Source organism: Cryptomeria japonica, chromosome 6 (assembly GCF_030272615.1).
Source record: "Cryptomeria japonica chromosome 6, Sugi_1.0, whole genome shotgun sequence".
In the NCBI taxonomy this organism is placed as follows: Eukaryota; Viridiplantae; Streptophyta; class Pinopsida; order Cupressales; family Cupressaceae; genus Cryptomeria; species Cryptomeria japonica.
The window spans coordinates 260,944,341-261,016,429 of NC_081410.1; the positions used below are offsets into that span (position 1 = coordinate 260,944,341).

General features: G+C 36.0%; 1 protein-coding gene across 1 annotated transcript; it reads right to left on the bottom strand.

Moving 5' to 3' along the window:
- Positions 1 to 3,261: 3,261 nt before the first annotated feature.
- LOC131062595 (ubiquitin-like domain-containing CTD phosphatase) lies at positions 3,262 to 54,744 on the bottom strand. The gene is made up of 6 exons (XM_057996282.2): positions 54,358 to 54,744; positions 42,570 to 42,714; positions 4,445 to 4,559; positions 4,301 to 4,364; positions 3,947 to 4,112; positions 3,262 to 3,842 (listed from the first exon to the last, which is right to left on the bottom strand). The coding sequence occupies exons 1-6, from the start codon at positions 54,627 to 54,629 to the stop codon at positions 3,600 to 3,602; spliced, it is 1,005 nt and encodes a 334-aa protein (XP_057852265.1). The 5' UTR covers positions 54,630 to 54,744; the 3' UTR covers positions 3,262 to 3,599.
- Between the last annotated feature and the right edge of the window lie 17,345 nt (positions 54,745 to 72,089).

Consider the following 72,089-nt stretch of genomic DNA (forward strand, 5'->3'; position numbering starts at 1 on the left):
GGTGGAGAGCCATGCATTAAATGACAATTTCGTAATGCCCATACGGATTATGAATAGACCTGGTGAGTTGGTGAAACCAGCTTTAAAACTGGTTTTATCAGAAACCTCTGTATTTTCTCAGAAATGGAAGCTAATTTCACCTTGGAATCTTCCAAACTGATGTTGGCATTTCGCGGTCCTGTTCCATCAGAGAAACTCGAGAGAATGTTTCTCGTTAAAGACTCGTTGCTTCTAAAAGCGATTCAGTTGGTTTTAGGAGAAGAGGTGGTTGTCATTGGTCACCGCTACAGGTGCAGAGCGGACATCTACTCGCTGCTCATGACTTGGGGTCTAGAGCTGGGACACACGGTTGAGGAGGTGCGAAAGGTGCTGCAGAGACTAATCCCAGTGGAATATCTATTAAACCTGGAGTCCTTGTTGGAGTGGGCAGTGTCAGGATGGGGATTCAATCTTGCAGAAGGTATCCCGGAGGCAAATGAGAAGATGAAGGGGCGTCACTCGCGCATTCAGTTTCTTCAACGACGTAAGTTAAATTGCGGTTCAAGGATGATGCGCAAAGAGGCTAGGAAGGGCTTTTAATCTTCATCCAGATTATGGACATAGAAGATGTGATCAGGCAGGAGCGTGGCGGGAGAGTGGTGGAGAACATGAGCCCTAGGAGGCGGATAACAAGGAGACTATCCGCAAAACTAGCTAAACAGGCGGGAGATGATGCAGAAGGTGGATGGGATGGCGGGGTGGTTTCTCTGAGCCGACGAGGTGTAGCGAGCAAGATGGCAGAAGGAAGGAGGCGACAACATGCCAAAAGCAGAGACTCGCCGTAATTGGGTGGTTGGTGAATCGAGTGCCTCAGCTGCAAGAGGCGTGAAGGAGGAATCATTAATAGGTTATTACAGGCACGGTACCCATAGGTGCCAATTTTCTCTGCTCTTTTTTCTCAGTTAATTTCACAGTTGGACTTTAAACTTCAGTTTGAAACGCCTATTTTTTGATAGGCAAGATGTAATAAGTTTTTTGGTACTCCCAAGTTTGGGGGGGGATGTGTGGGTGTTGGTTACTAGTTTTGAATTCCAGCTTTTGGGAGGGTGGTGATGGCAGTGTCATAGATGTCTTGTTTTGGGAGCTTTTTGATAGTTTATTATCTTCGAAGTTGTAATGCTTAAATTTTAATTAAATAAAAATATATATTTTACCGATCAAAAAGAAAAAAAGATTACTATTTTCAATGCAAAATTCTATAGGATTATTATTTTTAATGGATGAACAATGGTGACAAATAGAAAACAAGGTACCAAACCCAATTAAGAGACAAAATGATAAATGGTTTTCTTATTGTTTGGAACACTTTGAATTTCTCTTATGTTTATTTCTAGGTGAATTTGACATGTGATGAACCTGCCTATATCTCTATGTTTATGCAAGACAAATTCAACAATGTGTTGATTATGTTGTCAAATTTGTGACATTTTTACAAATGTTGTGGAGCTAAGGATGTTTACATCATCCTTAGACCTTTTCTTCCTTGTAAGTTTGAAATAGGAGGCCTTCGTGGCTTTTTAGATACATAGTAGAAGATCCAAGATATAGAAAGAAAAAGAAATTACGTAGACAGGGATTGTTAGTCTCTTCTTCATGGTCCCTTTGTGGTTATCCAATTTACTGATTATATGTGTGTCTAATAGGTTGTTATATCTGGTAGACGTCATTAAAAACATTCATTTATTCAAAGTTTTTGAATCAAACATCCTTACCTCACTTCAAATTTGAAGAAACATCCCAAAGGTGTGAATTTGAGGCAAATATTGCTATATTGCTATATATTATTGTTATGTTAATATTATATAAAGTCTAAATATTAATACATTATTGTTATATTAATTTTTAAATATGTAATTATATGCACCAAAGAAATTCATTCCCCATTAAAAAAAGGTAATCTGTTGTTGCGTGCCCTAATCAGCTATCGTGTTGCAAACAGAGGACGAAATGCAGTTAAAAGAGTGCCTTAATCGATCATCACATACCCTTAATCGCTCGTTGTGTGCCCTAATCACCTGTCTTGTGCCAAAGAGAGGCTGAAATGAAGCCAAACTAGTGTTCTTTTCAATTGCAGAACAAAAATCATCGATCTAGCGATTTACACGAGTTTTTCCCGGAAAAATGGCGATTTCTTCAGGTTAATGACGAGTTTTTCATGGTATGTTCGTCAAACAAAATTCGCAGGCGAGTTAAACGCTGATTAAATCGGCTAAGGTTTTGCGGGGAGTACTCGCCGATTTTTTCAAGCTTGGCAATAACAGTCGTTCCTAACAACAGCGATTCATATGTAAACCATTGCAATGACTCAACAATTTCCCAATGATAAAGATCCATATTTAAACCATTGCAAGGACTCAATAATTTCCCAACAATGCAGAACATTTGTATATAAACATTCCACTGCTTGTTTCCTTGCTACAAAATTTCCAAAGTTTAGAAATAAGCAAAGAGACCAATTTAAATCATTGCAATGACTCAACAATTTCCCAACAATATATTTAAACCATTGCAATAACTCAAAAATTTCGCTATAATACCAAAGATACGTATATAAGCATTTTGGTGCTTGTTTCCTTGCCACACATTTCTATGTTTAAGGTCTTAGGTAAGTAAAGAAACCAGTTTAAACCATTACAATGATTGAATAATTTCCCAACACAAGATTCATGTATAAGCATTCCAGTGCTTGTTTCCTCGCTACACATTTCCATCTTTAAAGGTCAGAAAAGACACTAACGTACAAATAATGAAATTATCAGACTTCTCACCCACCTCCAGCCATGGCTCTACCAAAATATACCGATTATGACAATGACGTCTTGCAATTTTGAGCATCAACAAAGTATCATCAATGGATAAAGCATCTAATCACGAATTCATACTTTTGAGACTGAAATATTGAAATTGAAGGCATGGATCCTGAATATAACAAACATTATTGCAAAGATATGTTCTTATGTTTTTGGTGTAGCCTATTTATATGCCAAGTAAAATCCCTCGCCTCATCACATCAACATAAATTGCATATACTTCATGCTTCAATCATTTCCAAAAGTAGAACAAATGCAACGATTCCATGATTTACAGCTAGATCTATGCATTTAAACCTCTGCAGTGACAATAAACAAGAGTGAATCCTATAACAAGCAATTATTTTAAAGGGCTATGCTATGTTAATTATTAAAATCCATTTCATTTGGCAGTTTGTATAATCTCGAAGACTTGTGCAAACAATTTAATTTTCTCACTTATATTTTTATTGTCTTGACAAACTTCTTGATTCCTGGTAGCTCCAGGGGATATTTAGTAAAGACAATCAACCTGCAGTATCAGCCCTCCTATATATCCTTGATGCCACTAAGTAACTCAGCTCATCCAAAAGAGATAATGAATTGTAATGTGATACCATTTAAGGTGTCAATAACAAATTTATATTTGGAAGTAATGACATATAAAGTGATAATAACAAATTTATATTTCAACAGATATTGTCAATGAAATTATCACTAATAAGCATTAATAGATCATTTCCTCAATTTGTAGTTGATATACCAAATTGCTTATGCATGCCTTGGTCTTTTCACTTGTTCGATGAATGACTCCCATTTTTTATGATCAAGTTGGTTCAGATCATCCAATTCTGCTATAGCCAGTAAATACCGTGTGAGTTTAACCAATTCTTGATCAGTACTTCGATTCAAATGAGCTTTACGAAAAGGTCTTATTGCAAGCCCATTCTGTGGATTCATGACGAAGTTCCTCTTAAGGTCATCAAACATGATAGTGTTTTGGTGATTGTAGTACTGCAAAAGCATACCAGTAAGTAACAGATTATTTTAAAATCCCAGCTCACTAATGCTAATAAAAATCCAAATATCACATGAACTAAAAATGTAACATATACCACCTTGGGAAACAATGCCCAAATTAGTCCAAGAGGCTTGCAATCGAAGACACCATGTGAATCAGATTGCACGGTAATCATTGCTAGATGATCGAGAAGTGCTGTAATTTTGTAATTGGGGTTATTGAGTACCCTAAGCTGCTCCATCTTAACCTCAACCCACTTCATGCTAGAGGCAGAAATCAATAATTGATTGGCATTTCAGCCACAGAACATGATAAAATAAGAAAATCAAATTAACAAAACTCTACCCACACATATCTAAAAGTAAGTACAGAACATAACTTGCATGCAGAGAATTTGACGGACCAATAAACTTCTTGTTAACAAGGCACTATAATTAGAAACATTTCTGACCTGGTTGCAGACCATATGATTATATCATATTCCGCATAGGCAGTTGTCAAAAATTCATGGAGATCTGCCAAAACAATCAATGAAATGAAACCTTGATCCATAAGTGAACTAAAATCAAACAGCATCACCCTTATTCTCACTTACAAGGACGCATCAACTCCATTGGATTTTCAGCTGTAGACCGATGATCAAATAATGTGTAGTCAATATCCAACACAAGTAGTTTCTTGCCTTCACGACATGGATTAAGTAGTTTGATCTGTCATCCCAAACATTTTTGAATGTTACAACAAATATTAACTATCTAAATGGACAGATGAATCCCAGACTAGACAACAACTCAGCAATGCCGAGCATAGTCACCACATTGCCTACTAAAGAGGTTAGCTGATTTCAAAGAACTACATTCACATGCCAATAAAAATCAATGAATCATTTCACTAAAGTACACTGGCATAGAAACAGACTGAAATCTTTCTATTGAATGTATTAGAATGAAATGGAAAAATCCTGTATTCCTAGTATTAAAGTTGTGATAAAGATTACAACGCCATTATATGTTCCTGACCCATTTAAATGGAAAGACAAAAATTGAAAAATGTGATCACTCAGGCCCTCCACCACAATTTATTCTATTATTCCTCCTTGCTCATTATAGCCAATAAGTGCTAAGTACAAGAAAATTAGTTTCAAAACAGGGAAAAATACTTCACCTTTCAATTGAATAATTAACAAAGATCAAAATCTAATTTTTAGACCACAATTTAATACAAATATAATAACATTTGAGATAGGAAAAAGGCCCTATTAATTAGTGCATAAAAAGAATATTTCAAATGCAAATTCCTCCATAAATGACGAGCAATAAAATTCAACTTACGTTAAAAATGAAATTCGTTCAATGTTTTCAACTACAATTGTTATCTTTGTCTCCAGCCAATTCTCGATGAGTCTCAAATTCTCAATCACTCAACTTAGAATCTTTACTTTGTAGATTTTAATTGTTTGATGCCAACCCTTTGATTCAGCTGTTTAAATCTTCAATTTTCAAATTACTTAGTGCACTTGTAGTCTGAAACTTCTGAATCTGGTGTTTAAAAATGAAGCTAACTTGAAAAAACTGAAACTTTTATAAAATAGAATTCCAAAATATCACTCACAGATCGTAGCATTGTTATCAAAGCTGGCTTCTAACATAGACAAAGCGCTGGATTACAAAATATATGTCAATTCTCATGGGAATGCCCCTAATTGGACTGCTCCCAAGAAAATGTGCTGGGACTATAAAATTGTGGGGAAGGGAACTGGAGGTGTCCATCTCATGAAATTTGGTGATGGGCATTAGAGGTTTAGGCTCTATGGCACTTAGTGGTGTGAGGTAGATATTGTGGTAGCATTAGGACTAGGAGGGAATGGAGAACTTGGCATAGGTGTGGAAAGGGCTTGTATTTAAGGATTGATCGTATTAATTGTACAATGTGAATCAAAGGGGTCATGAGTATTGGTAACTCCATCAATGACATGTTTGTTTTTGTTCTTAATGAGCAATCTAGTGGCGTTGTTGGGATTGCTCAAATGTACATTTCATTAGGAAATTAAATTTATTACATCCTTGGTTGATTATTTTAAATTAGTATTCACATAAGGAGTTCACCTATATGTTGTTTTGTTCTTATTCACATAGAAATGGGTGGTTATGAGACTATTGGTCATTTATAACCAATCTTGTTTGCACTATGAGGAGTATTTATATATATTTGGATATATATAGATGCTTTCTCTTGTTGCCATCATTTGGTGTAAGAGTGGTGAGATTGGTGGAGCAGAAGATCCTGGGATAGCAAGGAGAAAAGGGAAGAGCACCATTGTATTCCCTTGTGTAAGATTCAAGCAGCAGATAAATTTCTGGAGAGTAAAAATATGCAGCAATCTATAGATTTATCTGTCAAAAAATATAGCAAAGAGCAATCCTATGGCTTGTGAGAGCAGCCCAGTAAACTGGAAAATATTGCAGCAATAAAAGTAAGTGGCAGGGGGGCTGAGAGCCTGGCTCAATTCGCAAGAGTTTCTTGTGGTAAGCAGAAGGCCACGAGGTCCAGTCTCCCCCCAGCTCACGTGGTACCAGAGGGTGTGCCGTGCCAATGTCACCGTTCACATTAAAAAGTTTACCTGACATACTGCAGTTTAGACGGGGGGCTACCCGATTCCTGCAATCTAAAAAAAAAAGGTAAGTGGCAGGGTGCACAGCAGATCTGAAGATCTGCACTGATTTCACAAACTCCTCCTTCCACAACAAGGTTGGCACGGAGAGCAAAAGGATCAGGTCCACTCGTGCCCCATAAAATTTGTTCCAAATCCCCATTTTTTGAGAGGGAATAATCATTCTGCTTGGAAAACAAAAATCAAAACTCATCTTGAGTTTCCACAGATACCAATCAGTAGCAGAATTTGAAAGACTAATCAGAAAGTCAAGCTAATTATTATGTTTGGTGTATTGGATGAGATCCAGTCTCACATTCAAGATTTTACAAGTGCAAGGATGCATGTTAAATTTCTAAATGATTTCTAATTTTGTTAGCATGTTAAATGATTGAATTGAATCATTTCAATTTGTCCAAATTTGTGGATTGATTAATATTTAAATGATTACGAGAAGGATACAAACTAGGTCTCAAATTGTTGTATCTTTTTAATCACTATTTTTTGTTCTTATCAATAATGTAGGTTAATATTTAATCACAATGGAATCCAGCTCTGCATCTAGTTTGGACTCGAGAAGTGGAAATCAGCCCATTGGAAGGACATCCCTAGAAGCTGTGACCCCACTTGGAAATATGGCATAATGAGGCAATACAAGGATCCATGATTTATACTTGGTGCAAGAAGAAGCTTACAGGAGGCATCAATTGCCTCAAATAGCATCTTGCAAGCATTCCTTGCTACAATGCCAAGCCATGGGAAGCAGCCCCAAAAGAGGTGAAACAAGAGAGATGGAACTTCTTACAGCACTAGATGAAAAGAAATTGGAGAGGGCAAAGGCACAAGAAGCCATTGCTCCTAAATTGTTAAGAGAATCTGATGTGGATACACAAGGCATTGTGGGCTCTTATCACGGTTCACATATACATGGTCCATCTTCCTCATCCGGTTCGGGCAGATTCAATTGCGAAGGCTTTTTGTGCCTAGAAATGTACTAGGAGCACATCCTTCATTGGAAGCAACAAGGTGGAACAAGAAGGTGCACAAAGAAGTAGATAAGGCTTATGCAATATTTTTGTATTACAACAACCTTGCCTTCAATGTGGCAAGGAATCCATATTGGGAGTGTCTGGTGACAACAATGACAATTGCATGGAAAGGATACAAGGTGCTCCCTCCAAAAGATTTAAGTGGCAAGTTGCTCCAAGATGCCATTGGAGATGTACAAATTATGAAAGATCAAAAGAAGCAAAGACAAGAGTTTGGATGCACAATTCTTTGAGATGGGTGGACAGATGGAAGAAACCGCACCCTCAAGTTTTTAGTGGCTTAAAATGATGAGTTTTTTTAACTCGATGATACCTCCAACAAAATAAAGAATGCACGAAATTTGAGCTTGATGTTAGAGGAGATTGTTTTAGAGCTGGGCATAGAAAATGTTGTCCAAGTTGTTACTAACAATGCAGCAGCATATGTGATGACTGGAAGACTGCTTCAAGAGAGGCATCCAACATTTTTTTGGACCCCTTGTGCACCTCATTCCCTTGAGCTTCTTTTGGAGGACAAAGACAAAAAAAAATTGAGAGACCAATTGAAGAAGAAGCAAGAGATATAACAAAATATATTTATAATCGCCCAAGGATTCTTCACTTGATGAAAGATCACACAATGGGAAAGAGCTGTGCGATCAAGTGCTACAAGGGTTGCAACTAATTTTCTAATGTTGCAAAGTATTTCTAATTTATTGACTCCCTTGAAGCCAATGTTTGTGAGTCAAGCATGGGTAGACTCAACTTATTCAAAGAAGGTTGATGGAGAAAGGATCGCAAAAATAGGTTTTAATAATATTTTTGAGACTAGAGCTACAGTCAAGGTAACTTCAAACTTAATTTAATTTTTGAACTGAATCCTTTGTTTTTAAAATTTAAAAGTATTTTGTTTTATGTAAGTTGTAACTTAAATTTGCTTCTACTTGTACTTTGAGGTAATTGAGCCATTGGCGAGGGTTCTATGCTTAGTGGATGGGGAGAAACATTCAATGGGATATATTTATGAGGCCATTGATAGAGCCAAAGAGACCATCCAAAACTATCACAAGAGAGATGCAAATAGATTTGCCCGTATTTGAGAGATCATTGATCTGAGGTGGAACAATCAACTCCACCAACCTATTCGTGCAATAGGATGTTACCTCAACACCATTTTTTTTTCCTCCGATAGCTTCACAAATGTCAATGAAGAGGTTATGGAGGGCCTATCCATATGCATAGTGAGGATGACATCTCAGCTTGAGGTGAGAGACCTGAGCATTTCTAAGCTGCAAAATTATAAGGCAACAAGGGGGAGGTTGTTAAATTCAACATTAGCCATATAAGGAAGAACCATCCAAACATTAGGTAAGAAAAAGATAAGTTCTTGCAAGTTATAAATTACAATTATTTATAGAATATTGTTTATTTACAAAATCTTAAATGTCTTATTCGCAATTTCTTGGTGACAATATTGGAATTGAAATACCCCAAATCTGCAAAGATTATTTGATGCCATTCACACCAAGAAGAGCAATAAGTTGACTCACCAATGCCTAAATGATCTTGTTTTTGTGTAATACAACCTTTAACTCCACACAAGAAATGTGGAGGGCCAAACAAAAAAACTTATTGATTTGGATGAGATTGATCCCTACAATGACTGGACCATGCAAGATGATGAGCCCTCCTTGTTTACAAAGGATGGATTGTTGATTTCAAGAGGCAAGCTATGGAGGATATGACCATGGCAGAAACAAAGGTGAATGGATTGGATGACATTGGTATGGTAGAGCAGGATTATTGGCATCTAGCAATAGGGTGGAGCCAGAGGCACAATCTTCTAGACCAACATGGGAGCCACAATCAAGTGCAAAGACCATACCCTCTACCCCCAATTTTTCACTAGGTTGGGGAAGAGCAAATTGTAAAAACTTGTAATTTTTTACCTACCTTGATATAAAATTAATAATGATGTTAAAAGACAATCATCATTAACTCATGATAGCATAATAGTTATCAGTTAGCAGCAAACTATTGTATCCACTATCCAGCTTCACATGATGCAATTTTGTAATCCATGCATATTCAAGAATCAAATTTAATAGAAAGCACCTCCTCATACTTTTTTAGACTCTTTGATACATTTTGTAATTGAATTTTGCAAAAAATCATGTTTTTAAAGAAATTTTGGTAGTCTCTGAGTTTGATTTTGTGAACTATGGTCACATGTGGCTGATCTATTCTTCAAGGAGGTGATGAAAGTCCATGGACTATCCAAGAGCACCATGAATGACAGGGCAGTCACTTCATGAGCTTTATTTTGGCAAGAGCTCTTTAGGTAGGAATTGAACTCACTCTCAACACCAACTACCACTTGCAAACAAATGGCCAGACTAAGATTGTGAACAAATGGGTGGAATGTTACTTGAAAAATTATGTTGTTGACCAATAGAAGACTTGGATCAAGTGACTCTACTTGGGGAGCACTATTACAACACCACCAACATGTCAATCAAGATGATGCCATTCTTGGCTTTGTATAGGTATGAAGCTCAAAGCTTCATTGATCTCATTTTGACAAATAGCAAGGTATTTGGAGCAAGTGATATGATCAAACAAAATTCTAAAGTCACTCAAGAATAATCTCTAGAAAGCTCAAAACCAACAAAAGTTGCATGTAAACCATCATAGGATCGAAAGAACCTTTGAGATGAGAGAAATGGTGTTTGTAAGATTGCAGCCATACAAACAATCTTCTTTAAGGGAAACGGATCTAAGTAACTAAAGCCTCATTTATATGGGCCTTAAAAAATTCTGAGAAGGATTGGTGAAGTTGCCTGGGTTGGAGCTATCGGAGGGAAGTAAGATTCATAATGTGTTCCATATATCTTGCTAGAATAAAGCACTTGACAAGCATATCGTACAATTAGAAGAGGAGTTACTTCCAATTGATGAAGATGACAAACTGGTTTTGATTCCTAAAGGAGTCATGGTTGTAAGAGAGAGAAAGCTATGAAACAAAAGCACCAAGGAGTACTTGATTCGATGGAAATATCTTCTAATGGAGAATGCAATGTGGAAAAGCCCACAAATATTGGAACACCCTAACCTACAATTTCTTGAGGACAAGCAATTTTGGGCAAGTTGGACTCATCATGTCCTGTTTCCGATTAGTATAAGTCTATACATATTAGTTTTGTACTCGTCTTCCCTATTTCTATCTGATGTGTGTTTTCCCTTCCTGAGTATGCCCTTTTTCCAACTCTTCTTCCTTTCTACCTGTCGAAGTTTTGTTGTCCCAATTTTGGATTTTAAAAAATTTGATAAGCCCTATGAATTTCTGCTCAAAATGTATCGTTTTTTGTCTCTAAAGCACGTTTTACAAGGTGCAAAAACTCTTATTTGTTAATGTTAAAACATGCGGAAGTGTGTTTGCCATTGTTGTCCAAGTTTTAGTTGATTTTTTGCCTTCATTTTCCTAGCTTTATGTGCAATTTAGGGTTTCAGAGAAGTCACTACAAGTAGGAACTTTTTGCTTGAAATTTGTGATTTTAAGGCTCTACGGCACACTTTTCAAGGTGGAAAGTCTACATTTCTTGATGGTTAATCAATCATGAGTTTATCTTCCATCTCTGCAAAAACATTGGTTACTTTTGGCCATTTTTTGTGTAGTTTCGGGTTTCGGAGCAGTCACTGCAAGTGGGGGTCTTGTTGATGTCATTGCAAGTAAAGTCACTACAAGTGGGGGTCTTTTAGATGTCATTACAAGTTAAGTCACTGCAAGTAGGAACTTTTTGATACAATTACAAGTTTTAAATTTCACTTTATGTTTTTTTTTTCACTTTGTTAAGTGGGGGTCTTTTTGAGGTGATTGCAAGTAATTCAAGTTATTTTAACTTCTCCTGTGTCCTTTAAAACCCGAAATTGGCCTTTAAGTCATTTTTTAAAAAACTTGTAAAGTGACATTTTAAGACCCGAATTTGCCTTTAAGTCATCTTTCAAACTTGTAAAGTGATTTTAAAAGCTTTCATTACAAAATTTTCAAAAAGCAACTTGTAATGAACCAAGAATAACCCAATTTGCTTCAAGTAAAGGATTACAAAACATTTTCAGCTTGTAATGGGTAATGAAAAACCCCAAATGCTTGCAATGAGGAGTTACAAGTTATTTTAAACTTGTAAAGAGCCTTTCCAAACCCGAAATCAGTTTTGCAACTGATTTTTACTTGCTCTTGCTTATTCAAACCCCTATTAGAGAGATTTTTGGCATGAAGAACACTTGGCAAGGTCTGCAACTTTATTGAATCCCCCATTTTTGCTCTACCATTGCCACGTTTTTGCAGATTTGAGTTTGATGATGCCCTTCCCTCCTTGGTCGGATTATTATGTTGCTGTTGCAAGTACTTTTCACATAAAGAACATTGCCTCCATTGCGAACAATTACCAATAATGCCTATCGTTGTTGTTTCCTCTTTATTATGCCCACATGTTTCATTTCAGGTCTCGAAAGGGTGATTGTAAATTCATTATCCATGGCTTTCATTACTTTCAGTTGGGTCTCTAAGACCCGATTGTAAGAGATTTTAAAAGTTTAAAATAATGCTTGCCTCCACAAAATTCCCATAGACAGATTATGAAGGCTTTCCCACAAGATTGCAAGCTTATACCCAATCAAAATGCTTACTTGTGTTAATGCATGATAGCCTCGGTAAGATAAATGATTGAATGAGAGATAAATGAAGTCTCTCATTCAAACATTTATTATCGTGAGGGGGCACGATCAAGTGATGTCTTGATCAGCCATGTCCAAAAGACATGGCCGGTCAAGGCATCGCTTGACCGTACCCAGCCCACTACATATACCAAATGAAATGTGTGAGAATGGACATTGAAATAAAAATGCTCCTCCTCTTCTGCAACATAAAAGAAGACAATCAGATTTATACAACAATTCAGTGATAGATAATACATAGAAGAAGATAAATTTTAATTCTGATCCACAAAATTAACATGGTATCAGAGCAAGGTTTCCTTCTATAAAGCCTAACCGCTTGAAGGAAGATCCGATTAAGATCAGATTGATATCTCCTTGAAAGTCTCGAATATGGCCACATTGCAAGAACTTGTCCTCTCAAACTTAAACTACAAGCATCCCTTGCTGAAGTCAGAAATTCAGACGTATGTTCAGAAAAAATATGTTCTCTAGAAGAAACTCAAGATACCTTGTGATTGAGAGGGAGCTTACTAATCAAGATTGAGCACTTCTGAGGTAAAAATTGTAAATATTGATTATTATTATTAATACTAATAATTATTTTATGGGCCCTGTGTAAATCATAAGGAAGTGACGACTTCCAAATGATTTCCACTTGTATTTTTGAGGTTATTGGAAGGTGACGATCTTACAATAACTCAAGATTGTGGATAGAATCGTCGACTGAGGCAATCCACGCAAAAGCTTGTGGATAGAATCGCCGACAGAGGCAATCCACGTAAGAGCTCATGGATAGAATCGCCGACTGAGGCAATCCACGTAAGAGCTTGTGGATAGAATCGCCGACTGAGGCAATCCATGTTAAAGCTCATGGATAGAATCGTCGACTGAGGCAATCCACGTGAGAGCTCATGGATAGAATCGCCGACTGAGGCAATCCACACAAGAGCTTGTGGATAGAATCGCCGACTGAGGCAATCCACTCAAGAGTTTGTGAATAGAATCGCCGACTGAGGCAATTCACATCTTGAAACTATGGTCCCAAGATAAGCATCATACGATTTATGAATATTGCTCCCAATACCTTTTACATTTATCTTACCTAACTAAGAGGGAGTGTTAATGCATGATAGCCTCGGTAAGATAAATGATTGAATGAGAGATAAATGAAGTCTCTCATTCAAACATTTATTATCGTGAGGAGGCACGATCAAGTGATGTCTTGATCAGCCATGTCCAAAAGACATGGCCGGTCAAGGCATCACTTGACCGTACCCAGCCCACTACATATACCAAATGAAATGTGTGAGAATGGACATTGAAAAAAAAATGCTCCTCCTCTCTTGCAACATAAAAGAAGACAATCAGATTTATACAACAATTCAGTGATAGATAATACATAGAAGAAGATAAATTTTAATTCTGATCCACAAAATTAACAACTTGCAGTCAAGTCTTCAAGACCCGATTACAAGTGTAAGTGCCAAGGTTTTTCCCTACATTGCACTTGCAGTTAGCCTTTCAAAACCCAAAATTGGTCCAAAATGCACTCAAAAACACTTGAAAATGAGTCTCTAGGATCCAATTACAAGTGCAAACTTGCATTTTCCCATTACACATATAAGGTTGCACGTTTGTTCTCCACAATTGCAAGTCAATGCTCTTGTTTTTTCACACTTGCAATCAGCCTCCCAAGATCTGAAATTGAGCTTTGACCCCACTTTTGTAGCCCCTTTGTCTCATCCAGGTTAGTCTGTTTGCACACACGACCTAACAAATCAACAAATTAAGGCATGGGCCTTATTTTGCAAGAAGATGATACAAAGAAAGAACAACATCATGACGGGGCCATACAAGGAGATGGATAAGTGATATGAATGATCGAGAGCATAGAATGCTTTCAAGACAGAGATAGGCTTCTTACCTCAGCCTTCAAAGAACTTCCCTCCTGAAAAGCTAGTACTACCCCAAGCAAGAAGATAAGATTGAAGTTCGTTGGCCAAGGACACAAAGATCATTAAGGATGTGAATTCATGTTCCGGTTCGACATGTCTTCACTAATCCTGAATACTTCAAGTTATAGCATCCTGAAGCAACATGAAGATCATCACAAACAAAGGATGATGTAAATAGGGTCGTGTCTTGGACACATAGAATAGTTTCAATTATGCATTTGTAATTTTGTTTTTGACAAATTACATGTCAAAACAAATTTTGTAATTACAAGAGTTGCTTTCACTTGCATTTTTGTAAAATGCAATTACATGTAAAACAACTACAAGTTGAGTTAGCTTAGGACTGTAGTTGGAATAAGTCATGGTGGTTGAGAGAATTTCTCAAGTTAATTGGGATCCTCCCACCTTTTTCTCAACGCTCCTCTCCTATAAATACTTGAGGGGTTATATTGTAATCTATATCTTTTTGCAAGCAAGTAAATTCTACAGGATTTTATACTAAAAGACTTTAAGCTTTATAGTTGTAAGTTGTCATCTTTTGAGTAATATAAAGAAGTATGGGATTTCAGACTTTGTGTTGAGATCTTGCTCTGTTCCCATTGTGTTCTTATGTCATTTTGGGATATATCTTTGTGCTTACTTGAAATTGTGGAAGGCTGTTGAAAAGAGCTTCACTTCAAATAATTGCAGACTTTGTGTTGCAGATATTGAAGGTGAAATTAGTTTTAGTTTGCAATTTGAAGTTGAGAGGTGTTGCAAGACTTTGTGCTTGTAGTAATTCCCATATAAAATAGTTCTACAAGTGCATGATATTTGCAAGACTTTGTGCTGCTATATGCTGCACTTGTTCTTAAAATAATTATTCTAAAAGGGTAGATAGGATTGCGGATATTCAAGACTTTGCGCTTGATAATGTTTTCCCATCTCGGAGGAGGCGACGGAAGTCTTTGTGCTTTCAGAAAACTTCATTTCCTCTCTCATTTTGCTTTATAAGTTGTTGCTGTTATTTATTTACAATTGCTATTATTTTTCTGTGAAGAGGAAAGAATATAGTTTTTCTTGAAAGAAGAAAGATTGTTGTCCTACCCATATTAGTTTAGATTAGTTAATAGATAGGGGGAGCCTTCCCTAAATTAGGAGAGTATCAAACTCACACATTGTGGCTGAAACCACAATTTTGCACATCCCCCGGGTGTACAAAATTTTCACCTAACAAGTTCCAAACTTCTCCATCCTGTCATGCCCATTGCTTGACCCCCAAGGTCTTGTCCTTTAGTTGTATCTTGTGTAATAGCTGACCCCCAATCCCTGATATTTCCGCCTATGTTTATGTTTCCCTCCTAACTTTCTAGAACATGTAGTATTCTTTCCAGTAATTTGTTTTTGGCACCATTATTTTCAAAGTGGAATCTTTTGTGAGGATGATCATTGTTCAAATTTGAAGTTTCAGGTATGCTTGGTGGCCAGCCTGTCTATTTGTGATCATCTACACTTATCTTCAAGTGTGGGAATCATAGGATGAAAACCCTAGTGATTTCGAAGGGCAATCTCATACAGAGTTCGCATTTTTAGCTTCACTGGATGCCAGACTCGGCCGCATTGAGTTAGTTTAATTAGCTATTGCTGTTGCTGTTACTAATATTGCAGAATTATCTTAATGATATATAGCCAATATTGTAATAAGAAAGAGGTCCGTATTTCCCATTATTTGTTGTTCTTTATAATAAGATGAGAGTTCTTTCTATAATTTGCTGGTTGAAATTTAATGATATTAATGATGAAAATTTGTGTTTGATAAGATCTGAGTTAAATATTAAAATCCCATAATGTTGCCATTCAAATAATAAGTGTTTGTGGAAGGTTAAGAATCAGACTTGCATTATTATTTTAACTCGTGACATTACAGAAACAATTGAAATTTTGAAAAAAGATTAGAGGTGAGAAAGGAACTCTTTTCAACATTGTTGGAAGCTTGACTTTGGGAGATAGCATCCAATATTTTTATAGTTTACTCTCTTGTTTCTCCATGATTTTGAGAGAGTTAAATGGTATTTTAATAATTTAATAACCATGTATACATTTGAATACACATTAAAGTGCTATGAGGTAAGAATTCTACAAGTAATCTGTACCTTCATATGCAAATGAGGAGCGAGTAAAAATCCCTTTTAAGGTCTAGTTCTAGATCTTGGAAGCCTCCTTCTAAGGGATTCATTAAGCTGAGTTTTGATGGAGCATCTTGTGGTAATCCGAGTTTTACAAAAGCTGGTTAGTTCTTCATGCAGAAGATGGTAGTGTCCAAACTGAGGGATCTCTACATTTTGGGCATAAAATGAACAATAAAGCTGAATGGGAGGTAGTGATATTTGGCATAGTGTTTGTTAGCCTCTTTTTAAGGTGTGCAGTCTTATGGTGGAAGGGGATTCACAAATAGTAATCAATATTTTTAATAGAGGGAGCTGTCCAACTTGGAAGCTAGGTAGACTCTTAGAGACATGCTCCCTCAAATAACACTTTAAAAATGTCTTTTTTTATTCATCGTTGCAGAAATGCAAACTCGGCAGTTGATTCCCCTGCCAACAATGGCAAAGATCAAGATCCCTTAATGGCATTGTATAGTTATCAACCTTCATGATATATCTAGCAAAGTTTCCTAGTTTAAAACCTCTATGATTTTTCATTTATTTTAAGGTGGCCTTTAGGTTCCCCTTTCTCTTAAAATGTCACTGTTGTTTGAGAGGGCATCCTTAGAAGTATACGAGAGATAGCCTTCATTTAAATGGCTCCTACAGATTCATTTGCAATTAATGGCATTGGCAAGAATGCAATGGTTGAGCAATTTTTATATTGAGGTGACTATCACCTTTGGTGGTGCAAGTGTGATGGCTTGTATCTATTTGGCATCTAATGTTGGCATGGGTTTTCTAGTTGCTTGTTCAAAGGTGGCCATATCTATCTAAGGCAAGCTGTAAGAAGGCACCTATTTGAGACCTGCATTGCAAAGGAAAAGTATCTAATTGAATGTTGGAATCTATTTTCTCTTGTTCAAATCAAACAGGGCTAGGGTTTAACAAAGCATTTTTGGGGGAGGATGGAATGCAATTGGGAGGTGCCCCTTGGTCTAGGGCTTACGAATGCAATGATGTCATCTCAAAGCTTTTCATGGCACTACAAAATGAAAATTTGAGACTGGTTGTTAAGGCTCCTTTTGCCAATTGAATTTGGGGTCATGGACTTAATATCTACTTCAACGATGGCAGGTGCTAAGGTGTTGGAAAAGACACCAACTCAAGAGGCGGATACCACTATTAAGGGCAATAAGGCAACGGAAGAAAAGTTTGAGGTATTGGAAGCAACATGCATGAGAAGGGAGCTGAATTGCTATAAGCTTACTACAACAACATAGGGAAAGCCATGGAAGGCCTTATGGTGACCCATTCAAGGGGTCACCTTGACGTTTCAACCAACCTTACAATTCCAATGTTCTATATGGATATTATCCATCAAGCCCATAAGTGCAAGGACGAGTTTTGTGGTGTGCAATTCCCTTCACTAGATGCTTCTACATTGTACCCTCACTAGACAATAGGGGAGGAAGGAAGTTGCGTACAAGTTGAGGAACTAGTTGGATAGGGTAATGAAGTTGCATCAATAATGAGGCAGTGAGGCAGATGCTTCATTTTGCTCTTGGTTTTGTTCTTGTTCAACTCGTTTAGCCAACCCTCTATGGCTCTTCACTGTTGGTTGTATTATGGTGTTTTACATAGGATGATTGAGTGTCTTTTTGTATGCTTCTCTTGATGTCTGTTGGTATACATAGTCTTTATCAGAGTTAGAAGAGTCTACGAGTCTGGCCCGGACTCTGCGAGTCCAGAGCTGGGTCAACTCTGCAGAGTCCAAACGACCCTGGACTTGGACTTGGCCGAGTCTGGCCGAGTTTGCTCAGACTCGCCGAGTCCCGAGCTTGAGAATCTGCTGCGCCCAGCATAACATAATGTCATAAAAAGAAAAAATAATAAAAAATACTTTGTTTTAACTTGGACAAAAGGATGGAAAAAAAAAAGCACGACCCAAAAATCAGCTGCCACAAGTAGAAAACTCATTCACCGATCACTGCTTGACATCTACATTGCTAAAAGCAATGAATAGTGTGAGAAATAAATTTGACTCTTCTTTCGTAGATTAGCAAACGGCATAAGCACCTTAAATGATATAGTTGGCAGCTGGTAGAATAAGGAGATACAAATATATTGTTTTTATATTATTTTGTTGCATAATATAACAATAATCTTTATCTAATCAATGATAATACAAGTAACTCTACATTAATACAAGAAGTAGCCCTTTATATCATTCCTATTGCCACCTAACACTAAGGTATAAACACTTTAGAATACACGGTCATCCTGTAGCTGAATACACAATCTGCTTATAGCTGGATTAGACAGTCCCTGTAACAATAATTTAATACAAAGCCCCTGAAGCAATTTTTGAAGCAGTTCAAACAAAACCATCTGGTAACAACAAATGTAAATCTTGTAGCAACTTGTGAGAATCTGATAACAATTTATAAATATTTTGTAGCACAACTATGAGTGTGTATCATCTAATGAACCCTGCAACCTTCCTGTAATACTTTTTGAGAATCAAGTTGAAGGAAGCTAAAAACACACCCAAAGGAATTAGAATACTCAAAACAAAAACAGCAAATATTTTTGGTGATGAGGATTGCTTGTGGAACTGGATACTCCTACATCAAGAAGTCAAGTAATAAAAAGATCTATGTTAACTGTGTGTCCTTGGTTCTGGAATGTACAAAGCAGCTTTGAATGTTTTGTAGTGATTAATTGTCTTCATTCTTTTTCTAGTTGTTGTTATTTCAAGTATTATTTTCTCTTCAATCCAAATCAAATGTTGATTTGATTCCAATGATCTTTGTTTTAATCATTGGATAACATTGTTGTTCAATTCTAATGTGTTATTTAGTTTAATTTATTTCCTTCAGCTCAAGCCTAAAATTTGCATTTATACTTATGTGATCAATGTAAACTTGTGTATGTGTTCAAAGTATCTTCTATTTGATGAGATTATTGTGTCTTTAAGGTTTATTTATTAAAGATTGCATGAAACAAGTTTAAAATCGTAAAAAATATTTGAATTTCTTGGGTTTTTCAATTTGCCTAGTTTTTGTTGAGTCCGAGTCTTGTAACTATGGTCTTTATTATGTAATGTTTAAGCTTACTTTCTAGGTTGGGACCCCTATAGAGTCCCTCATCTAATTAATCAAAAAAAAACTATGTATGTATTTGAATGGTTTTCTCTCCTTTACCTTGTCATTTATTTTCAAAGAAAATGTTGTAAATGTGACCTTAAGGTTATATTTGTGAACTATACATAGGATCATGTATTGTGAAAACTCAAAAGAGTCACACTTGATTATCTATGTGCTTCGAAGCCTTGTTGAACCACCCTATGGATTGTTGGCCTATCATATTTAGGGTGAGTGGAGTGTGGGAAATCAAAGGAGTACATATTTTTGTTTGTGTGTAAATCCATATCTTTCCTCCATATCTAGAGGGTTGGTGTTTGAGAACATCATATGGTCATGAGGTAGCTTCTCCCTTTGGCTTCTTGAAGATCTCACCCTTAAGAGCTACATGAAGACTTTCAATTTTGTTGGAAGTTGATGTAACTATGTTAATGAATTTGACCTCTCTATGTCTATAGCTCTCCAATTGTAAAGAAAGAACATTCGAGCAGTTGTATGTATCTGATGAGGATGGTTAGAAGACCCTAACCAATTGTAATTGTTGCGTATTAAATTCTAGAAATGAGTTTTGAACATTTAGTTGTATGGAAATTCTCTGTAATTTGATCAAGTTGAGTTCTTAAGATGAGACTATTTTGTAAAGGTGTTTTTAAGTAAAGTAATGATAAGAGTATTGTTTGTCACATGATGTTTCGAATTGGAAATGAATTTACATTAGTAAAGGTTAATGTTGATTCACATGTTGAAAGGTGTAAAAGTTGATCATTTCCTTTTCTTTAATTTCTCACAATTAACTAGTTTGCCTCGTGCCCTTTAGGTGAATTGAACAATCATAATGTTGGATAATTTGGTAAGCCCTGCAGTTCCAAAGTAGAGAGGACCATGGGAATCCATAGGATTTGTGGTCTCCCAGTGAAACAAGCCACTGATTTTCACAAAATCTGTTGTCAGAAGTTTATACTTCGAGCTAGCTTAGATGAAGGATCCTTACAATTGAAGGGTAGAAGCGAGTGCACAATATTGACAATTTTGTCAAATGTTGTCAATTTTGTAGATGTGTTGTAAAGTTGTCAAGTTTGTTATAAGGTTGTCAAGCGAAGGTCTAGGTGAGCAAAAGTTGGAATTTCCTTCTAGGGGTCATTTTTCCACCCTTTGGAGAATAGGTGAAGTCTAGTGTTGAGCAATAAAGTTTGTTAGACTATTAAAATTGGAAATTTTCTCCTACCTATCGAATTTCCACTCCTAGAAATTAAGTGCTAAGTGAAAGAGAAGTTGGGAATCTTCCTTGTGAAGATTGATTTTCCACTCTAAAGGAAATCTAGAAGGCGAAATTGATGAAAGTTAAAATCTTCCTTGTGGGGTGCGAATTTCCACCCTCTGCAAATAGAGCAAATTATCAAGAAGGAAAGGGAAGTTAAGGAGAAATCTTCCCTCTAGAGGTCGAATTAACACTATAGGCGAAATTTAGCTAGTTAGAATTGGAACAAAGAAGGTTGAAAAACAAGGAAAATCAAATCTTCCTTCTACCTTGCAAATTTTCATCCTTCTAAGGGTCGATTTTCCACTCTTTAAGCAAATGATGAACAATGTAAGTTAGAAATGGAATGAAGAAGGTCAAAAAAACAAGGAAACCAAATCTTCTTTCATGAGCACTACCATAAAATCAACACCTTCTACATGTCAATTTTCCACTCTACCTTCTTGTTGATGTATTTTTTATGCACAAAACATTTCAGAATAAAGTACCAAGGTAATTTACCCTCTCTTGAACAAAATCACCTCAGATGCTAAGAATGAGATCAACTAAAATGATTCCAAAGTTTCTACATGTCAGGTCTTGACGAGTGGCTAAGTTCAGTGGTTGATGTGAATTGCTGTGTTTCACTTGGGGGCTTACACAAATGTTTGGATTATCATGAATGATGCGGAATAGGTGTGCTGACAACTTAAGATTTATCAATAAGGCTCTGGATTTACTTCTTACTAAAAAAGGGGGAAAAAGAATAGGGTTCAGGAAATCTATTCTAAGACTAGGAATGTAGGAAATGATGAATGGATCTAGTGGAATCAAACCAGGCAAGGTCTCACAATCAGGTATTGACACAAGCTTAGTGCAATCATCTAAGGTATACTTAATGATTTTCAAACTATTACCATCAAACGTAGACACCATCCAAGTTGATGCTTGTCAACGGACGCATAATAGTTTAAGTTATGCTTACTCAAACTCCAGTTGACCACACAAGGCGCACTTACCAGCGGCAAGAGGCTAGTGGTATGGATTAAAGATTCCACACAAATGAATTCAACAAATCTTTCACTCAATCTAACATACATGAAAATAAATTCTAATCTAACTTGGAGGAATTGAGAACCATGAATGCAAATACAACATTTGAAGAGCAAAATCACCAACAATTGAACAATGATTAGGATTCAAATAGCTGTAGCATATACCAACAATTCTACAAAAACTCTCTATTACAAATGAGAGACAAGGAGGCTTATATAAAGTCTCTCACAAAAATGGATAGCCCAGATTGATCTAAGATCAACGGCCGAGATCATGCCAACAAAACCTTAGAATTGCCCTAATTAGGGTTACATCAAAAATGGCGCCACCAACATATGGCCCAATGAAAAGATACCTAGTCATCATATAGGAAATCTTCTAGAAGATTCCTTCCTGCATCTCTCTCTCTCCTAGCATACTCCAAGAATCTAGCCAATACTGAATCTAACTCTTCCATGGAAATGCTAGGCAAGGTATCCTGTTGTAAATCAATCACATCCAATGAATCCGAGCAAGCATTCAAAGTGTTCTCCCATTCAGGCATGAGTTTCTGCGAATTATGAACATGAATCAACAAAGAGACCAAGTCATCAATCTGACTCTTCTGCAACGAGTCCAACTGGCAAAAATACATAAATTTTATTTTCTCTCTTAATTCGGCTAAGTGTAAACCACTAGCATCACTAACATCAACACCCAATAATTCCTCAATCGAGGCAAGGATCTTCATCTGAATGTCCTGAATTAATCCTTCCATCTCCATACAACTCGATTGGGCGTTCTCATAAGCTGATTTCTTCAAGGCTAATGCACAATACCAACCATAGAAATCATATATGTCTCCACTGTGCACAATGTTCTCGCTGACCAAGGTGGAATTAGGAACCTTCTTCAATGCCAGGAGGCATGGAATAGTCTTCTCTTGGATAGGTCGGAATTCTTCCCAAACTCCCTCCAAATACTGGATTCTGAATACGAGCGTTGTTGTCTTATCATATGCTTGGACAAATTGAGTAAGGAAATCATCTGCCTGCTTCCTTGTGCTTTCAATCCACTTTTCCACCTCTGAGTGTGTACCTCTTGCTACCTCGCAGTGTGAATGTATTCCATGGTCAACTGCAATAGGGGAAATAAGGGTGGGATCTCCACGCCTTGTCCCTGCATTATACTCTCTGAGTCTAATATTTTCTTCTCTGTACCTTTCATTCTCCGCAATCGCTCTATCTAACCTTGCATTGATTGCCTGGAGGTTGTCACCAATCTCCTGGAATTCCTGCCCTGGGGTTGTACGACCAAGGGCGACTGAAGTAATTTGGAAATCCATAGGAGTAGCAGTGTCCGCTGTCATGCCGGCTCTAGGAACAGCAATCTGCGCAATCCGCATTCCTGTCTCATCTCTAGCTATGTGCGACAAAATCTCCACTCTCTTGGGCTCCTTCTTAGCACTCCTAGCTAGGTAGTCATCAATATCATCAATAGGTTGTACCTCTATCATTTGTTTACTTTTCTCCATGCTCCTCCTCAGCCATTCAGGAATAGCGGCCATTTCCATACCATCATCGAGACATATTTCTCGATCAAGTCCTTTCAATGCCGAGATAACATCCTCATTATCATCAGGATTATCCTTAGTCCAATCATATACTTCATTTCCCAAGCTAACTTCCAAAAGGACAGTAGGGGATTCCGGCTGATCATTATTCTCATCAAGAGGTGCAAATGTCGCTATGGCATGGAATTCCTGAATATTCTCTAGTAGTATCACTGTGTTGGAACACTGCTGAGTCTCCTTATTCTGTTTTGTTACTTCAATCACTTCGATTGATGAGACACTGGGAGGGGGTGAAGGAATGATAAGTGGAGGAATGATAGTCTTCTATTTCTTCTTCACATCCTCAATCTTCTTCCCTCTGGCCTTGACTTCTCCAGGCATGTTCTTCCTTCTCTTGGGAGCTTGACTCTCTTCGTCTGCATGAATCTTGACGTCACTGACAGTCCTCTGATCATCCTCGGAAGTAGACTCTTCCGGCTTCATCCTTTCATAAGTGAAGGGAACACCCATGTCAACTAATCTGTTCATCTGCATATCTACCCATGTGCAGGAGAAATTCAAGACCTCTTTCATCAATATATTCAGGTCAATCTCTTCTGACTCTGACCAATTAGGCAATAGGATTGCCTTCTTCATTTCACTCTCATACTGTGGATGTGTATGATCTCTATCATCTAATACCTAATCAGGAATGAGGAAAAGTCCACACTTCCTCATGAAATCCACTGACATTCTGGACCACATTCTTCTCTTCACTGCTTGCTCGTCCATTAGGTTAGCCCAATAATCTTCTATGTCAATCTTATGAGTGAATTTCTCTCCTCTGATCTGTCCGACCTTCTTGTCTGGATCGAATCTTTCTCTTTTCTTATAGGTAGCAAATCTGTAGAATGCAATCTCCTCACCTGCAGTGCTGGCGGCTATGGCGGATTGGCAGACCTCTGACGTCTTCCCAACTGAAATAGGGAATGTCATCCCTGTCCTGTGCTTCTCTCTCTAGATAACATCGAACTCTAGAAGCTGTCTCACCACTTCCAACAATATCATTCTATCGGTTGGATACCTAGGAAGTTTGTAGGGTTCAGATTGAAACCCATGAATCCTGAGGTATGTGAAAGTGGGGAACTGTATATACCACGATCCATATTTTTCTATTAACTCTGTTGCCTCCTTAGACAATCTTCTGTGGATTCCGCCCTGCAGCATCCGTGTGATGTACATAGTATATGCATCATTCACTCTCTTGTAGTCTTCAATTCTGTGCATGCTCAGCTGGGGGTAGCATTCATAACTCTTAAATTGTCCTTGCCCATTCCCGACTTCACCCTTGCATATTAATCCTCTGTATGAAACAAATCGTGCAAGCAGGTACACAAGGTAGGACGTCATGGCGAATGACTTGGATCACTCTACATTCCTCAGCTGGAAATCCAGATTGTCGCTTATGATCTTGGACCAATTCACCAGTGTTCCTTTAAGACAATCCTGGATGAAGTAGAACATCCATCCATGAAATATTGCTCCCTGCGGCATTCCCATCACTCTATTGAGTAGGAATATCAAATCACTATATTCCTCCTTAAAATCTATGCACATAAGTGTCTTGGGAGCCTTGGAATGATGAGACCTAGGCTCAATCATCCATTCTTTATTAATTAAATTCTTACATACACCCATCTTCTTCGTGAATCTGTCTGCATAATCCTCCTTGGTCACATCCTTCATGTCTGTTCCGCGTGGAATTCCGAACACCTCAGCGATGGCATCCTCAGCAAGGTAGACCATGACGACGCCCTTGGGACTCTTAATCATTCTTGTGAGCGGATCGTAACATCGTGCACACTCCAGGATCAACTCACTGCACTATATGGATTGTGGAAACCCAGCGGCATGGAAAATGCCACTCTTCATAATATTAGCATATGCTGGGGAAGGAACCTGATCTCTAGATCCGAACATCCGACGCTGCATCTGGTTGAAGTCCAGGAAATGCATGTTTGTATCAGCGATCTCCTTCCATCTGGATGAAATCTTAAACTCTGGATAAAATCCAGTCTCCAATGTCTTCAGCAGCTCTTTCCTTTCCTTGTATCCTGATTTTGACATCGCACCTGTACGAGGCTGGAAGTTAGTCCTAGGATAAAAATAAATACTTGTAATAAAATTTCTGACTTTCTAGAGATTTAGCTAGTTTAGAGCATGGAGTCAGGAAAATAATCCATACACTTGGTAAATTTTAGCAATTACGTTCAAAGTGTGACAACACTAAGGCATGGAAGCCTTCCACAAAATTCATTTATACCTCCTTATGCTTAGAAAATATGCAAGCAAAGAATGCAAAAGAGTATACCGGATTGATGATGACTAAGGAAAAGGTGTGAAAGATTGTGTTTTCACACAATGAATGTCTGAAGACACCTTCCGCAGTCAACAATGGAAGTCAAAATCTGAAGCAAACCTCAGATATGAAGCGAATCAGCAGGCTGGAAGTGATGGCAGCCACCAAACATGCATGAAAATCATCAAAATATGGCACCAAAACACCTCCCAAGCAAAATCAAATTTTTTCCCAAGTCTAGCGCCAAAAATGGAATTCTGAAAATTGATGTCAATGGCAGCAATCTGCAACAATGAAGGTCTGAACAGCAACAAAAATGGTGGAGGAAAAATCGCCCAAGTCTCCAATCATGAATTTGCCAACTTTTACCAAAAATTGCAAAATTTGGGAAAAATCGCCAAACTTAGCAAAATCGAAAATCTGAAACTGGTCTTTAATGGCAGCCAAAAGGAATAGATTAGCAAGCTGGAAAAAATGGAGGAAAACAAATCCTCAATCCCACACTTCACAAAACGCCTTGCTAAAAAATTCGCCCAACTTGGAGAAAAATCGCTTTCATGGAGACACCTGGCAAAAATAATAATAAAATAATGCTAAAGTTCCTCTCATATACTTGCTTTCATCTCACTTTCACCACACAAGCAATGTGGGATAAAAAACACTTGTATAAATACTTGCTTGGTGAAACCCTAACTTGCTTCTAGAAGGTTCAAACATTTAATAATTATTGCAAGTTATTAAATTTGCTTTTAAATTTTAAATAATCATTTAATAATTATTTAAAAGCAATCAAAATGGGGCTTATTTATTAAAATATTTTAATTTAAATCCAAAATAAAGCCTCCAGGGGAAAATCGATATCAATTGGGATTGAAAAATCCCTTCAAAAATCACTTAAGTGTCAAAATTTACCCCATAGGGGAAATTCGACCCATGCTTGGACAAAAATCCGTGCTCAATTTCATCAAAATGCACATAAAAACCCTCCCAGGGGAAAATCGATGTTTGGACAAAAATCTAGACAAAAATGCACTCATTTTGCAAAAATCACCCCCCAGGGGAAATTCGATGGGTGTCTGGACAAAAATCCACACTCAAAACTTACTTAGCTTAGAAAAATACCTCCCTGGTGGAAATTCAACCTTAGTCTGGATGAAAATCCGGACTCAAAACTCTTACAAAAATGCTTAGGGGAAAATCTACTTCTGTCTGGATAAAAATCCGGACAAAAATCCTCACCTAGTTGTCACAAAAATCCTGGTGGAAAATCGACCCAGGAATGGAATTATCCTTGCACTCCAATCCGCACTCCCAAGGGAAATTCGATGGCAGTCTGGATAAATCCTAACACTTAGCCAAATTTTAACACTTCCAGGGGAAATTCGACCCAGGTGTGGATAAACAGTGGGGGAAATTAGTGGCCAGTATGGATTCCAAGGGAAACCCATGTGTAGTATGGATTTTGAGTGGGGGAATGGGTTGGGTAGTCTGGAATGTGAGGGGGAAAACACCTCTAGCATGGATTTTGACCCCTTTAGCCCTTGGAATATGGATTTCCCTTAGGATTTTATCATTTTAACCACTCAAAATCACTCAGCGACTTTAAATTTGACTGGACTTATACTAATTTTCCAAAAATATGAGCGAAACGCTAGGAAAATATTGGAATAAAGTGTGAAACCAACTTAAATATTACCTTAGGAGCGAGAAAACAACTCCAAAAGGTCTGTGAATACCTTGGCACTTTAAAATCATTTGATGCGCGTGTTTAAAAACACGTTAACGTTCAATAGGTCTAACACTTAGCAAAATTTAGGATCATTAAAATATCATTTTTTTGCAACTTGATCCTAACACTTCAAAAACCCTAGACGGCACTAGGCATGATCAAAACTCCGAGACTCGGGCACGGGAAACGCAAAATTGCCCACTAAGCAGCCAAAACCCTAACCTAACAACGCAAGAAACTGGCAAAGAGGGGGTCCCTGTTAGCAATGGGGCGATGTGTGAAAAGGTCACAACACTTCTACATGGTGAATTTCCACTCTTGCTCTAAGTTGAACGATGAAAAAGGAAGTAAAATTCTAAGGCAATAAAAATCAAATATTCCGAGTGGAGATCGAATTTCCACTCTTCCTTCTAAATCAACCCTTTAAATGAAATTTTGAGGAAGGAAAATCTTCCTTCTTCCTTGTGTTTTTCCACCCTTCCTTCTAGGGTTTGAATTTCCACTCCTATTTTTGATGAATTTTTTTAAGAGAAAACCTTCCTTGTGCGTTGAGAATTTCCACTCCTTCCTTCTATGATGCGTTTTTCCACTCCTCATTTTGGAGATTGAAGGAAGATTATAAGACTGAATTTGAAAAAACAAAATCTTCCTCATAAGGTTCGAATTTCCACCTTTCATTTGCAATTCAAACTTGAGCGCTTAATGATTATTTAATGGCAAAATCGCATGTAGGAGAAGAAGGTCGACTTGACAAGGAAGAATGTGAATTTGAAATGCAAAATCAAAACGTTTAAGGTAACAGTTGGCCCATGAGGAAGATGAAGGGTTGCGACTTATGTTGCAAGCCATATAAAACAAAGGAGAAAACACTAATTTAAAAACAAATTCAAATCCGCTAAGCAAATTCGCACCAAGAGAAGCGTTTCGAATTTGTATTAAAGGTCTTCTAAATTCACAATCAGCCAACAAAGAGAATTTGGAATTCAATCACATTTTCTTCCACATTGGAAGGCGAAGTTGTAAGCAAAATCGAATTTTAAATAGAAGGGAAGAAGGCTGATTGAAGATCAAGTCCTAAATCGCTTCTTGTCAAGGAGGAGCAATCGAATTTTGGGGCACACTTTTAGCATTCAAACTTAAAATCAGATCTTATCAAGTAGGCAATGCCTGATTTTGGCTTAATTTGTGAGGAGTTTTCAAATATTGCAAAATTCATGATTCTATTCCTAGAATTATCATTTAAAGTTGTTCAATTCTGATTTTAGGATTTAAATTCAAGATTTGTAAGCAGAAATCAGGACTTAAATAATTCTGGAATTAGTAACTTGGAACCATTTTTAGTCATTTTTCAAACCAAGTTTTTGACTTAGAGCTTCATACAAGAACATGTCGAGAGTGAGGACCAGAGGTAGTGTGAGGAAAGTTCAAATGAAGACCGTGCTTAGAGATTTCTTCCCGAAGTCTCAAATTTCATCAAGATGCAGGAAAGTTAGAGATACCAACTTGGAACAATTGGATCTAGTCAAGCTCAAGAGAAGAATGTTCGGCACTCAAGATCAAATGCCATCTATATTGGCAAGCAACGTGGTTAAGAATAGAATCTACCAAGCCGCCAATTTCCCGCCAGCAGTTCAATGCAATTAGTTGACGGTTGCATGGACAAGGCATTATGATCCCCAAACCAGGACGATAGCAGCACCTAATGGAGTAGTTCTTGCATTCCTTTCAGAAGAAGCAATTAGAGAGACATTTGGTATTTGTCATTATTATGAGATGTTGAATAGAACAAGGCAAGAATAAATGGCATTATTTGAGAAGGCGCCTGGAAGATGTATGTCACTACAGATTGGATGAGTGGACCGAAGAGACCACAATCTAAGATACCGAAGAAACTCGTGCACAGATTTCAAGGACAGGTACAGTGATATGGTGTTCATGCTAAATAGAATCATGGGGAGTCCACAAGGAGCAATGTTTGAAACGTGGATGTTCTACTATGTAGAAGAGATTTCTCTAGGTTTGAAGATGATAAATTGGGCTAAGCTGATTAGCAACAACCTAGATGTGCTTGAGAAACTTAGAAAGGACAAGAACATTCTACATGGGTTCTTATGCGATATACATGTTGGCCAGAAACATAAGATACAAGGGGTTGATATGTAAAGGTGAAGTAGGAATTAAGAGAGGTCAGCTCAAGGTATATGATTGCTATCCCCACCTGCAACTACATGAGAAGGAACATTATAGAAGAGTAAACGATGCATTATCAATGTATCTCACTCGTTTACAACAAGGGGGAACAAATAAGAGATTATCAAAGGAAGCTATGGCACTAGTAGAAAAGTATGGTTAATGGTTCATCCAATTTCCAACTTTCCCTGATTTGTAATGTAAATTTTTTGGTTGGAGACAATTTTATTGCATAGATACATATTCAGTTGAACAGAACATCTTGTTGTATTGTGAGCTTTACAAATATGCCTATAAATCCTGTTTGTGTTGATTGGGATTTCAAAGATTGTAGTGCTACCTTGAGTGGTTAAGGACTAACAGGTCAAAGAGGAGGCTAGAGGACATTAGAGGTTGGAGGAATCTCATCATCTCAAGCTAGCTTTTGACTCAAAGATGGTACTTTTTATGAGAAGAATTGGTTTTGGTTTTTGTGTTATTTGCTCTGGATGCTGCCAATATTGAAGAATTCATATATTAATAAGTCTATTTTTTAAAATGCTTCAAAGATGGTGCTTTTTATGAGAAGAATCGGTTTTTGTTTTTTGTGCTCTTTGCTCTGGATGCTAACAGTGTTAAAGAATTTGTATATTAAAAAGTCCATTTTTTTAAGACATGAGGGGATCAAGCATAGATAAAACTTAATATCGATAGTTACCTTGATAGTTTGGGACTTTATGGATCTTGGGAATTATACCCTTAAAGGGTCATTAGACAACTTGATGGTGTATTATGGATGTAGCTTGACATGGATTGTTGTTCAATAATTCAAAAGATCTATCATTCGGAAGTTTGGTAATCAAAGAACTCAAGAATTCAGCTGAAAACTACACCTTTATGAGGGTTACAAAGCAGCTTGATGGGATTCGACCTGAGTCAAAAACCTTTTCGAAGAGAATCTTTTGAGGAATATGTGGTTATGATTAGTCAGTGCATTTTGGTTTTTGTTGTGCTCTGCGGAAATCATATGGCCAGCTGAGACATTTGCCTAGACACAAGTAGTTTGGGGTGTTCTCGACGAAGATTTGGTGCCCGGGCCAATTAGTACATTTTCCTAGACACAAGCAGTTTGCAGTGTTCTAGATTAGTGAATAAATCTGGTGGAGGTGCTTCTGCAGAGTTCTAAATAAACTGCTGCAATCAGTCATGTAGTTTTTGGAAATATAAACCTTAAGAGGCGCATTGGAAATTAAGATTTACATTTTGTAATAAAGTCACCTTAAGATAGTTTGAGGAAATTGCATGGGAATGCAATGCTTTTATAAGAACTTACATAATACATTGTAGTCTGTAGAAGACCCTAAATGAATATTTAAAAAATTAATATGTTTTGGTGTTTTTTGTGAGAGCATTGTGGTTCAATTTTTGATATAGATGAACCAGCCTTTTCAACATTAAGCATGGCGGAAGCTATTTGAGGCTTGTATCTGTTGTATTTGGGAGCATTTGTGAGTGTTTTAAGCTCAAGTTGATAACTGCCTTGTAGCGAAGGACTGAAGAATTGTAGAGAAGTGTTGTATTTGATCTTGAATGAGTGTTTCCAAGCTCTTGAGTATGTCTATGAACTGTGATCAACTGTAACAAACCAATTTTTGGAGTACTAAGTTTGGTTTCTCACATTTTTGGTGGATTTTTTATCCACAAGGGGTTTCTCCATATTAACTCTCTATCTCCTTTTAATGGTTTTATCTATGATTTATGATTTCATGCTACATTTGCAGTTCATAATGTAAATTTCAGTTAAAAGTTTATTGTCATAATTGAAGTCACATATTCTGTATATTGGTGATTACATGATAAAAATATCCCCACTAATTTACCAATCAACCTTTCTGTGATGTATTTGAATTCATTGAAAATTTATTGGTTGCATTAACTGAGTTTTTTCCATGGTTGTTTTTGGATATTATAACTTGGATGTAGTCCATTGTGAGAAGGGAAAATACACTTCAGGGATTTCGGAGAGAGTAATTCAGTAAGAATGTCTTCGAAAGCTAAGAGAATTTTGACCTAAATGAAAATTTTCAAAAATGACCCAACCATGGGGAGGGTAAACTCATGTCAAATTCACCAATTAATGTAAACACTACGATGAAAGTATCTAACAATATTAACATCTTAATAGGGTAAAAATAAAAGTCCTCTCTTAGTGGATACACAATAACAACAAATTTATATAGAATGACAATATATCAATTAACAAGGTAAGAGAACAACTAAGTAAAGGATAGCTAAGCCAAGTGTTAAATGTACGGCAATCAGGTAAAGGATAGTGTAGACACCTAAAAAAATCCCAAGGCCTAATCCAACACCTAGTCTTAATCAACCAGTTCCATTGCCTAAAACATGTCCCTATCAACTAAGGTCTTCCACACTTAATTAGATAGATAAATAATTGTCTTTTCCACCTATTTTCCACTTCACACATGGCTAGAATAATTAAATAATAATATTATTTAATTATGCCTATTATTCCCTCAACACATTCCAAGAATAAATAGCACCTAAGAACACTTGTCCTTATGGTTCCATTCTTTTCTCCACGAAACCCAAGAATATAGCCCCACTAGATGCACATGTCCCTTATTTCCCTCATGGTCACAACCACTTACAAAATTTAGTAAGATTCATCCTAGCCATGTACATTCTAACACATTCATCTCAACCCTCTATTCTCTCCTAGATCCTAAGGAATTCCTATCAACCATTCTCCACCCTTGATTTCTTCTTTAGATCTTGACTGTCCATTCCTCCTTCCAAAATTCTATAAATTTAGGCTCTCTTATTCATTTCATGAATCCATCATTACTTGAGCTAAGTGCATGCTGTCGAGCTAGTAGTCTTCAAGCAAAGAAGCATCCACATACCAATTGTCATTGGAGCAAATCATTCAACAATGAAGATTATGGCAACATTTAAGTTGATTGTTTGATGTTAAGCTTTGTTAAATTCTCTTTTGTTGAGCTCTATCTAGATTCTACAAGTTTTGCTTTGGTTTGAACAGAGACTTGCATACTTGTTTGTTTATTTATGTTTTGTATATGAAAATAGTGGATATCAAGGTCTTGGCTACACATCCCAAACAATCATTCTAATGGTGACAAGTCAATGGAGTTGGGGCCATCTCATCCAATGAAAGTATCAAAATAGAGGCCATTCATAGCTTTTCTAAGAATCCTCCTTCCACCCATCTTTGCCCTAATCTCCCCATCGATACTAACAAACTACGCCCACATCCTAAATCCCTTGATTGGGACCAATAGTGTCATCTATCTTACAAAGTGAAGCATTTCCATGAAGCAAAAGATCACAATCAACTACCAAAGAATAAACAAATGCAAACTCTCCATGAATCTAAAAAACAATATGCACCAAGAAATCAAGAAGAAAAAGCAATATGGATCCTAAAGCAAAGTACATTGATGAATCAATCAAAGAAGATCATCAAAAGCAATCCATTAATCAAATTACATACAATGATGTACACCAGCTTCACAATTATTATACAAAACTTCACAATCCAAAAATATTGTTGGTCCCAATCCTAAGCCTAATCCCAAATCCAATTTTACCATCCAATCACAATGTCCTCCATTTCAATTGAAATCTTCAACCCGTAAATCCGAAATCTATCAATCCACACACCCACCTCTGAAGTCCTAATTATCAAGTAACCAATCCAAATCCCAATCCTCACCTCCAACATCTAAATCCATACCCCTTCATCCTAAATCCAACCTTAAACCTAGAATCAATCACATCCTTACAGCACTTTATCACAAGAGCTATGATGGCACTCTATCAAGATGTTTATATTTGGACAAGGCCAACCCAACTATCAAAGAGCATAATCATAGCTCTTATTTGTATACTAGTGTAAAGATTCAAACAAAACAACTTTGTAAGGCAAGATACTATTGCCATATCATGACCAAAGCATCTAGATCAGCTACATCAAATGTGCATGCACGTGATACCTCAAGTGACTGAAATCCAAAATAGCTCAAAAAGTCCAAAACATCACCAAAAATGTACAAAATTAGAAAAATTCCCAAAAAAATAGAAAAAAAAACAATAAAGAGAAATAATTTGTCCAAGGGTGAAAACCACTTCTTGTGGTACCTTGTGAAAGTACCATGATGAAAACCCATTCATGGGCGTCATGTGTAGATCAACTAGCTTTGTGAACCTTATTGGCGGCAAGCTGTCTTCCATCATACCTATCCATCCTATCATGCCATCTCATCCTCCCATCCAACATATCCATCTAGTCATGCTTCATCTATCTTCATTACCCACCTTGACCTTCATAATCAGAAGAAAACAGTTAATGCATACTTTGGCAAACTCTTGGCATAGTCATCTTTTGGCCACAACACCATCTACCATCACTTAAATGCCTACATACCACTACCCAAGCCCCTTATCATAGATCAAAACATATTAACCCTACATGATGCAATCCTTGGACATATCCCCTTAAATCCCTTCATAAATCCATATCTTCTCCATTCCATCCAACCCATCAACCATCCCATGTAAACCACCCTATCCTTGTCTCTAGGCTTGGATTATCCCTTGCCATTGGTTTCACCATCAATGCGACAAACAAAAGAAAACACTTATCCAAACATATTCTCAATCTACAAGCATGATCTCCAAATAACTTTATCCATGTTTAAGGCCTTAAATCCCAACATACCCCACTTAGAATCGTGCATCCATCCCAAAAACACCCATAAGCTTTGTTCTTTATCTTGCTTCAAGATGTGTTTTATATAAAATCAATCATCATTGAGATATGTCCTTCCCAATCCTTCGAGATGTGTCCTTTCCACATCAACAATGCTATCATCATCATCAAAACAATCTACAACTTATAGGTTCACCAAGGGAAAAAGAATCCAATCCTCATCATTAATCATTTGATCCTCACCAATCAATCCATCCCCCATCCCATATTCCCATACACCTTTGGCTTCAACATGTCATTAGATACAGGTTTGTGTTTTATGCATGTTTTTGATTGCTTGTTTGTATGGTTTTGTGTTTGTTTGCTTCCTATAGTCCTAGTGTTCCATCCACCACACTGTCATAGTCGCCCTCATCCTTTATTATCATGGCATGCATCACTATAATATTTGTAGTTTCTTTTTTTGTGTGTCGGTCCATACACAGATAGTGCATCGTCATCATGATCCCTTATACATGATGCATTATCCTAAGTGCTACAAAAAATAAAAGGTTGCTCCTTGCACATGATATTACCATGACACAAACAAAGTAGCATCCACAAATCAATAGTCATTGGAGCAAATCAAATCACAATGGAGTCATGTGTAACTTCTTAGTTTGATTTTGATGTTATTGAGTTGTTTTTATCTCTTTTGTGAGCTCTATCTAGAGGTTTTGCTTTGGTTTGAATAAGAACACCACCCAAGACAAAGAAAAGAAGGGGAAATTTGAGCCAAATTGGTTGGGTCTCTAAGTGTCAAGTTTGATCCGAAGTATGCAAACTATCCACTCCTAAAGGTCTTGAGCTAGATGAGCCTATGAACATTATCCATCTCAAGTGCTTCTATGCTTAATCCATCTAGCACAAGTCTTTCAAATATCAAAAATATAGAAAAAAGCAAAAATTAAAAAATTAAAAAGAAACCACTCTTTGTGACGACTTGGGCAAGTACCATGATGAAAACCTAGCAAACAGGTGTGATGTGTAGTAGGCAACCACCCTAGTTTATGAGCATGTGTCTCTCCATATTATTCACACCATCATATTCTATTCATCTCTATTTCCCCCACCTTGGATTGTTAGCTCAAGTCCCTTACCTATCTTCCATTCCATCCCTTTCCACTATTCCCTCCACACATACATTACTTATTCACGCCATCCTCCATCAAAAAGCTCAAACAAACAACACATTCCTTCACCATCACCCCTCCACCTTCCCCCATCTCTCCATCCACTCCCCTTCATCTATTCATTCCATTTAATTCCTACCCTTTTCCCTTTTTTGCACAAAAATGGAGGCATCCCCTTGCTGATGTTTCCTATGAAATGGTTATCACATATATACCCATTGGAGCATGACCTTTTACACCATCTATCATCACCTTTCTCAATGATCCAATCCTTGTTTGGAATATGTTCCCCACATCCCCCTATCATTCCACCCTCTTGTCATCCAATTCACCCATGGCTTCAATGTTTCATTAGATACCACCTTTGTGTTTTCTACATGCTTTTGATTGTTTGATTTCTTGCTTTTGTTTATGTTTGTGTCCATTAGTGTCACTTTTTGTTTTCATTTCTCTTTGTCTTTTTGTTGCATCTAGTCCTAATGTTCCATATATCACATTATCGCGGTCACCTTCATCATTCACATGATGGAATGCCTACAACAACGTGTCTCTTGGTTCACTATGCTATTTGTAGCTTCTTTGCTTTCATATGTCTTTGTCTTTGCATCTTTGTTTGTTTCTTATAGTTTTTCGTGTTCCATGCTACTGGTTAACAGATTTGTATTTTTAAGAATGCAAACAAATAGACTCTCTTTGCCCCAAATATGAAGACAAATTGCTAACAAACAGTTGGAGAGATCACCATGGTATTGATGATCTTCCTCTGAATTTTAGAGGTACAGCTCCCTCTTATGATATAATTTATGGTTTTTCAGGGCTATGCTTTTAACTAGAAAGCAATTAAGGCGGAGCTTTTAACCAGAAAGTTTTAAAGGTGAAAAGCCATGACAAAATTATAATTGAATAGAATACAAAGATTCTACCCCAAAATACTAAGATTTATAACAACTGAAACATCACCGTTACATTTATCCAACGCTAAACATTCACAATCTGCATATATAAAGTTCAAGATCCATTCAACTGATAACAAGAAAAGGTAATCCAAATAGCAGAGTATTCAACATAAGAAGAACAAAACAATTCATCAACAATGACTCAAAGTTTATGATCCATGAAACCGGATTCAGATTTCTCTTACAAATATCTATTCGAAAACGGTTAAGTATTAAAAAACTAGCAAAGAAAGATTCCCACTTCTTTTTCTTCTATCTAACATATATATAGACAGCAATTAGTAACCCTCTTTTAAAATAACGGTCTTTGAAAACAATCGTTCCCAGAGAGAAACTGAAAAATTACTCAAAATAAAACAAAAATGGCTTACTAGAGCCTAAATCTACATCACTAGTTATGGCCATAGGTCTACGAAACAAAAAGCTATTAACCAAATTAGGGTACAGTTTTTCTTGCCACTACAATCATCAGCTGAAGCTAGACATCCTGCATTTCCACATTTTCTTCTTCTTCCAACACTAAAATAACTCTCATATATTCTTGTGGGTCCTCAACCAATTCTAGATCAGGCTGAATTACAAGAGCAACACCTTCTCTTGGGAGAACCATTTTGCCTCACGTCGACTTTTGTCAATAACTATTTGTGTACTCTCTTGGCAGCAGACCTCTGCTATGTACTGAATTAATTTGCGCCCCAGGTGCAGAATTTCTAGCTGCAACAATTTCTCTTTGTAGAAGAAGATTGTGAACTTTGGCCCATCCCTTTTCTTGCTCCAAAATGAAATTTATCCTTCTATACTCAGCATAACTAGTCTTTTCCCTCCATGCAACTGTGTTCAACTAGGCAACTATGTCTTCCTGCTCTCTTTGAATCCAATTCAAATCAAGTTGAACCATGAGAAGCTAATCTTCATGAGGAAGAACCATACTGTCTCAAGATGAGTAAATAACCCATATCAAGCACTCGTTCAAGAAATTCTGAAATAGACATTATTGGGATTCTCGAATTCCTACTCCTCCAACAGAGTTGCCAGTTTGTCAGTTTACCGTTTTTCTAGCTAATTCCTAAAGAAGGAATGAGTTTGAGAATATTGCCACCTTTCATTTATGGACGGGGCCATCAGCTCATTAAATTTTGGCAGCAAAGAATAATATTATTCACCTTTAAAAATCGCGTTAGTAACTCTACACACTTTGGCCACCCAATTGGTCATTAAGGAGTTGTATTTCCCAAATCTTTGAGCAAATTGTGTCTCGACGGGGCCATCAGCTCATTAAATTTTGGCAGCCAAGAATAATATTATTCACCTTTAAAAATCGCGTTAGTAACTCTACACACTTTGGCCACCCAATTGGTCATTAAGGAGTTGTACTTCCCAAATCTTTGAGCAAATTGTGTCTCGAAAAGCAAAAAACTCCATGCAGTTCAACGGTTGAAAGATTTCTGAACTTTTGCACTCCTTTCTTGCGTATTCAAAAGTTCAAAGAATTACCAACCTAGACAACACCAACTTGGGTGGCCAATGACAAGACATACTGAATGTAGTCGAAGGATCTACAAAATTAAGGACTAACTCAAAATAGCTGACATAAAGAAGTGGGCTTTGGAGAGTAATCAACTAATTGGCAATTTCGCAAACTCGAGAACCAACACAAACAACTAAGTACAAGAATTCGGAAATGTCCCGACTGCCTGATCACATAGGCCTTGACACCATACATGACCGATGACAACACTTCAACTTAGAGAGAGATTGGGGAATCGGCAATTTTTAGAACTTTAAAACCATGACACTTAGGTTTGAAAATTCACGACTTAGCCGATAAGGTTTTGAAAATCTGGCAAAGGGCCCATTAAATACTGGGAATCCACTTTTAACAAAGATTATCGAAAGTTCAAAAAATTGGGGTAACACATACATCACACTATCATGGTTGGGCTCATCCTTGATATGATGGCATGCTAATAGAACTATGAATTTTGGATCATTATGCTATTTGTTGCTTCTTTATTTGTGTGTTAGTCCATATGCGCATGGCACATCATCATCATGGTCCCTTATATCATGGTGAAAAACATCAAGTGCTGCAACAAAATAAAGATTGCTCCTTGCACATGAAGTTACTATGATAAAATATTTCCATCATCCATTTTTATCCTTCATCTTCATCCAACCATAATCTCAATCATGTGTCACATTGTTCCATTACATCCTTACAAGATTTCATCATCTAATATGCATGTCCATGTAATCTAGAATCTCATCATCTAGTCATCCTAGTGGCATCAATCAATATGCCCAATCCCAATCCATCATCTAGTCTATCCTCATGGCATATACATCATCCCACGTGATCTATCTCAAGTTATGTTTTATACATCATGGTACATCTTTTATCATCCCCTGTATTTTCACGAGACCTCCTAGACTCCATTTTGCACAACAACACTCCTGGGGGTGCATCACTTCCGTTGTCATCAATAAGGAACTTGGGCAACTTGCTATCGAAGCTTCACTCCACTCTACTTTGTATTCTTCTTTGGCACAATGCCACTTAGTTGCATTGTGTCAAAGAGGGGCAAAAATGTAGAAAGCTAAATATTTCCCTGGGCTTAATCTAACACCTAGTCTAAATCGACCGATTCCATCACCTAGGACATGTCCCTTTCACCTAAGATCTTCCACAATTAAATAATCCTATTATTTTAGTAATCACCTTTTACATCTCCTCACAACATATAAATAAACAAACTTCAATTCCACTTATGCATGGCTAAAATAATTAGATAATAATTTTATTTAATTATGCCTATATTCCCTCAACACATTCTAAGAATCAAGAGCACCTAAAAACACTTGTCCTTATAGCTCCATTATTCTCTCCACCAAACCCAAGAATATAGCCTCACTAGATGTGCATGTCCCCTTATTTCCCTCATAGTCACAACCACTTACTAAATTTAGTTAGTTCATCCTAGCCATGCACATTCTAAATGCCTCCATAGCAACCTTCCATTCCCTCCTAGATCCTAGGGAAATCCTCTCAACCATTCTCCACCCTTGCTCTCATCTTTAGATCTTGACCATCCATTACTCCTTCCAAAATTCAATAAATGCAAGCTCTCTTATCTATTTCAAGAATCCATCATCACTTGAGTTAAGTACATGTTGTCAAACTGGTTGTTTTCAAGCAAAGGAGAATCCACATACCAATTGTAATTGGAGCAAATCATTCAAAAATGAAAATTACGGTAACATTCGAGTTGGCTGTTTGATGTTATGCTTTGTTGAATTCTCTTTTGTTGAGCTCTATCTAGAGGTTTTGCTTAGATTTGAATAATCCATTTTGCAATTCAAATTTTAGGCATTATAGACAAGTCAAGCAAGGACTAAATGTAGGGCATGGTAATAAACTAAATAATAGGATGCAACATTAAAGTGACAAGTATATAATGAGAAATTAAATTTGCATAAATGGGAGAGAGATAATTACTTGCGGTCGACTTTTAGATCCATTAACCTCCCCCTGGGCTTACATACTTGTGAAAAGATGGTTGTAGGTGAAATCGAGCAATATTGAAGATACCCTAGTAGACCTATTGATGCTCCAAAATGACATATCCAACTAGGGTTGGATGTGCCAATTCGAGGGCAACAATATTGGAAGGTTGCGCACACAACTCACACGTGCAAGCAACCTCCAATGAAAAACAATTCCTATCTAACCTAGAAATTGCAAGGAAATGGGATAAGATGAGGCAAAGGGTTGCAAAGAAACAAAAATAAAAGGAGATGATCTGCCAAAACAATTAATCAATTGGATCTTCTCTATAGCATTCAACCATCTATTTCTCCTAAACATAATGACTATGGCCAAAGATTCTTCAACCAACTTTCACTCGAGTGTCATAAGTAGACAGCCATTACAAACAAAACAGCGCGACAAAGGAAACACTCCAAGGTGAGTTGTTAAGCAACAAAAACAAAGACAATATATTGATTAACAATCCCAAAGATCCCTTATAAAGAGGGAAAACCCTATACTTATAGATTGTCAAAAGGACAAAGGCAACCTTAACCATCGATCCAACATGGCAATTTGATAGATGAGATTTAATTAAACAACATGCAAACATAATAAATGAACCTACTTATTAAATTCCTCGCCCCGCAATCCACTTATGGGGAAAGGAAAATATTACATTTAATTTAAAGGTCGCTACAAATAGCAATTCTAACATGCTATAGTGAAAAAATCACTACAAGACCATAGTTACAAACTTTAGAGACTTAGCATACATTAGGGTGAATTAAATATCTTTGAATGTTCTTGGCCCTTACATGCAACTTGTCTTCCTTGGTAATGTATTCCTTCCACTAGTCTTCCAAGAATTCGCTAAGGGTAGATGTAGGCACAAATAGAATAAATATGAACTAAGGAACCTATAAATAGGAATCCAAATGCTCAAATTCAACTTCCAAAATAGAGGGCATTCCTAGCATAACAATGATGTACAACTTGAATTATTTTTATATTGCATGAATCAACATAGTCCCCCAATAACCTGCAGTGCGCCGAGCAAACTTTTAACATGATTGGCAGCACTGGTGAAATACACCCTCCAATACCACACAGACCAGGAAATAGGACCTTGTGACCAGTTGCCTACAACAAGATACCTTCAGCCAATCAAGCCAGGTCCCCCGACCGATGTATAGGTTGAAATAATACATGTAAATTGAATTTGAATTTCTACCTAGTTGATGACATATAAATTGAATTTATATTTCACTGGCCAAACAAGAATGTTGGCTCAGAAAGGAGAAAAGGGGAACATCATCAGTCGATCTAGTAATGTCTACTAGATAGGGAAAGGACTAGAGGAGGAAAATGGGAAGGCCATGAAGGCAAAAAGAGCTTTGGAGGATCAAAAGGTCAAAATGGAGGAAATCATGGGGAAAAGTGTTAGGCAAAATGGAGGGCATCCACGGGAAGGTAACTAAGACACTAAGACAATAAAAATGACCCACAATAAAACCCTCAAAAAATCCTTAACTCAGCCTGGCCAAATCCCTATTTGTGAGGTTAATGCCTCCACAAATCTTTACAAAGCAAAATGTTAGTAAGGTCATCTTCAGGAGTATACACTGTTTCTAAATTTCACATTCAACAAGACAGAAAAACCATATGTGGTATTAACTAGCGTTAATTAAGAAAAAGGTAATTACCTCGCAAATTGTCATTTCGTTGCTCTAGATACTACAAAACTCATGCAGTAGCATGATAAAACTTTAATATAGCTGGTGTAGTATTAGAGAATATTACTATTTTCTTTACAAATATATATCAATTTCTCCAACTGTGTTTATGGGCATATAATAAAAAGAGCTCACTGATTAAACTGAAGAAGCTCCATAAGAAAGTTATCTGACAAATTAATTTTATGAGGAACTGCACTGATATACAATGGGAGAATTCGTGCTTTTGAGTCTTGACAAACATGTGTCCACATATACAGATATAAAGCACTTTATTGCTTAAATACTTGGGAAGTAAAGAACAATAAGTAGCTACAAATTGAATATTTTGAAACCATATTGAATATCAGTAGTGTCATTATTATAAGGTTCATCATCTTGTATAGTAGCCTAGATCCTCGTAGCATAGAGGAAAAGATGCAATTTCTGATTAAAAAAACAAATTAATCGTGTACCTAAAAAGAACTTCCTCAATTTTTCTATATGTAAAGATTCATAGAACATGTTCATAAAATCAACACTTAGCATTGAACACAGCAGAGATTGAAAGGGAAAGATGCATTAAGGTAGCACATATGATTAAAAATTTAGTTCCAACTACCAAATATAATAGCAGGCAAGTTTTAATAGTTATATGATTTTTTTACATTATCAAAAAATAATTCATCTAATGTATTTTCATGCAGATCCACTAATCATATTCATAAAACTAATCTTCAAGGGCATTTCCTAAACTGAAAACCAATGGTTTTTCTAAAAAATATCAGAAAACAAAAATTCGCTAGCAAAAACTTTGGAAAATCTCATAGCAGGAATTGAATTGGAAACCACTTGCTTCAAGCTCATTTGTGCTTAGACATAAAAGGAAAATTTCACACCTTGTATTGCTCTATGCGGCGTCTCAATTTCTGCTTGTTTACTTCTTTGTCCTTTATTTCAGCAGCATCATCTTGTCCCAACTCAAAGTCATCAATTATCTCTGGGCTGTCCACTGGATCCACAATAATTTCATCCTCCACAGTGCTGGGAATCAATTTTACGACAATTACGTCACATTCATGTTTCAGAATACATGTGAACTAGAAAAGCGGATGCATTTAAATTAAGTGATTATGTCCATGTAAAACAATTCGCTACAATTTCGCTCTTTGTAGATTTGACAAAAAAGTATACAGTCTGGGGATTTATATTTATTTACATGGATTGTAACATACTGGGAGATGCCAAACAAGATTATTATATGTAATATCTTTAAATAGAAGATAAAGAAGTTTTGCCCCTGGCCATGCTCTGAATCCATTCATTTTCTTTTGCTGCTAATAGGAACCAAGCATGAACCTTGTCACAGATATGGCAAAACATCTCTAAACTGTAATAATTTATTTGACTGCCTAATAGCCCTGCTTCTTGAGGTACCAGATTACTGCAGAAAGAGAATACTCAATCATGCATAATAAAAAATCTTCATTGAATATATTGGAGTGAAAAGAGTTGCTTAGAAACAAGAATAAGAATGTTAACCATGACAGAAATGGAAGATTTTTGTGAAACTAGACGTCTGGGGCACTTGAACCTCTACATTATCAGAAATTGCCACAAGTATTTCATATTTAGCTTCCTTTTCATCATTCAAGACTGGGACAATTTTCATATTTTTCTTGAACCTTTTTGTGTGTGCCATGGGTAATTTCTGCAGTTTTGAGGGTTTTTCAATCCATGTTCAGGGTTGGGTTTCTGTTAATTTGTGTGTTGAAGAATTATTTGCAGGTATACAAGGGCTTTTCTTGTTTCTCAAGAACCATCTACTTTAAAAACCTTGTTAGAAGCAAATGAGGTTTGGATTTCCCAGTTCTTTTTACTTTCTGTTGAGCTGTCAACAGAATTTTGCTTTCTACTTTGATGTCGCCACTGTTTTACAAGGATTTTCTAAGATTGAAATTCTTTATAAGTTTTTCAGTTTTTTTTCTTGCCCACAGTATCTCTATGATTTTCTAGTTCTTCCATGGTTTGGTCTTTCAAGGGTGAACAGAGTTTCTTTCTGATCATGCCTGGTTTCTGACTTGACCAACAAATAGTTACAGAACACGTGAGCAGAGTTTTGCTATTTTCTTTGATGTTGTCGTTGTTTTACAAGGCTTCTTTAAGATTTAAATGTTTTAAGGGTTTTTCAGTCTTCTTCTTGTCCAGAGCATCTCTGCAATGTCCCCCACTAGGAGTCTGTCTGTTTCTCGATAATTAAACATACATCATTATACATTATTATGCCTTAAATCAGATTATTAAAACTAGAGAACAATTAGTACTCATAATACAATTGATAATTACCATATTTAAGCTCCCAATCCTTACTTCTTTCCTAATCATCAACCCCAACGGAGGATGGGGAATTACTATGTTAGGGCACTAGAAAACCATTCTCCACAAATAGGCCCAAGGGTTTCAGGAACACCTGTCCACACCACCTCGTGGGGCTCACCTACTTTGTGAGATATTAATACCGCCTTTCCCTAACAAAACCAACCTATCCTCACAAGGGGCAATAGAGAATTATTACGGATAAGATCATTAATATGCAAATCTCTCATGTATTATGAAAGTATATGTAAATAAATGAAATTAAGTATAATTGTCATATAAATCTGATTTCCCTATTATTAACAAAAATAAATCTTATTGGCATTATTTTTGTTATATGTAAATATAAGAATAAATGAAACAGCTTATATTATAGGCCATATATCTGCCCCTTATTCCTAATAGAATTCAAATATAACATTACTATAAATAAGCATTTAGTTCATAAGTGAGATACAGCATACCAATCTGCTGTTACAACAATGATTGCAAGTAATATCATATGATCTGCTCCTTCGATGAATTGTCCTATCTTTTATATCTTCATATTTAGATAAGGAACATGGCCTTTGGGATTAGATATCTCTTTCCAAATAGGGCATGTCTTTTCAGTCTCTAATAGCTGCTTAAACAGATAATTGTTTTGTTTATTATTAACAATACTCAATATGACTCGCTGTCCCTAGAACAGTTGTTTATTATTAACAATACTCAATATGACTCGCTGTCCCTAGAACAGCATCGTAACCTTAAATGATTACATCAATCATTATCAAATCACACTTGATGGGATTTCTTCTAATCACTTCTTTAATCGCATCACTTTATTGAAGTGAAGTGCTGCTTTAATTCAACATTGCTTAATATTTGGTTTAGTTAAACTCAACAGTTTAATGGTGAATTGAAAGGATTAAGTTTCCTTTCTAAATGCTTTCTTTGATTATGACATGTAAATTGCTACTTCCTTCGCTAACTAATTGCTTAACATTACTGTTTCATTTGTAGCCGCTGCACATTAATGAATCAAATATTTCCTTCATCTTGTATGAAGTCAGTCACCATGTTCCTTTTAAATATATCGCTGCTTATGTAACAAATTCTTCTCAAACCAGTTGCTCTGTCTTTAATGGACAACCTTTCTACCTTGGTTGTGAGTGATAAAACATTTAGCGCCTCCTGATCTTTAACCTTATTTGGACGGGGCATGACAATCTCTATGATTTTTTGTTTCTTCCATGATTTGGTCTTTCAAGGGGGAGCAGAGTTTCTTTCTGATCATGCCTAAGCTGAAGTATTGATATCCAAGTTGAAACACTGTAATCCATAATGCCTCCATCTGATAAAGCCCTTATTGAAAGCACTGAAACTGACAGAGATAGATTTAATGTGCTCTCAACCAGGGATTTTACCATTATTGCTCATAAACCCTCTTGCCAGTGCTGATCTCAAAAAGGTGGCTATTTGCATTTTCCAAGCGATTGGAGTTTAAAAGACATCTGAACAAAAATTGAGGAGCATAGCTCAGCAAAAGTTGTTTTCTGTTTCAAATAGTTCCCATTAAGCACAATAGCCAACCAGCTTACTAGTAAGGATATCCCAATTCAAAAGACAATAATACTTACAGTGGTATGTGGATTTGTGGACTGGATGGACACTCTTGTCCCTCAGAATTACTTTCTGTCATATACTGTGCTCTCAACTGGTAAGTGGATACTGCTTTGAACACAAACACTTCATCTCAACTAGGTTATCTGATGCAGATATTCTCCAATAATGAAAAAATTAAACTTGCTCCTGAGCAACCACAAGTGTATTACTATTCTCAAATTCTGCCTTTAGAAAAGGACCACCTATGAGTGGTACTCTATAACTAGGCTCCTCTGGCCTGGATAGCAGAGACTCTGTGGGGGTTGGGTAGAGGTTATACTGGTGTACTGTTAGACAAGAACTTGGTGGTGGTAATCGGGGTATGCAATCTTTATGCCCAAATTCCAAAATCTATGTAGAGGAGAATATCTCAAGACAGCTATCCTTGCTGTTTTAACTTTGGTATTATGGGACCACTCAATTTTTTTTAAATTGTATATTGGCATCCCTAATTGCAGTTTCGATTGTCATTCTACTGCTTACCTGATTTAAGAATGACCATTTCAAAGAAAGAATGTATTAGCTCATGCCCAAACTCTCAAAATTAGTCTTGAGAAATGGAAAGCCATGACAATGCTTAAAAGCTGTGGAAGAATCCAAGGATTAGGAAACAAACACAGGCAAAAAGAGGAACAAATAGGTTGAGAACCAGAGTATGCTTCTGACTATGTGGAGGAAAAGAAATAGTTTCCCAATAAAAATTCATATGGCATTGCTCCTGATGTTGATAACATTGGAAGTAACTTGGAACCCAACCTCACGAGTCACAGTTGGGAGATCCAAAGAGTTCAAGAGATCTGGCAGGTTGTTCAAGTCATGGGCAATCATTGAAGGTTAACCACAACGCAGGAGATAACTCAAACTATGATCTTAATAAAGCCTTGAAAAGTCCATGTCAGACAAGAAGCACTCACTTGCACATTCACACCTTGGGGCTCCAAACAGTTCAGAAGATATAGCTTGTAGTTCAACTGGACCACCTTTGAAGGTTAACCACAATGGAGTAGATGACTCAAACTCTGATCTTGATAAAGCCTTCTGAAGTCCAATGTCAGACAGCTAGCAGCCACTTGGACATTATTAGTCCATTGATGTTAGCATTAAAAATTTGTTTGCAATCCTTCAAAGCAGCTTCACAAGGTTTCCCCATGAAAATGAGATTTTGACCTCAAATGTCCAGAGAACCTCTAGATGTTGTGATTATACAATTGTCCTATCAGTCATTACCATTCTGCATACATGACAAGCTTAGAATGACAGCAAACAAATTATAGGATCCTTGACATGGCTTGGGGCCAAAAGAACTTTGATCAGCTAGATGGTACACTTGGTCCAGCCATCAGGCAGAAGACAGTTGGATACAAGCTAGGATTGTCGGATTCTATGCTAGCTCATCTGCTTCCATGTTTTTCTCAGATGCTAAACTTCAGTGCTTAAGAATAGATATGGATCAGAACATTATCATGTTTATATCTGTAAGATTTTAGGGGCTGGTGTTCAAGGTAATATATCTTCCTTCAAATTAAATGTCTCCAAACAGTTGTGGCTAGAGCTTGGAGTGACTAATGCCTAGTTTGATTGAAGATGAAGGGTGGTTCACTAGGTGGGAAACATCCATCAACGTACAACAAAGTTTCTTGGAGTTTGGGATGAACGGGCTGAAAGATCTAGGAAAGGAAACAACCAACAAGTTCACCTCAAGCTCAAGCAGGCAAGACACCACTTGGAAATAGACCCTTCTAACAGATCAAAGAAGCATCCGTGGATCCTTTGTGTATCACTTCTATGGACTTTGTCAAGCAAGCAATTCCTTGAATATTTAAAGCTTTGCGAGATTGAATCTACCTTGAGTCCTAGAAATGGGAGAGCTTGCTGCAGTCACATAAGAGATGAAAAGTCACCAGTTACAAACAGTCTCCCAATGTCTTGAATTGGCAAATATGGCAATCATCAAACTCATACCTAGAGGCGTTAAAAGGGAAATGGTTATCATGTTTCTCAAAGTGTCTGAAAAGATTTTGGAAAAAATGTCATCTAAGAGAACAAGTTGTTTGTAGCATAGATATTCATAAGAGAGCAAACTAGGCTTATCAAGAGAGGATTCATTCTTGATAAACTTATTAAATCAAGGCCTTCAATATTCACAAGTATATGACCAAATTTTAGATAAATAATAGGACACTTTAGCTTATTTAGACCTTTGAATAGTTGTTTGATCAGGGCTAAATTAGGTGGTTTGTTGAAAAGCAAATTCACATTGTCATTTTTCATTTCTTATTACAATTTCCAGCCTATATAAAGTGGTAAAAAGTAATGTAATTTTATAGCTCGTGCATCAAAGTTAATATAAAAGGCTTCAGATAGATTTCAATAAAGCTATGATGGGAACCAATAAGACTTAATTGTTGGAATGGTTGGGATTTAGTACTTTCTTTCAAAAGTTCATGGTGAGATTCTTTGCACAATTTTCCATAAGAATAGGTGTTAATGGGTTACATTCAAATTTTAAACATTTGCACAAGTTAATCCACTAGGGCTACCCATATGCACCTTGCTTATATGTGATTCTTGCTTTCCAACTTAAGATTTTGGGATAGTGACAAGCTCATAAAGATTCACAAGTCATCTAGAATTGGTACTTCTGACTTTTATTGAACTTATTGTGAAAAGATGCAGCCAATCAGCCATGTGTCTAAAAATATTATCCAGCGGGAAAAATAAATTGGAAAAGGTTTTAGGCTGAATTCTGTTGGCATATGATGATATGATGATATGATGATAATGTATGTTGTCATTGATGTCAATAAGTACAGGTGAACCGGTATGAAGATTGGAAGAAGTTGTTATTGATGTTCAAATTGGAGAACCGGTATGAAGAGATGTAGTGAACCGGTGTCAGGGTTTCACTAAGTGTGACTACCAGTTGGTAGTCTCAGCTTTAGGGTTTCCGGTTTGGCAATCTAGCTTGTGCGATGCAACAGGTGACATTTTGTGATGAGTTAGCTAAGAGATAAGGAAGAGATCGAGATGCCACGTCAGTTTTGTGCACGTGAAGGATTTCCTTGAGGATCTTGCATGTGAAGATCAATTGCATTAAATGTCTACCTCGGGAATGAACATTTTTCTTAGCGGTATGTGAAGAGAGCATGATGGGTTACTAATTTCTATGTGCGGCGAAGAATGGACAATGCAGAATGACTTGTGATCTGTTTGAGATTGTTTCATTCTATGTAATGTGTTTGGACGGTCAGGATTGGACCGCTTGTAATTGTAAACCTAAAATACTTAGGCTTTAAGGTTTATGCTACCGACCTAATTGTTGTCTATAAGGTCAATGATGTTTGTTATTGTAAGTTGTTGGCAAAAGTTGTGTGTGTATTCGAGTGATGAGATACTTGCCAGACCAGTGAGTGAAAACTGCAGAGTGTGATTGCAAAGTAGAAGAACTGAAAAGGATCTGCCTTAGCATGTAGTGTTGTTATCAGATCAGAGCTTTACCTGTTGTCTTCTAACCATTTCAACAGTAGGAAAATCCCTTTGTCAGATAGCTTTAACAGGCTTATTGTAAAACCTCTAACCAGGTGACTCAAGTTCATTGAGTTCTTCAAATCCTCTAGCAAGGTAACCTTTAACAGGGTATATAGTCATCCCTTTACCGAGTGATCTTTAACAGGATCGGTTCCTAACAGAACCTTATTGTAAAGTCTTTAACCAGACTAGGCTCCTAACAGAGCGAGCTTCAAAAGAGTTCAAAACAAGCTTGTGGGTATTCATCCCCACCGTGGTTTTTCCCATTTGGGTTTCCACGTGAAAAATCTGTGTGTCATGAGTTGTGCATTTTTCATGTGATGATTGAATATTCTTGGTTTAGGTGATTATGCATGCAGAGCTAATGGTTATAGTATTACTGATACAACACATGCATATGTGTTTTGGTGAAGTAGTTATCAAGTGTTGAATGATATTTGAAGTATTTAGTTTTACTGGTTTAGTTGTCTGAAGCATTTTTGTGTTTAACCGGTATACCCATGGTTAAGTTCAGTAATGAAGACAACTGGTTATCATTGTTTTAACTTGATAAGTTGTTGAGAAGTTTTTGTCTGTACTGATTCCCTCCCCCCCCCCCCCCCCCTCTCAGTACCAGTTAGGGTATTCGTTGTTCATCATTATTCATCAAATTCAACTTGCTTCTGATTTCCCTCCTCTTGTGAGATTCTCTCTTGGGTGAACCTTGGAAAATGATTGAGCTATCTGCTATCACATTCTTGTGACTAGGTAGGTGTAAGGCAACTTTTGAAGAGGACACTTCACCACTCAGCTTAATAAAAATAGTCAAGCTTGGATTATTCTCGATCTCTAGCTTGCCAAGAAAGTTACAAATGTTGATGAAGTCATGGCAATGAGGCACATCTATTATTCCTCTTTTCTGTTTCCCTCTCTGACAGCCTTTTAAATCCTGGAGAGGGTGCTTGTGAGCTTTCTTTGGGACAAACAAGGTGGAGTGAAACAGATTCCTTTATGGCATGTGATATTACATTTTTGGCACTGTCCCACTCAGCTTGATAAAAATGGTCAAGCTTGGATTATTTTCAATAACCAGCTTGTCAAGAAAGTTACAAATGTTGATAAAAACATGGCATCAAGGCACATATATTTCCTCTTTTCCGTTTCCCTCTTTGTCGGCCTGTTAAATTCTGGAGAAGGTGCTTGTGAGCTTTCTTTGGGACAAACAAGGTGTAGTGAAACAGATTCCTTAAGGCCTGTGATCATAAATTTTTGGTACTCCCCAGTATAAGAGCTAAAGCATCGCCCCTTCTAAAAAGTGGTAGTGAAGATAGTAGAGAATGATTCCCCATGTCAAAAAAAATTTCATCCAATCCATAACAAATTAGTAGATTTAGGTTTTCAAACTTCCCTTTTAGCTTAAAAACATCATTGGTTGTGCTATGGTGTTAAAACTTTCAGGTTCAACTCCATTTATAAGAGCATGAGCTGTTTGAAATATAGCGTCCAAGTTTCTTCAATAGCACTCTAAGGAGACATGGAATGCTTAGGAAATAGCTTCTTAGACCAATTTAAAAATTTCACTTTTCAAAATCTCATGTTGGTTCTTTGTTCTGTTTGTTGATAGAAAATTGGCCAAAAGTTGTTTTCATTGGAGGTTATAAAAAAAGTAGACCAACATGCTTCTCAAGATCTCGGTAGAATAATTTCTAGAAGTCTATCTTCTCACTGTGCAACTCCAAGGGTCAATACCTTTCTCAAGAGATTGGAAATAAGGAAATGATAAGGCCTTCTACAATTATGTGACAAAGGACCAAAACGAATCAGTGAAACACACCACATGTCTTACCCCATGATTGACAGGAGGACAGGGATGAGGGACATGAAGTTTACTAGCAAAGGAGATCCCAATCCATTTGGAAATTACAATACTCTTTCATACACAAATTTTTGGGGTGGTTAAAACCCCACCAAGAGTGGGTTGTCTAAGACAAGACTTCAAAAATTCAATGCTGTATATTATTGTTTAAGCATCCTTTTTGGCAGAAACAATATTATTGATCATGTCTCTTGATGATGTCCTCCTGTCCATTTAATGCTATAGATTATTTTTTATACATTCCATTTGGTAGAACTAAAATTGATAAGCATGTCTTTTGAAGATCTCCTGCCATTTTTTTTGCTGACAATTTCAAGTTGAATTCAATTATCTAATCAGCTCACCACCATGGAAAGGCCCTATCCTTGGGATCAGCTTTTCTACTCCCCTCATATATCTCTAAACAAAAGAAGTAGCTCAAGTCTCGTCAAGGTCTTTAAACAGACTCCAAGAGGACTTTGGCTGAACCCAATCCCAAGAAATGTGATAAGTATGTTGTTATAAATGATTAGCTCTGAGTCACCTCAATTTGTTAATTGTGTTCTGCCTCAACCAAACATAGCTCTACTCGGATAGATTTTGACATAAGTAGAATATTTTGTTTATCGCTCACTACATTTCTATCCTGTCTAATTTTCATACTTTATTTAGCTCCCTACACTTCCTCAACCTAAAGGGAGATAGCATTTAGGCACTCTACGCATTGAGATGATCACGGATGGCTGCAAGTTTTAAAGGCACAATTTGGTCAACTGCTATTAGCTTCCTATGGAAGTCAAAGTGTAAAGCTACTTTGCAGGGAGACTCTCCCCTCTCAGCTTAGCTTTAGATGAACCGAGGTTTTCAAGCAATAGTTGACTTTTCTTGTTATAGTAAAATTCAAGTGTTTCCATGAAAAGCTTGAATCATTTTGTCTTAGTTAGATGCATTGCTATGATATAATTCTTTTGGAACCAGCCAAAAAACAATATAGAAAGAAAGACCTCATACTTCACTGCCAAAAAGAAAGTGGATTCTAATATTGTATTGATATATTCGTCTTCACTGTTACCAAGTTTGCTGTTAGAGATTAAAAAAACCTCAAAAACAAAAGCTCATATGTAACAAGAATTATAAACAAAAAGTAATCCCCAAAGTTGAAGGATGCAATCTACTAAGATGCTTCTTTGCTTCCATACAAAAATTTTAAAGAATCTGTTATACACCATCCTTTGTAATCTCTATTAGGGAAATATGTCAAGCAATAACCTCTAGAAAATAAACATGAAAAGGCACAGGAATCAGCAGGTTATGTAACTCCATCAAATTATCAATGCAATTATAAAATGTAATGATCTCATTAACAGATTTGTCACATGAATTATAAACAAAAACAATCCCAAAATTTGAAGGACGTCATCTACCATTAAACTAGGATGTTCCTTTGCTTCCAAACAAAAAGTTTAAACATTGTTATACACCACCCTTAGTAATCTCTATTAGGGAAATATGTCGAGCAATAGCCTCTAGAAAATATACATAAAAAAGTCACAGAACCCAGTAGGTTATATAACTCCAACAAACTAACAATGGAACTGTAAATCGTAATGATCTTGTTAACAGATTTGTGACATGAATCATAAACAAAACACAATCGAAGGATGCCATCTAACATTAAACTAAGATGCTCCTTTGCCTCCATATGAAAAGTTGAAACACTGTTATACACTACCGTTTGTAATCTCTATTAGGAAAATGTAACATGCAATAGCCTCTAGAAAATAAACATAGAAGGGCACGGTAATCAGTAAGTTATATAATGCCAACAAATCGATAGTGGAATTATAAAGCGTAATGATCTTGTTAACTGATTCGTCACATAATCAACTTCAAAACTAAAAGATCAAAATGATGAGAGTCACTAAACGAGAGGAAGCCATTGTCAGAATTAGAAACCCCTAAGGATGATTTCACTTGGCAATGCCTCACAAATAATCACCAGAGTCCACCATGCAGACCCTTACTAAATACAAACCATGTTCAACAACGTAGGTAGATGGCAAGGAGTGAATTTGGGAAAAGAGGAAGTTCACTTGCTACCTATTCTTGTTGGTCAAATAAAGGCTTAAATTATAAAGTGAAAATAAGAATCTACATCACAATTATTGTTCTCTCAAAGTATACCCAAATGATAATACCATTAAACTGTGTTGAATAACAAACCTCTCTAGGGCCCAGATTAACTTGATCGAATTATTTGCATTTTACACACTAAACATTTCCTCCATCATCTTTACCGCAAAAGCATCCTTGCAAAAGACATTTCATCTGCCTCTAAGAAGAAGTTAAGCTGTCATATTTTATTTTCTTGAAGAAAAGAAGCTACTGAAATCAAAGAGAGCAAGAAAAGTTGAGCTTCATGGCAACTTTGAAATTCTGTCTAGGAAAAACCGACAATTCAGTGAGAAATGGCACAGATTATGATGTATGTCAGGACAGTTAAATTCAAAGAGATGGCCTTTTTCAGCTGTATCAATAATGCTTTTTGACTAAGGATACAGCAGATACAAATGGTGAGGAAATCATTCACAGGAGCATTGTAGTTGATACCGCCACAAAAGCGACAAAACTAATCTGTAGTTGTCTGGCCAATGCATAACATCTTTGAATTTACAAAATGTCAATGTACTGTCCGTATTCCAGATTTTAAAAAAAAAACCGTTATCTCTCGTCTTCTTTTAAAATGTTAACTCATTGGACATAGAATATAGTTCAGCGAGACCGCACTTCCCATCACTCCCAGGAGAATAGCAAGTTAATACTCAAAGATATGGGGGCTCTGTGCCCATCCAGGGCAAAATTCCAAAAAAATTGTGCGTCCAAAAACAGACTAAACTAGTTGGAAATAATAAATAGTTAGTAATTAAATTTATGTAAGAAACGCTTATGGATATAACTGTGTACGTTTTCTTCGTATCAAAGTTTTCTTTTATTTGAATCTTTCATTTTTACTTCATCATTTTGATAATGCGGTTGATCTGTACGCTGATACAAATAAAAATAACATAGTTATGCTCAGAAGAGTTTCCCACTCCGTACAATGGACAGTGAAAACCTCATGTTCATAAAATTATAATTTGATTACTTGGAACAATCGCTGCCATCAAAGATTGAAAATCCTATTTTGCTAAAATTCTGCAATATCATTTTAAAACGTCTATGTTCTGACTACATTAGGATTTGATATGTTGTGGAGGCAGAAAAGAGAATAATAAGTGCGAAAAGAGAAGGCAAGTGCTGACCCCATCATGGTGATTTTAAGGGAGGATTTGATAGGTAGGGAAGAGAGGAGAGTGACATCGGTGAATTTGTGAGGGGAAAGAAGCTTCTGGCGCTTGGGGAGGACAGTAGTGAGTTCGCATATGCGCCTCTTTAGCTCCGAGACGCTCTCGTCCCGGCTCACCTGCACTCTGTATTCTCTGCCACTCCATTTAACTACCACTGTCAAATCCTCTTCCGATGCGCATGAGCTACTGCTACTGCTGCTGCCCTCCATATTTTCCATATTTTCCATCCACCAAGAAACCAGGGCTCCCTGCACACAACTCTCTTGTATTGTTCTTATTGAATAATCGTATTTAAACGATTAATGATTGGCCCTATTCAAAATCCCCTTCACATTTTTTTCCACCTTTTTGCAAGGGGAATTAGAGGAGAGGGGCTTTTCCACGGGCGGGGTCCTATAGGTGCAATAGAATTGTGCAGTTAAAGCATCCACTATATGAGTTTTGTTTAATTTAAAAAAAATATATAGAAATATTAAATTCAATCATTTATCACATATTAAATGTACACATTTTAGTCAATATTTGATTTAGGTATATATAAAAAATATCAAAGTGTATTTAAAACACAATTGTAGAATAAGTGGGACTGATAACATTTAGCACATGTGAGATCATTAACACAATCATTGATGTTCATTACTAAGTCTTTTGATTAAAATATATGTATCCATGTATACAAAATTAACCATCCTACTAGGACACGTACACATCAAAATGATACTATCATGTGCAAGTCCATCCAAACCCATCTATCCCATCAAACATATATCATAGATATACTAATATGTATATTTCCCCACTAAAACATGACCAAATTAACACGTATTGCCACCCATTATCACATATGTCAAGGTGAACCACACAAATATTAGTCACTTCACCACACATCTATTAGTCAAATCACCTATATGTCAAGGTTAACTTGAAGACAGTATCCTTTGAAATTCTTCTTACCACAGGGATTTGACCGATTGAGCAATATCTCGTTACAACCATAATAGCCTCCTTGGTTATTGTATGGGTCCTTTCCAAATACATATCCTCTCCGTGAACTCGACTCAAGATGATTCTTATGTGTTCTTCCTCAAAATCTTCAAGAAAATATGCTGCATTATGAAACCCTTTTTCAAAAACCCTAGCATATTTGGTTTCAATCTTTCTGCTCTTATCACAGAGTGATTTCAGCTGAGTATAGAGGTGTAGAGTTCCTAAATCTTCTATCTTGCAATCTATATAGCTGGACAAGTCACCTTTGACCACAACACTGCTCAGGACTTGCGATAATGCATTATAAGACATAATTTCATCTGCCTTTAGAGCTTCCTCAGGCTCAACAGTGAGCATCAACCTTTCTACAGACTTAGAAGAAGATGTCATTCTAGTTAAACAAGTTTTGAAGCGATATACAAAGAAATACATTGTATCTTGCACGTCGCTCTATTTCCTGGTTGAAATGTCCAAATGTACACCCATTCGCCTCTCTGCAACTTTCAATTTAGCTTGATTTCTCTAAACACAAAACAATTTTCCAATTGACAACAAGACAATCTTGTTCTGCTCTGCAATTGCTTCAAATTTCTTTTTCGAAAGAGTCAGGGTAAAAATGATAAAGTAAAACTTGTTTTTATCCTCTTTACCAAGTGTAATAAATGCTCGCACTTTAGGTTACAAACCCTAATTTTTATTTACCACTTAAGTGAAATACCGGTTGATAACACGTTAACAAAAAGTCACCAAAAAATTATAATTCAAAAATTCTTTCCCGCTCATTTTACAAGGGGTCCGGAGATGTTTTACCATTAAGCTCCCCTTAGTCGTGTTAGACAGGCTTAAGTCACCGGTGTTGGATTCTCTTCACTGGGTGAAGGAACAATTTCTTCTCCAGGCGAGTCATCACCTTTCTTTTTCCAAATCTGATTCATATCTTCTCTGGTTTCATCAACATCGACTTTCTACTTGCCTTTCTAATCCTTAAAGGAGTTGACTGGTCTGTTATTTCTTGATCTGCAAAACTTTGCTAAGTGCCCCGGTTTGTTGCAGTGGTAACAGACCATACTAGATGATCTCTAGGGTCCTACATTTCCTCTTCCTGTTCTTCTTCTGCAGTTCATAGCCACATGACCAAAGTTATTACAAAAGGTGCAAACAACATTTGTTCCCTTTTCCATTTCAAATGGACTAAACTGGTTGCCATAGGATCTTTGCTAGTCCCGATTTACCCAGTTATCAAAATTCCTTATCCAGTCACCATTTGGTCTAGGATGCATGTGTGGTACAGGATTGTTTGATCCATATCTGCACTCAATATGTCTATGCCCATACATTCCACATGTGTAGCAATGACCTTCAAACTTTCTAGACACATACCTAACATTAGTATTGTAATTTGCATTTCTGTTAGGTTTGTTTCTACAAACATTTGCAGTATGACCAGGCTTGTGACAAAACAAAGCAAACGGGTTTAAAAACCTTCTTACCGGTAGTCTTATTGACTTTAGGAGCAGTTTTGTTCTTTATACCGGAGGATTCACCTTTTTCTGTTATATGAAAACCAAGTCCAGAGATATCACCCTTCATTCTCTGTGATTGAATTTGTTCTTCCAGCATGGTAGAACTTTTGACGAACTTCTCCAATTTCTTATTGGCTTCAGTAAGCTTTTTGACAAGATCTTCATTATGCTTAGACAGGTTCTCTTTCAGAGACGATGTCAAATCAAGGTCTAGCTTTAGGTTCTCCTTTTCTTCTATTTCAACAATCAAGTCCTCATGTATAGTGTCTTTTTCTCATTTGATCTTTATGATCTCTTGATCTCTTACCTTGATAAGATCTTCAGCAGCTCTTATGGCTTCCAGTTCCCGACTCATGCGGATAGTGAGACCTTCTAGCTCTCTTCTTAGATTCAGTTTTTTACCGTTCACCTTTTCAACTTCATCAACTAAAGCTTCAATATTGGCTTCATCTGAAGAACCATTATTAGATATTTCTAGTAGTTTTTCAAATAGCTCTCTCCTTTTGACTTGAGAAACTTTCAGTTTGCCCCTAAGGGATTCAATTTCAATTCTTGCTAGCTTCTAGCTCTCTAACCATCTCGAAGTAGCTTATGTCCCCATGGTAGTTTCAAGATTCCCTTCTAAGCGGTTAGGCTTCAAAGAAGTTGGGCTCTGATACCAATTGATGGACTTGAAAAGCACTGAGAGGGGGGGGTGAATTAGTGACACCAAAACAAACACAACTTCAAACACTAACCAGTAGATGAACTTAACCAAGCATTTAAACAAAATGCATGCTATCCAAAATGAAATAACAACATCCACATAAAGTAGAACATCCACCATAACACGTGTTTATACGTGGAAAACCCAAATAGGTAAAAACCACGGTGAGATGGAACTCACAAGTTAACTATCTGCAGTAAAAGATAACTGACCGGTTAAGGTCTTACAAAGTGCTCTGCTAGGAGTGAATCTTGTTAGAGATCCCAAGCTTGATTAGAAGTGTATACCCTGTTAAGAGTACTACCCTGTTAGGAGTAACCTCGCTAGAGGATTTGAGAATCCAAACTAATGGATCACCTTGTCAGAGGATTTGTACAATGAAGCTTGTTAGAGCTTACCCGGTTAGGGGATTTGATTATGTTGTAATGATTAGAAAACAACAAGAAAGGTTTGATCTATTATGAGTAGCACAAAACTTGCTTGATCATATCATTCTAAGTACATTCAACACTGCTCTTCATCTTAACACTTATCACTCTTCAACAAAAGATTTCACTCTTTATACATATTAGTGTTCACATAAAATCCTCTTCTATATCAGTTCTCTCTCTTAAATGATTCACTAAGATGTCTTTAAATAGAGATACGAATCTTATGTTGACCATAGGAAATAAAAACACAATTTCCTAGGTGCAGTTTATCTAGACAAGTAAACATAACTCATCACAAAAATGACCGTCAAGAAAACGGTGCTGGTAACTCATCACAAAATCAGATACCGGTTAGAACAGTCAATACCGGTTGGAACAAAACATGTGAACCGTTGTCCTGGAATCTTCCGTTTGATCTCCATCTTCATTTTCATCTTCATTTTGATGCCGACTTAATGTAACCACAGGTTATCTCTTAAGCACATACCGGTTGACACAGAGTATCGGTTAGAGATAGACCTTAAACATACTGGTTAACTGTGTAAACCAATGAAGTTACACCGGTAGTCAATGTAATCATATGTGTGTGTGAGAGTGTTTCATCAATAAGAACAAGTGATGAATACATTACAATCATCATCAAGCCAACAATATTTACACTTCCTTGGAATTCTTCATGACATGAAGAATACCCCACCCAACACGAAGATGCCTAGAAATGCAATGCTGGCAAGAGTAATAGAATCTGTGTAGCATGAATATCTGCATCTAATGTTAATGTAACAATATAATGAACACACGAGATGTATATAGCATACACATGAACACAAAAGCATCAATACTTACTTAACTATTAAAAATCATTTTAAGATCTCAATCCCATCTCCGTCTCATTTATTTTGAAAGATAAACATAACATGAATTTATCTCGAGCATGGAGAAAACACAAGAATGCATACATGCACATCTAACTATTGATTTACACACACATTATAATCAGCTCACTTACTTCATTCCATAGATAACAAAAAGTACATGATATTCTCAAAAGAGAGCACATCATAATTGGTAACTTTGAAAGCATATTTAACACATCTTAATTGAATGACAAAGAAGCTCACCCGAAGCATGTACAAGCATACAATGCATACAACAACATATGATAGATTCTCTTTTTATACAAGAGAAAATATTCAAATATGAAGAAAAACATAAGCACTTATAGGAATTCTGAAGCATCAGTCCTATGCTTTCACTACTTGATGTTTAAGCTAAACACATAAAACAACTCGAGTACATCATTCCAAGATAACATTATAAATACAATCTCGCATATCTATCTGATATAATGCACACATATGATAAGTATAAAAACACAATTACACATGCAAGTGCATCATTTGATGACATTTAAATAATAATCATCTATCTTTAAGAATCTCATACCAAGTTATAAACAAATACACCAACTTGAATTGATGAAAGTTAATCAAATTGCATGGTATAAGAACAATAAGCTATCAACACAGGATATATATGTTTATAAGAATTTATAAATAATGCAAATTACTATCATCTCTAGGTAGTTCATATTTGTCCTTTATGTTACCTTTCTATGTAACATAAGTGCTTATCATTCCATATAAATTAGACTTACACCAAAAAGGAGGTGCAATAGTTATGCCGATAGTGATAAATGTTGTAAATTTTGAAATTCAAAATGTATGAAGTTGATTAATAAATACATTTATTGTTGGTTGTTGAGATGTTTTCTTTGTTTCTGATGTCAGTCTTTCGAAGATAACCTTGTGTGATTTATGCACATTGAAAGCTAAGGAGTTTTAAATTTGTGTATTTTATATAATAAGACATTTTAAAATTAAACATTTAAAACAAAATAATTCAAATCAATGGCTAAGTGCAATTGATGTTCACCACTAATTTTAAGCTCTCGTAGCACAGGGTGAAAAATTGTAAACCATTGATACTGACTTCTTGTAGATGAGTATTATTTGCAAAATGAAGATTTGGAGAAATGGAATTAATGTGACGTGGATAATTTAGAAAGTATGAAAGAGATTGGGCTTGGAATTACATACCTTATTTTTCCAAAAAGACAATTGATGTAATCGAGCTTCTTCTTTTGTTTTTATAACCATGTATGAATTGTTTTGCATTTTAGAGTACCTCTCAAAAGAGAATGTTGGTTCAATGCGTAGGTCATCTAATGACTTGACTCTGGATATAATTATAAAGGTCAATCCTCGTCTTTCTATTTTTCCAATATCGATTGTTGCGTTTTAAAGTGTTAAATCTTGGGATTGGTGTATGGTAATAGCCCATACAATTATGAGTGGTATTTGCCTATGATTGCCTAGCAATACAAGTATTATTGGTATAGCTTTTGGGTCATTTGGATTCCATGGTGGCCTGTTGTAGTTATACGTCCTTGTTATGATGTACATTGGAACATCTGGTGGTTTGGAGCTAGGCTTATACATGATATCAATAAAGTTTCACCAAGAGCTCCATTTACAAGTCTTTCTTGTGTCCATACATTGATCATGAGAATGATTCATTGGCCCTTGCATTGTAGTACTTGTTTCTCAAGTTGTTCATCAGCAACATCAATATTTGTTTTGCTTCTGGTACTTGTTGCAATACTCATCACAATTGGATGGTCCAGTTGTTTTAACATTCTTCTATTGGAGTCTTACTAAATCATTAGAAGAAAACACGTGTATTGAATTGTCAAATTGTTCATTTTCACTTTTTGTCAGTTGTTTATTTGTGCATGTTATTAACGGTTGTCAATCTTCTTATGTTGAGTCTGCATTCTATATTTTTAGAAATGTTTGACGAAATTGTGCTTGTGTTGGAGTTTCGCCTTTTGGACGAGAAATTGTTTGTAAGGTGATAACTATTGTAAATTAGTTCCAAAGTGTTACGACATTCGAGTGTGATGTGTATATAGTTTTGTCCATGACAGGTGGCAGTTGTGCAACATCACCAATCAAAATTATGGATACTCCACCAAAGTGTACATGTTGTCAGTGGGAGAAAGCCTCGCATAGCTTGTTGCCTATTTTTAATAGTAGTTTTGGTCCTATGAATCTCATTTCATGAATGAGGGTGTATCTTGTGTGGTTCAGCTCTTCTTGGATTGTTGTTAGTGTTTGTCCATGCAATGGTTTCCTTTTTTTTTATAAGAATCATAATTTTTGAATGTGTAGCTAATGCATGAATGTTAGTCAATTTTGGTAGGAGCTAGTGTAAGCATTTGGATCTTTTGTTGTGATGTGTTAAATTAAAGTGCATTCCTTATGCAATTGATTGGGTACAATTTTCATGTTCATGTTGTTCCTTGAATGATTTTGTGTAATGGTTTATCTGAGTGGCCCTTTTTGTGGTTTGTATCTATTGAAAGTGTTAGTTTTTGCTCTAATGAAAATGCATAGTTAGGGATGTTGAGCGTAATTGGTACGTATTCAACTTGGATATATGTTTTATTTGTGCTTATGAATTGTGTTGCAGTGTCATGTAAATATAGGGATATTATAGCTTCATCCCATTTGTAGTTGTTATCAAATTCACACCTACAAAATTGTAGTGCCCCTCCTCGACTAGACTTATATTTCATGCTTGATAGACATATTTAGACCTATTTAGACTCTTGATGATGATTCAATGAATTATGATTAGGTTGTGACATGTGTTTCAGTTGCTTTATGATTATGTGGACTTATGCTACTTTGATGATTTCATAAATGATGTTGTTATCATTATTGGTAATGAGATTTGATGGTGATATACATTTGATGGATTTCCTTATGTGTTCATGTACTTGATGATTATATGTTCTATTTACATTGATGGAATTATATTGATTATGTGCTAGATGATATTATGGATGGTTTTGCATTTATTATGTATTTGATGTTACCATTGATGTACTAACCCTATTTCATGGATATTTTTGATGAGATGTTTATATGTTGTGTTTGACCTATTGTTTGACTGTCTTCGTGGTGGAATCAACGTCACATCGCTCATTGTGAGCGGGATGTGTCGTTGTGAAATTCTACCACTTACTTGCTATATAGATATATATGTATACATGCATTGTCGCTTTGTGGTTGCAGAACTTGCAGGTACTAAACACCTATTCCTCTTGGGTTTCCAAGTGCGAGTTCCTCCTAGCTTCACAGGTGCGAGTGTGTCTTTAATCCCAATGGTAATATGTGGTTTTAGAGTTGAGACGAGTTCCCTTCACATACTCTAGGTTTAAGTTGTCATTATGCGCAATTGGTCATGTCAGTTGTCAGCTTGGCTCTTTCAATTTTGTGAGTATGTTAGTATTGATTAACTCTTTTGGTATGAGGATTATTCATGTGTGGTTGATTGAATTGTCACATGGTTATTCAAGTGGTGTTGGATTATTTGTTTTTCTCATAGAGAGATTCGATAGTTAGTATTATTTATTTTTAATTATTTGATTTAAGCTATTTGAGCTTTTGATTATTTGATTTATAGTTTTTAGAATTATGGTATTTATGTAATTAATAATTTTGTAAGGATTATTTAATTAATTATTGACTATTGATTATAGTCTAAATATTAATTAATATTTAAGATTGGAAGTAATAAATTATTTAATGGTTGATTTATTTAATTATGTTTTCTATTGGTGAGTATTTAATTAAAAATAACTATAGTTCATAATGTATTAAATAATAATTCCTATAGGGCTATAGTTTAAATACTAATATTTATTTGGTTGTATGGTAATCATACCTTGGGATATTAAAATATATTTATCCCACCTACTTATAATATATGTTAATATTTCCTACCTACCCTATTCTCCTATTGGAGGATTTTATTTTGGGGAAACCATAGGATATGGGAAAAATATTCCAAAATGTAATTATCCTATTGGTTGGTTTTCTAGAGTTTCTTTTTTATTATTCTTTTTAATGGATTCCTTGTGAATGTTCACGGGTTCCATTCTTTGGCTTTGGATTCTTGGTGGATTGCTTGGATTGGGTTTGGAAGAGATATGGGTTTGGATTTGGATTGTGAATCTTATGAGCTCTCCTTCAACTACTTACCATTACACGGGTTGCAGGTTGGAAGCCATACCCTTTATTGTTTATCTTTGTTTTCATTGTCTGCAAATGTTTACTCCATGAATGCTTTGTGTGGGGAATAAGGGAATAGTTCATTTCATTATCTCTATTCTTAACAGAAATGATTAGGAATTACATGGGTTACGAGATCTTTATTTGGATGAAAGTTTGGAAGTTATCTTTTATGTGGTTGTCGTGAATGCGCGACATGGAATTTCTATGTATTGAGATTTCTTCTATTTATGTTGTGATTATATTTGATTATTGTTGCTTTGGAGATTTCCTTCATGTTGTTTAAGATTTAAGGGAGATTGTGGAGTTGAGAGGAGAGAGCCTTGCGAGCTTCCAGTCTAGCCCTGTCGTGAGGAAGACTCACGTGACTCATCTTCTTCTCAGACATTTTATATTTCTCTTATTTTTATGTGTTTTCATGTCTGGAATAAGTTTATTGTTTGTATTTAGATGTGTGTTGAGTTTATTTCATGATTTGGATTCAAGATTTGGTGTTAGATGGTTTTATGTACTTGTTGGAGATGTTTTTCCCTCTTGAAGTCTATAGAATGTTTTCAATTGGATTTCCTTGGGTGAATTTTATTATTTTATGTTGTTTATACCTTCTTAAAGTTCATTTCAGGCCTATTCCAATGATCATAAATACGTAATATTAAGCCCATTATGTATTGTGCAAATTTGATCCCGCTTTTCTGCATTTTTTGTCAAAAAGTAGAGTCCGTTGCAAATGCACTACAGAACAGTGCAAATGCGCTACAAGACTCTATAAATTTGCTACAAGACTAAATAAATGCACTATAGGACTAGACAAATGTGTTGTTACAGTTTGTGTATGCGTCAGACTGTGTATTTTTAGGGTTTTGCCCAATTAGAGGTTTGTTTGAGGCCAGTAGGATTTGGGGTCGTACCAGAGGCTTTTTGAGGGAATTTTATGATGTTTTCTAATGTTGATTTATGAATTTTTATGTCTTCATATGATTTATTTGTGAGTTTTATATTCATTTTCACCAATTGAGTTGTTTAAACCCCCCCTCTCTTGTTGATGCGCTAAGAGAGAGATTGAGATTCTTGTGATTTTGCGTCAACAAGTGGATAGGCCTTGCTAAGATTATTTGATGATTCATTTCAGATTTGATGGAATTTCTTATAGCCTTGATATGTTGATTTGGCCAAGAGGCTCATTGGTTTCAGTTTTCATGTTTTAGCCTTTCACATGTTTCATGCTTACGTGATGAGATTGTTGGATGCATATGAGTTGTTTTGTTTTCAAATTTATGTATGAACTCATATTCGTTTATGTTTTTAGAGCCTGTTATGGTGTTCTTATTTGGGTCCATGTAGGGGGAGTGGGCTTTCATGTGATGACCGGAGTCATGAGAGATAGGCGGTTAAGTTGATAAGCCTTTTGTCTAGACTACCAGGGCACATGGAGGTTTTTCCTTAGTATTAAACAAGTGCTAACATTAATAATAAAATTATGGGTTTGGGAAATTCATTAATCAAGATAATCAATAGTTTGGACCCCATGATTTGATCCTAGGGAGGATGTTTTAGGATGGGCATGGGAAGGCCACTGCGGTGGTAAGTCATACTTCCTTGGTTCTCTCATAGGGAAAATGGCTCCACATGTCTATCGGGTGATGTTACGTTGTAGTGTCATTTGGAAATGTTTGGAGGATAGCATGTGATGACTCTCCACTCCTACACGTGTCCCCTTGTTGAATTAAGATTATGCTTGATGATTTGTTAAGCCTTTGGGAGTTTCTTATTGTGATTGTTTATGTTTGCTTCATGTTCGAGAGTCCTAGTTGTTATTCCTTGGTATTAAGTGTCAACCTAGATGTAGAGAGTGTGTTGGGACCTTGTGTCATCTCCTAGCATGAGGGGTGGTTCCTTTGGTTCCACATGGTCAGGTGGTTGGTGCTTTTTACCATTGGGTTTTTTCCCTTGTTGGAGTTTTTTCTTGCATGGAAGTGGATTTATCATCATGATGGATTATGGATGCTATTGTAGAAGATTTATGTATTGGTTATCACGTTTAAGAGATGAATTTATTTTTGTAATGATCATAAAAGATTTAGGAGATGGATGAGATATGCTCTTGTTATGTAATTTATGTATTTGTAATGGTGTATGTAATCTAGATGATATCTTGGATTGAGGCATGTGAATGTAATGTAATTGTGACATTTATAATTGATGTTATGTAATAATATTGGAAAGAGGAAGTGATTCATGTAGATTTCTATTCTTGCAATGGTTTCATATTGGATAGATCTTGTTCATGTTTATTTTAAGTGTTACTTGGAAAGATGTGGGAGAATGAGGCTTGTAGTAGATGCCAATGTGATAATTAAATTTAGGTGGTAGAATGAACATGTGTAATGATCATGTCAGAAATAATATATTTTTAAAATGTGGTTTTCACTCATGTTAGTGCATTGAAATGCTAGGTATACTTGCACAACATATCAATGGTTAATTGGTAATGGCATTAGGACCTTGCATTAAGCATATAGGATTCTTTAAGGATTAAGAATCATATTAGAATGTAAGAATCTCATAAGTGAAATGTATGTGTTAAAAGGAATGTATTCCACGTTATGCATTTAGTGAAAGATAAGCATGTTGGTTGCATAATAAACTTAGGGATATGGATGGTTAAGGAATTGTAGGAACATTTGGAATTGGAGCTTAAAATGAACCTTAGTTATGGGATTGATCTTGCATCGATGTCATGTAGTTTAAGGAATTAAAGGATTGCATATCATAAGGAAGGAAATCATTTAGGATCATGTAATATGAAAGGAAATATTAAGTGCATTCCATATATGTAGATGATTAAAGAATGTATCAAGTATTGTATATCATTTAGTAGGAGATTAATGCTAGGATAAAATGCATCAATAAACATGTAGTTGCATGTCATCTTAATGGAGATAGTAAATGATTTGCATATGGGCATGATGGAATAGTAGTGGTTTTAAGATTAGGAAATGATAAATAGATGTTATTGCTTGGGTTAGAGGAAATTAAGTAATGACATTGAGATACCCTAGGGTAGTAGAGCAATGTGTATGTTGAATCTGCTTGTGTATTGATTTAATGATTATGGTTTAATGTTATGATCATGTTAATAATAAGTTGATGGTTGATTATTCACATTGCATAAATGATATTTAAGTTTACATTAGTTGTTAAACAAAAACAAACAAACAAAAGTTGTTCCATTAGATGTTAGTGTAGCTTATTTTCTCTAGGGTATTTTGGCAGGCATTACAAAAGCATTTTGAGTTCATCTAGGTTGGCATTATTTGTAAGTCTCATTTGTGATTCAAGTAGTTCCCATTTGTTCATTTTAATTGTGTCCCTTGTATTCATGCCAACTTCGTTATCTTGTTCTTCTTCGAGGTTGGAATTCACTTCGATGATGCAGTTGATCTACCAAATGTCATATTTATTTGTGTTCATTTGGTTCCAATTTGTTATTATCGTGACCTTAGTAAGACCTATGTCAATTTCTATGTTTTGAAAGTGTTTGTATAAGAGTAACTCGCTCCAATAAAATGTTTCAAAGTGTTTTGAATCTTCCTTTTGCATGCTATAGAATTTTAGGAACACGTTGACAATGGATTTTACCTTTCTCTATTTATATTCACATCCTTTATAGCATGCAACATAAGAGAAATACCTCGTAGACTTGAATAGCGTCATTGTTTCTAATTCTGGAGGGCGATCAATATAGGAATGTAGGTAGCTAGTTTCCAATTTGCTTTCACTGCTTATTCTTGTTAATCAGTGCAACACTTTTAGTCCAACATTCAAACTTGCAAAAGGTTTGTTACCAACAATAAGGGGCAACTTTTGAAGCGTGTGGTATGTTTCTTGTGCACCTATATCACATTTGGGCACAATTTCTATCTTGAATTTTTGATATGATGTTAGGGTTGGTGTTACATCCCACTTGTGCCCTGATATTTTGATAATATTTAAATGCACTAATACATGTTGCTTTATATCGTTGAATAGTAATTCGCAATGCACATGCAAATGATTTGGTTTTAAATCATTATGTTAATATGAGCTAATTTTTATCATGTATGTAAATGCTAGAGTTATGATAAGATTCTAGATTAACTACAAGGTTTTGACCTAGTGGATGTAGGAAATTCATCATCCTCTGATAATGGAGGGAAAGTATCATCAGGAACAGGAGGTACTAGATGAAGGACCTAGTGCTATCCGAAACCCTAATCCTGTAAGTTTTAGACTTGTTATGTTGAGTTAGGGAATGGTGTTTTCAGCTTATTGCCTATCCTGATTAAGATGGTCAATCTAGTAGTTAGGGTTTGTTGCATCCTTGCCATAGACTATGACATTCATTTAAGCAAATTATAAATTTAAAACACTCGAATAAATAATTATGATCTTTTATTTTAACTCTAAATGATTCATATGACAAAAATGAATACATACATGTTTACGTGTGAATACTGTGAAAATATAATTATACATATATGTGTGTGTGTAATACATATACATATACATATACATTTAGATCATAGTTTTTCTACATCTTCAAATTTGTATTCATGATATTATACTTATCCCTCTAGTATGATATAATAAAAGATATTGGATTTTAGTGAGATTGTTTCTCACTTGCACTTCAGATGCACTTCAAATCAGCTTAGATTTTTTTTGTAAGATGTTAGTCTAAGGTTCTTTGAAGCCGAATATGTATGTATGTATGTATGTATGTATGTATGTATGTATGTATGTATGTACATACATACATACATGCATACATACATATGTGTGTGTACATATATATGTTGAATTAGTTGAATAGACTGGAATACTAAGAGGGGGGTGAATCAGTATTCCCACAATATCTAAAACTTTCTAGAACCTCTTAACCTTTTATAAATATATTAATTTCATCAATTATTCTCATCAACAAATGCAGAATAGAGAAATAACACAATCACAAATAAAACACCGAATTTTATATGTGGATAACCCAAATGGGAAAAACCACAAAGAGTGTTAGCTCTCAAGATAATATAACTAGTTATATGGTGTTCACAAAAAGGTTGCTCACTAGAAAAATACAAAAGCGACTCATTGCAATAGATATAAATGAACTGAGGAAAGTTACATCTCCAAATGCATGAAGTCGGTTCTATATTAAGCTCAAATAACAACTTAGAAAACTTACTTTAGATCTAATAAGGGATCACTGTACCACTGTCCAAGACTGCTTGTAGCAGATCCGGTGAGGGATTACTAAACTGCTATGTCGAACCAATCACTTGCAATAGATCCAATAAGGGATTACTACAACACTGTTCACACTCTAATTCTGCTATATACTTCTTCGCTCATACACCGCTCACACTATAAATTTCTTCTCTTACTGCAATTGCTTTGTTGTCCACAACTCTGTCATTCGCACACTTTTGCTTTTCACCTATCTCATAACCTTCGCACTCTTGACACTATATCTCTCTCTCTCACACACACACACACACACACACACACACGTGTGTGTGTGTGTGTGTGTGTGTGTGTGTGTGTGTGTGTGTGTGTGTGTGTGTGTGTGTGCTAGTAAGCTCATACATTGAGATGATATGGCGGCCAAGGACAAATGATTTACGCAATAATATGTTGCTTGTATAAACACGTTATCCAATAAAGCCTCAACCAAAAAACATGATAACAAAGTCAGCCTTCACCTGATCACCTACACACTTCCTTCATACATTTCATTTGCCAATACATACACCTTAAATACTGAAGCAGAACAGGGGTCTACTGGACCCATAGACACAAACCCGTAAGCACAAAAATCCAAGCACAACAACACCTAATTCCATAATACAGATACCACACATACCACAAGTATTGGAACATAAATCATGATAGATACAACAGATATAGTTGATATAACTGCTACCACTAATATCAGAGCTCACACAACTGATACCGGAACAGGATACCAATCAAGATAAGTACAACTCAGGATTCCGGAGATGAATATTTTTTAGAAATAACTCCAATAGATCATCTAAGCCTTTTCACATCACTTTCTCAACAAGTAATACCAAAACTGCTTCCCAAAAGCATACACCGGATGTGGCATGTTAACCAAGTTTGACATCAATGAGAACAATGACAATATATATATATATATATATATATATATATATATACATATATATATATATACATATATATATATATATATGTATATATATATATGTATATATATATATATATGTATATATATATATGTATATATATATATATGTATATATATATGTGTGTATATGTATATATGTATGTGTGTGTATATATACATATATGTGTGTGTGTGTACATACATATCTAGATATGTATGTATATATATACATACATATATATATGTATGTATGTATATGTATATATACATACATACATTATATACATATGTATGTTTATACATATATATATATATATATATATATATATATATATATATATATATATATATATATATATATATTTGTGTGTGTGTGCACTCAAATTGTGGTACCTGCAAAAGAGACACAAACAACACAAACACACCAATGGGACATTGCATTAGAGATTAAAATCAATCAAACACATTAGTTAATCAAAAAATCTCAAAATCGTCTCATTGTCCTCTATCTCTAAGGATCTTCAAGATTCAAGGTGGCTCTCACTTGGAAGATCACTTGATCTTTAAGATGACAATGTAAAGAATGAGATTTAAATGATATGATCTAGGATCAAAGTGAATGCAACTAAGATCCTAGTTAGATGATCAAATGATATGAAGAGATGAAATGCAAGATGGAATGCAAGATATGAAACTAAGATTGATTCCAAATTGAAATCTTATGGTGTGCTAATTAGGCTAACATGGATATTGCTATGAAATTGATATACAATGTTATGAATTAAGCTAGCATGACAATGGGGTTAGCATGATACTATCAACATAATGAAAACTAAACTAGCATGCAACTAAGATGATCTAAGTGTAATAACCCACCATAATTAACTCAACAAAATTGACCATTATTTTTTTTGTTTAATTTATTCATTGTGTTTGATTCAAGTGCATACTCTGGGCATCCATCCATTTGGATTAGGCATTCATCCATCTGGGATGAGCATCTAACCATACAGGTTAGGCATTTGTCCATACTAGACATAAGATTTCATCTATCCAATACGAGATAGGCATCTACCCATACAGGGTAGGCATCTATCCAATCAAGATAGGAGGTGCTCTAGCCAGAGACTTAGGCTCATCGGGACCATTCGGGTCCTGAGCCACTCACTAAGTACTACACTCTTCTAACAGAAGTGCACCGAGGTTGTCGTCCTTAGGAGTAATTAAATAACATAATACAAGCTTGAATTTCGCCTCGGAATTTGGCTTAAAGCCTCGAGAATTCAAGCGAATCCATACGGGATTCCTTCCGAGTATGCATTGAATTACTTTTTCCAATTTAATTATCTTATCTTTCAAAATAGGATTCTTACTCAATCCTTCTTTTACCAAGCCTAGACCCCACCCACAAACGCCTGAGTACGAGGGACAAATCCATCCCAAGACTACCTACATACCCGCTTTGGCACAGGATCAAGGCGTAAAGTATGTAGTTCTATTTTCTACTCTATGGTTTGATGTAAACTGATTTGTGGGTACGCAACCCTTTTTAGGGTCAATGTCCTAGACAGTTTCTCTGCGGTTGCTACCCACGGTGGTAGCGCTTAAGCAAAGGCTCAAGATGGCCTATTGCTTGTGGCCTAAAATACTAGATCCTAAATTCTTATCATAAGTGTCACCCATGACCAATTGTCAATCGACAACAATTCTTTGAGAGTAAGTCAATTTTATGAAAGCAAATCACTCATCATCCCTATAGGGGTTTACTATAGTTTAACTTAGCGAATGAAAGATCATTTTAGAATTATCTTATTAAATTATCGATCCAAGGAGGATTACCCGCCCCTTGGATTTTAACTTCCAAGTGACCCTTATTACTCCCCGACGATTTATAGGGACGATGACATAGACGTTGTTGATGTAGCTTTATTAGGCATTAAGTGCAGTAGTTCAACACAACGACATTACCCGTAAGCGTGACCCAGAGGCACTGTATATACCGAATGCTACTTGGTTATGGTTTTCCAACTTCCTTTATTTAATTTTTCTAACTTATGATAAACATCATGCTTGGAAAATAATTATGAATTGAACGCAAATATTTAGACATTGCAAAGCTCAATTAATTGAAATAACTACTTGATGAATGACATGGAATAGAAACCATAACTAACATTATTTATTATTCGAAACTTGAAGTATAACTTTGCATAATAATAAAAATTAGGAAACTAGCATAACGATAATTAAACGTGAAACTTGCATGGAGATGGAAACACCAATAAACGTAATCAATGTGAAGCAATTTGCATGAGGTGAAGGTAGTGTAAGTTACATGCGAGAATATCGCTTATAAAGCCACTAATCCCAAAATAGAATTTAGCTTCAAATCATTTAATAGGGATTAATTGCTAAGTGGATCAAAAAAAATCTAATTATAAAATTTGGTATAATTTAATTACAATTTATAAATTGCTAAAACTAATTATAAATTTTAAAAAGTTTATCTAAGTTTAAAATTTTTTAATAAACAAAAATTATATATAAAAAAGGAATTTAATTAACTAAGATTTTTATGCATAAAAAAAAAAATCTAACAAATATCATTGCCGAAATTTAAAATTTGATTGGCATAAATAAAAGGGGGGGCAAGTGGGAGCGGGACCCCAAGGGTCCCCTCCACTACCCTGCGGCCATTGCCGCAGTAGTGATCGC

Excerpts from the sequence above, each read along its gene's own strand:
- LOC131062595 (XM_057996282.2), bottom strand. The coding sequence starts at position 54,629 with ATGGAAAATATGGAAAATATGGAGGGCAGCAGCAGTAGCAGTAGCTCA. Across the intron at positions 42,715-54,357 it reads CTTAAAATCACCATGATGGG|CACTGTGGAGGATGAAATTA; the intron begins GTCAGCACTTGC and ends ATTGATTCCCAG. Across the intron at positions 4,365-4,444 it reads AATGGAGTTGATGCGTCCTT|ATCTCCATGAATTTTTGACA; the intron begins GTAAGTGAGAAT and ends TTGTTTTGGCAG.